This window comes from Hyla sarda, chromosome 12 (assembly GCF_029499605.1).
Source record: "Hyla sarda isolate aHylSar1 chromosome 12, aHylSar1.hap1, whole genome shotgun sequence".
Classification (NCBI taxonomy): Eukaryota; Metazoa; Chordata; class Amphibia; order Anura; family Hylidae; genus Hyla; species Hyla sarda.
This window is the reverse complement of record NC_079200.1, coordinates 23,575,391-23,647,479: the sequence shown is the minus strand read 5'-3', so window position 1 is coordinate 23,647,479 and position 72,089 is coordinate 23,575,391. Positions and strand designations below refer to the sequence as shown.

The following is a 72,089-nucleotide window of genomic DNA, read 5'->3' as shown; positions in this document are numbered from 1 at the left end:
GACAGAGAAGAAAAGGAAAGAGGACGCCGCTGATCAGAAAAGACGTAATTGTGAGTCCCAAAATGTAACTGTAATCACTTATATGGTATACAGATCCTGTGTACAGCTGATATCTACCGCCATATAGTCCTGTATATAATCACTTATATTGTATACAGATTCCTTATAGTATACTGGTCTGTATATAGTGGTTTTATTCAGTACAGTATGGCGGTATTATCCAGTTATTGTGTGGTGGTATATATTTACTCCTTGTATACCAGTATTATTGGTCATGGAAATTTACTTACGTTAAAGTGTTTCTTACATATATAAATTTTTATTTATTGTGTGTGGGATTTGGGTGGAATAGGAGCGTGGCAGAAGATTGACGAGCTGCCGAGCCTAGCAGGGGCCCTTGCCTTTTTTTTTGGTCCAGGGGCCCCGAGTGTTGTCAGTCTGCCCCTGGGGGGAGGGGAGGGAGGGGGTGTAATTAAGAGGGGTGCGTGTGTGTGGTGGGCGGGGGTGCCAAACAAAGGGTTCGCCCCAGGTGCCAAATGCTCTAGGTAAGCCCCTGCCTCCCTCCCTCCCTTTTTGTATCTCTGTTTATTGTAAGTCACAGCTTGGCGGTAAGAAGACGGTGAAAGCGGGGTCAACCGGGGGTAGACCTCCACACAGGACAGTGTGGCAGCACCTCTCGGGTTGGCAAGAAGCCAATCGCTGTCTTTGTTACAGTTAAATTGTTATTTATATAAGTAATTTTATAAATAAAGCTGTGGCCGATCCCCACCCATAAAAAGTTGAATTGTTGTTGTGTCAGTTATTATTTAATTAATTATTGTAATAAGGGGGAGGGGTAGTTATAGCCTGCTAGGAGCTAATTGGGTCTCAACAGTCTGAACTGGGACATCACACATGTATAGGATCTATATGAATGTAAAGAAGAAAACAAAGATGAATAAAATAAATTAAAATATCCTACTTAGTCGTGTGTCAGAGCCAAAGATGAACAGGGTATTTATTCTGTTTGTTGCTATAAGCTTTTGCCTGCAGCCCAGTATTAAAGGGGTACTACCGTGGAAAACTTTATTATTTTTTTAAATCAACTGGTGCCAGAAAGTGAAACAGATTTGTAAATCACTTCTATTAAAAAATCTTAATCCTTCCAGTACTTTTTAGGGGCTGTATACTAAAGAGAAATCCAAAAAAGAAATGTATTTCCTGTGATGTCCTGACCACAGTGCTTTCTGCTGACCTCTGCTGTCCATTTTAGGAACTGTCCAGAGAAGCATATGTTTGCTATGGGGATTTTCTCCAGTTCCTAAAATGGACAGCAGAGGTCAGCAGACAGCACTGTGGTCAGGACATCACAGGAAATACATTTCTTTTTTGGATTTCTCTTTAGTATACAGCCCCTAAAAAGTACTGAAAGGATTAAGATTTTTTAATAGAAGTGATTTACAAATCTGTTTAACTTTCTGGCACCAGTTGATTAAAAAAAAATAATAATAAGTTTTCAACAGTGGTACCCCTTTAACCCCCCAATTGTGTAACATTGAAGGACATCATGTGACACCTGTCCTCCCCAAGATATTCGGGTGAATTATCCCCCAATTCACCAGGACAGTGCCCATCCAGGGCGGATACAGCCCTCAGCTGGACAGCTGTTGCAGTTTCTGAGGCACTCTAAAATGCAAAGGGAAGTTTAACAAGCTTGACCTGCCCTATTAAAATAATCCACATAAAAACAGGACCTTTGTAAGAGGCGCTTCCAATTATGCTCAGATAGAGGTTTATTGTGCAACAAAAAGTTTCGAGTCCTTACCGGACTCTTCATCAGGCATGGGTACATACGTATAGAAACAGATTAAAAAAGCCTGGGGAGAAAAGTTCAGCCGAGTCACAAAGTCAGAAAATGACATAAAAACTTCTTACATAAAAGGTGCAAATAAATACACAGGTTAAACATGGGTTAAAAATTATAAGGTCATAAGATAGCATAAGCACAAGTAGAAACAATTGTGATAGAGAAGTTATTCTAAGACCTGTAGCGCTGTTTAGGAACGATGCGTTGGGCTATTTATGGAGTTGTGACTACACCACATCCCACCCAGGTGAGCGGCTCTATAGCTAACTGGTATTTTTATCAAGTGGCAATCTGCCTGTGTGTCTCTTTTTTCTTTTGTCTATGCTTCTCTGGCTGCTTGATATTCTTTGCCATGCTTCTCTCTCCTTGCCTACACTTCCCAGCAATCATTGCAGCTATGCTCTACCAGCCCCCCACCTTCCTGCTCTTAAAGGGGTACTCCGGCGCTTAGACATCTTATCCCCTATCCAAAGGATAGGGATAAGATGTCTGATCACGGGGGTCCCGCCGCTGGGGACCCCCGTGATCTGGCACACCGCACCCTGTTTATAATCAGTCCCCGGAACGTGTTGGCTCCGGGTCTGATTACTGTCGATCACGCCCCCTCCCATAGGCTTGCATTGAGGGGCGGAGCATGACATCACACGGGGGCGGAGGCGTGACGTCACATGCCACCGGCCCTGTGGTCACCAGTAATCAGACCCAGAGCGAACATGCTCCGGGCACTGATTTTAACTGGGGTGCTGCGTGCAAGATCACGGGGGTCCCCAGAGGCGGGACCCCCGCTATCAGGCATCTTATCCCCTAAGATGTCTAAGCGCCGGATTACCCCTTTAATAGCAGAGAGACATTCATTCACGCCTCCCAACTCTCAGCAATAAAGAGAGCATGACTCATCAGTGCAAGGCAGAAACCACATGGTCTGTGTCTCTCTGTAAGTGACAACCAAAGAGGGGAAACTGCTCTATATAACGAATGAATGATCTTTAGACAATTAAAGGTTGATGAGAGAAAAAGGATGGGCTATGGGTTCAGTTCCGTGGAGTAGCCCTTTAAAGGGATACTCCACTGCTCAGCATTTGGAACAAACTTTTCCGAACGCTGGGGCCGGCGCCGGGAGCTTGTGATGTCATAGCCCCACAGCCCCCTCATAACGTCACGCCCTGGCCCCTCAATGCAAGTCTATGGGAGGGGGCGTGGCGGCTGATGTCATTTGGGGGCGGAGCTATGATGTCACGAGGTGTTCCCCACATTAGGTGCAGTATAGTTCTCCACATTAGGTGCAGTATAGTTCTCCCCACATTAGGTGCAGTATAGTTCTCCCCACATTAGGTGCAGTATAGTTCCCCACATTAGGTGCAGTATAGTTCTCCACATTAGGTGCTGTACAGTTCCCCTACATTAGGCCTTTAGTTCCCCCACATTAGGTGCAGTATAGTCCCCCTACATTAGGTGCAGTGTAGTTCCCCACATTAGGTGCAGTATAGTCCCCCTACATTAGGTGCAGTATAGTTCCCCACATTAGGTGCAGTATAGTCCCCCCACATTAGGTGCAGTATAGTTCTCCCTACATTAAGCTATAGTTCCCCCACATTAGGTGCAGTATAGTCCCCCCACATTAGGTGCAGTATAGTTCCCCCACATTAGGTGCAGTATAGTCCCCCCACATTAGGTGCAGTATAGTCCCCCCATATTAGGTACAGTATAGTCCCCCCACATTAGGTGCAGTATAGTCCCCCCACATTAGGTGCAGTATAGTTCCCCACATTAGGTGCAGTATAGTTCTCCCCACATTAGGTTCAGTATAGTTCTCCCCACATTAGGTGCAGTATAGTTCTCCCCACATTAGGTGCAGTATAGTTCCCCACAGTGTATGACTGGAGGCTGTATGCCTGTTTACTGCCCTACTTCAGTGCTCCGACCACTGCTGAGCACTGAAGCTGATGTGCCGCTGGTCACTTACCATGCTGGCCAGTGCATGTCCTGTACGCTGCTCCGCTCCTCCGTGTTGCTTTCCAATGGGCGCACGCACGGGACAGGGCAATTGCCCCGTTTCCCCCCCCTGGATCCGCCACTGTATGCATTATATACACACACAATACACATTACATACTGTACATGCATGCTTCATGCACACACAACATACTGTACACATTACATACTGTACATGCATGCTTCATACACACACAACATACTGTACACATTACATACTGTACATGCATCATACACACAACATACTGTACATGCATGCTTCATACACACACAACATACTGTACACATTACATACTGTACATGCATGCTTCATACACACACACAGATACTGTACACATTACATACTGTACATGCATGCTTCATACACACAACATACTGTACACATTACATACTGTACATGCATGCTTCATACACACACAACATACTGTACACATTACATACTGTACATGCTTCATACACACACATACTGTACACATTACATACTGTACATGCATCATACACACAACACACTGTACACATTACATACTGTACATGCATTATATATATACACACACACACTGTACACATTACATACTGTACATGCATCATACACACACACTGTACACATTACATACTGTACATGCATCATACACACACACACTGTACACATTACATACTGTACATGTATCATACACACACACACTGTACACATTACATACTGTACATGCATCTCACACACACTGTACATATTACATACTATTCATGCTTCATACACACACATACTGCACACATTGCATACTGTATATGCATCATACACACACACATACTGTACACATTACATACTGTACATGCTTCATACACACAAAACACACTGTACACAAAACATACTGTACATGCATCATACACACACAGATAGAATAGATCAGTGTTTTCCAACCAGGATGCCTACAGAGGTTGCAAAACTACAACTCCCAGCATGTCCAGACAGCCTTTGGCTGTCCGGGCATGCTGGGAGTTGTAGTTTTGCAACAACTGGAGGCACCCTGGTTGGGAAACACTGGTATAGATACACACATGCACTTTACATATAGTCATCCACAGTAGTAACACACACACAGGCACAGTACATAGACATACACATATGTACACACATATATGTATCCACACACACACACACATATATATATATATATACACATATATATACAGGCAGGGAAACCTACTATAGTCAGGCCCCATGTTGTACAGCCTCTGCGGTCTCTTTTCCTCACAGCTCAGTGCTCTCTCCTCCCCCCTCCCCCTCCTCCTGGTCAGACGGCTGAGAGAAGAGACCGGGGCTGAGGGAAGATACCAAGTGCAGCGGGGGTGGGGGGAGCGTGATTGTGGTGAGGTGAGAAGAACTCCAAAGCTCTGGGGCCCGGAGCTCAAACTCCAAGAGCACGATTGTTAATCTGGCCCTGGTGATGGGGGGAATTGCCCTGTCGCTACAGGACTGGCAAGCACTGGCTGTGCTCGGGGCCCCCCAGCCAGCTCGGGCCCCAAGCAATTGCTTGGTTTGCCTGTCCTGTAGCGACGGGCCTGGATAGGGCATAAGATGTCTGATCGTGGGGGTCCCGCCGCTGGGGACCCCCGCAATGTTGCATGCGGCAACCACCTGTTTCTTGTCCAGAAGCGCTGGAGACTTGCATTGCGGGGATGGGGCGTGACGTCACATGGGGGCGGAGTCCTGATGTCACGGACTTCCGTTCCCGTGGTCATGACCCAGACCCTCCAGCGCTTCCGGACAAGAAACAAGTGGGTGCCGCATGCAAAATTGCAGGGGTCCCCAGTGGCGGGACCCCCGCGAGCAGACATCTTATCCTTTGGATAGGGGATAAGATGTTTAGGGTGAGAGTACCCCTTTAAGTCTGCAACTTCTGACACAGATGGCCAAACTAACCTGAACTAGCTCTACAGAAAGAGAATACAGTTTCTCTAATAGACTATTTTTATTTATTCCCTTCTTTATGTTGATAAAATATGTTGATGCTCTATCACATACACCTTTTCACAAAATTCTACAAGCTGATTGACTGATCTCATATGTTCTGATGTAGAAAACACCCATAGGCATTATACACATTGCAGAACCAGGTGCACAGAGATGGTACAATAGTATATGAGTCCCTACGGTTTTTTGGGATAGAGACATAGGTGCTCTGTGTGCCTCCATAACAGGACAACTTAAATTATTGATATTCTGCCAAAAAGGAGAAAAACATATCATTTTGATTCTGACAGTGGACACTACTCTTATTTCCTTTTAAGTATATATAACAATTTGGAATTTTCTCTCAAGAATCTCAACATGTTATTTGAAGAAACACCTGCATTTTTTACGGAGGCACAAACCTGCTCCCCATTCCCTTAATCTTATCCTTCATGTCTCTACATGCTACAGATTGACAGTAATTTGCTGTAACACTTTTCCAAAAGAGAATGACATAAAGGGGTATTCAATGAAAAAAAAAAAAAAATATATATATATATATATATATATATATATATTTTTTTTTTTTTTTAATATCAACTGGCTCCAGAAAGTTAAACAGATTTGTAAATTGCTTCTATTAAAAAAATCTTAATCCTTCCAGTACTTATCAGCTGCCGAAGTTGAGTTGTTCTTTTTTTGTCTGACAACAGTGCTCTCTGCTGACACCTCTGTCAGTCTCAGGAACTGTCCAGAGTGGCAGCAAATCCCCATAGCAAACCTCTTATGCTCTGGACAGTTCCTGAGACAGACAGAGGTGTCAGCAGAGAGCACTGTTGTCAGACAGAAAAGAACAACTCAACTTCAGCAGCTGATAAGTACTGGAAGGATTAAGATTTTTTAATAGAAGTAATTTACAAATCTGTTTAAGTTTCTGTAGCCAGCTGATATGAAAACAAAAAAAGTTTTTTCATGGGATACCCATTTAATAACAGCACCACTGTTGACATGTCTGACATTGCAGTTTGGTTATATTCAAATAAATATTGGTCTTCAATTCACTGTGGTGATGGTTTTTAAAGGGCTTGTTTAAAAAGTAAAAAGTCCTTCCCAGAAGCAGTTCCACACTTGTCTATAACAGCACAAGTATACGGGTGGGCACCTCGTTTGGAAAAAACGGACAATGCCAATGGCGCTACCTCACGTAGTAAATGAAAGTGATCATTGCTTGGTGATTAAATAAAGTTATAAGATTTATTATTTGCGTAACATTAATGGGGTACTCACCTTGGCATCTTATCCCCTATCTAATGGATAGGGGATAAGATGTCTGTTCGGGACCACCGCAATCTCCCTGCAGCTCCCGGAGATCATTTTGAGCATCGGGTTCAGCGCCGGAGGCTTGTGACGTCACGCCCCCTCTAATAGACTTGCATTGAGGGTGTGTGGTCGTGACATCACGAGCAGGGCGTGACCGTGACATTACGAGCCTCCGCCCCACATCGCCAGTTATCCAGCATGGAGTGACGTTCACTCCGTGCACCAGAGGTCTGGGGTGCTGCAGCCGAGATCGTGAGGGTCCCCAGCAGCGGGACCTCCGGGATAAGATGTCTAGGGGCGGAGTACCCCTTTAAGTTTCATGTTCGAACCAGACTGTTCATCAGGTGGTATAAAACAAATAAAAAGACTCACATATTTAAAAGACAGGGTGGATTCACAACCGAGTTAGCTTATAGTCACATGACATTTCGAGGTCATAATAAAAACAACCAAAAACATAATTAATGCATAAACCGACTCCTACTGTTTTGTAGTTTAGTATTTTGATTCTGTCTTTCCCTGCACGTAGTAGGTAGGGAACGTCCTCGTGGTTGTGGACCCGTTGTTTAGGATGGATACGCAAGTAGGCAGGGACAGAGGGAGTGGGAAAGATTAGGGCTTTGCTTAATCCCTGCCCAACGTAACATGTACAAACCCAAATGCAGATACAGATGCAAAATATTATCATAAAACTGTGTGAACTAAAAACAATGTTTAAATGTCTTTCCATGCATATGGTTTATAAAACAGTCTCCATTATTTCATTCAGACCCCTTGGTGTTTTTGTGGTTGAGACTGTAGACAAGTTATACATCCAAAAAAATTCTTTTTTTAAGGTTTTAACAACTTCTGGAATATGGTCAATAGGTATGACAGAAATTAAACCGTTTCCTTCTGGAAGTGCCAGGGTGCAATGCCCCGTGAAGGAGAAATCTGTTTTTATGTTCTGTCTGTGTTTATTTAGACAATTATGTAAAGCTTCCATAGTACGACCTACATACTGGAGACCACATATGCAATTCAGCAGATGAATCACATAGGTGGATTAACAAATGAGGCGAAATTTGATATTAAAGGGGTACTCCGGTGGAAAACTTTATTTTTTTTTTAATCAAGTGGTGCCAGAAAGTTAAACAGATTTGTAAATTACTTCTATTAAAAAATCTTAATCCTTCCAGTACTTATTAGCTGCTGAATACTACAGAGGAAATTATTTTCTTTTTGGAACACAGAGTTCTCTGCTGACATCATGACCACAGTGCTCTCTGCTGACATCTCTGTCCATATTAAGAACTGTTCAGATTAGGAAAAAATCCCCATAGAAAACATATTCTGCTCTGGACAGTTCCCAAAACGGACAGAGATGTCAGCAGAGAGCACTTTGGTCATGATGTCAGCAGAGAGCACTGTGTTCCAAAAATAAATGAATTTCCTCTCTAGTATTCAGCAGCTAATAAGTACTGGAAGGATTAAGATTTTTTAATAGAAGTAATTTACAAATCTGTTTAACTTTCTGGCACCAGTTGATAAAAAAAAAAAAAAAAGTAATTCCACCGGAGTACCCCTTTAAATCTCTTTCATGTGCAGTTGGAATGGAACTCAGTCACTTTTCGTCTAATTTCTTTGCAGCATAGTCACCTTTTATTATTGCACTTATCAGATCCCGGGGGTAGGTCACAGATAGTAGGCATTCCTTGGTGTTGTTTAATGATGCTAGGAGCAAGCATATTCTTGAGTGAAGGTGCACGTCTGAAAGTAACTTGTGTCCTGTTTGGTAAACTGTCCATTATTAGGACATCGCTTTTAAGGATGTGCCAGTTTTTTATTAAAGGGGTTATCCAGGAAAAACACTTTTTATATAGATTTGTAAATGACTTCTATTAAAAAATCTTAATCCTTTCAGTACTTATGAGCTTCTGAAGTTAAGGTTGTTCTTTTCTGTCTAAGTCCTCTCTGATGACACCTGTCTCGGGAAACGCCCTGTTTAGAAGCAAATCCCCATAGCAAACCTCTTCTAAACTGGGCGTTTCCCGAGACACGTGTCATCAGAGAGCACTTAGACAGAAAAGAACAACCTTAACTTCAGAAGCTCATAAGTACTGAAAGGATTAAGATTTTTTAATAGAAGTAATTTACAAATCTGTTTAACCTTCTGGAGCCAGTTGATATATAAAAAAAAAGTTTAAGGATTTGTTTAATGGTTGTTGTTTTTTTTGTCAGTCTGTCCTGTTAGTGGTTTTATTCTTCACCCCCCACTTGTCTATAGGCTGTTTACAGTTTTCTAGCTTAGCCATATACACTTAGGTAAGGCTAGGCTGTAACATCAGATCCAACTAGTGGACCAGGGTAGCTCTCTCTATGGAAGAAAGGCAGACATATGTTCCTAATCTGCTGAAGGGAGTTTGGTCAGAGATATACAGTAAACTAAACCTTGTCCAGCAACCAAACAGTTAACCTGGTATGGAGACTGGAGGCCTAATCTGTAAATTATAATACAAATAATCCCATATTGGGTCACACACAATGTCAATTGCTTAAGGAATTTATTGGATGAAAGGTAGACATGAAAAAACATGTAGGCATGTGGAGAAACAAGAAGAAAAGCTGAGAACCCATAACAGCGATAGATGAGGATAACTGTGCCCCTGCGGATTCCTGAATTTGGCTTTTTGGATGACATCTTATTTAACTGGTTCTACATGCTCTTCAGTTGTTGTATCCACTATCTTCCCATCAACGTACGTCTCGGTTTTCACTACTGTCCTCCTAGTTTTTACTATAAAAACAAAGAACAATAAAAATGTGTTAGAAATCATGTGAGTAAACTACTACTACAAGTTCTACCACTTCTACCACCACTACTACTGTTATTACCACTACTACCAATACAAGCACTTCTACAACTATTAGCCACACTACAACGACCACAACTGATACTACCTCCACACTAAAACTACATTATAACTATTACAACCTATACCAATACAACTACTACTAATACTACTACCACCACTACAACTACTACTAATACTACTATCACCACTACAACTACTACTAATACTACTACCACCACTACAACTACTACTAATACTACTATCACCACTACAACTACTACAAATACTACTACCACCACTACAACTACTACTAATACTACTACCACCACGACAACTACTACTAATACTACTACCACCACTACAACTACTACTACTAATACTACTACCACCACTACAACTACTACTACTAATACTACTACCACCACTACAACTACTACTAATACTACTATCACCACTACAACTACTACAAATACAACTACCACCACTACAACTACTACTAATACTACTACCACCACTACAACTACTACTAATACTACTACCACCACTACAACTACTACTAATACTACTACCACCACTACAACTACTACTACTAATACTACTACCACCACTACAACTACTACTACAAATACTACTACCACCACTACAACTACTACTAATACTACTATCACCACTACAACTACTACTACTAATACTACTACCACCACTACAACTACTACTACAAATACTACTACCACCACTACAACTACTACTAATACTACTATCACCACTACAACTACTACTAATACTACTATCACCACTACAACTACTACTACTAATACTACTACCACCACTACAACAACTACTACTAATACTACTATCACCACTACAACTACTACTAATACTACTATCACCACTACAACTACTACTACTAATACTACTACCACCACTAGAACTACTACTAATACTACTATCACCACTACAACTACTACAAATACTACTACCACCACTACAACTACTACTAATACTACTACCACCACGACAACTACTACTAATACTACTATCACCACGACAACTACTACAAATACTACTACCACCACTACAACTACTACTAATACTACTACCACCACTACAACAACTACTACTACTAATACTACTACCACCACTACAACTACTACTACTACTAATACTACTACCACCACTACAACTACTACTAATACTACTATCACCACTACAACTACTACTAATACTACTATCACCACTACAACTACTACTACTAATACTACTACCACCACTACAACTACTACTAATACTACTATCACCACTACAACTACCATAACTGCTATAGTAGCAGAAACAAAAAGATATCCTGCACTCACCGCAGCAATACAGATCATACGGCTCCTCTTCGGGACCTCTGACAGACGGGCAGCCAAGGCTGGCATGGGGCGCTCAGAGGCGACTGCCGGCAGTTTCGCGCAACACGTTGCGCGAAACCGCCGGCAGTCGCCTCTGAGCGCCCCACGCCAGCCTTGTTGGCCTGTCTGTCAGAGGTGCCGAAGAGGAGCCACATGACCTGTATTGCTGTGGTGAGGGCAGGACATCTTTTTGTTTCTGCTACTATAGTTACTTACGGATACTGTTTGATGTCATCCTAGCACCACCGCTGGTCGTTGCCCTGAGTACCCGCAGTGTACATCCAGGCCCCATAGTTTGGAACTGCTATATTAAGTGGTTGCGGTGCTGCCTTGATTTCTACTGAGCTGACCACCATAATTGCTACCACTTTGACCACCACAACTATTGTTTCTAACACAACCACTACTACAACTACACTACAACTGTGACAGCCTTTAAACTACAACTACTACAACTATCACAACTGCTACGACTTCTACCACCACAACTACTAATGTTTCTAATACAGCTACAACCTTTACCATTACAATTACTATCCCTTCTACTACTACAACTACTACCACCACTATTACTACTGCTACCAAAACTACAACTGTACCAACCTCCACCACTACAACTACTACCACTTCTACGCTACTACATATGCTACCACTACAAATACTACTTCCACAACTACTACAACTTCTACCACTATTGGTGTTACTACTAATGTTACGACTGCTACCACTAGAACTACTGTCAATTCTACTACTACTCCAACTAAAACTACCACCATCATTACAACTACCAGTACAACTGCTACAGCTTTCACAACTTCAACTACTTCCAACATTACAACTACCAGTACAACTGCTACAACTTTCACGACTGCAACTACTTCCAACATTACAACTACCATTGCAACTGCTACAACTTTCACGACTTCAACTACTTCCAACATTACAACTACCATTGCAACTGCTACAACTTTCACGACTTCAACTACTTCCAACATTACAACTACCACTACAACTGCTACCACGTCTACCACTACAATTACCAGTGTTTCTATCACTACTACCACCATCACAGCTGTTTCCACTTCTACCATTTCTTTTATTACCACTACCACTACTTTATCGAAAACCACTCTACCTACTACTACACCTACTACTGCTACTAGCACTATTATTAGCAACTCTACTACAACGTCTACAACTATTATTATCACTGTAACTACTAAGTAACTACTACAAGCTAGTACTACTGCCACTACAACTACTACCACTATTAGTACGGATGTGCTTAAAGTATTACTATCATTTAAAAAAAACAGACATGTCAAAAGTTTGGATTGCACTGGGTCTCAGTGCTGAGACCTGCCATGATTGTGAATTATAAGCCGGTGAAGTGCGCATCAAAATGTACTTTACTCTCTAGCTGTCAATCAAATTTGACTCATTCATGGCTTTAGTCTATGGTAGTGTTTTCCAACATGGGTGCCTCCAGTTGTTCTAAAACTACAACTCCCAACATGTCTGGACAGCCAAAGGCTTTCTATGGACTGGTCTATGGAGTGAATAAGTTGGACAGAGCTACCGGCCAGGGAGTGAAGAGCACTGCCGCTCACTTCACCGGCTTTGAGGACATCATCATATGTCTCAATCAAGATCTTTTTACCATCTGAGCTTTGACTTGCAGATCCAGCGGAGGCTGAGCTTTGACCACCATATCTTGAACCTGCAGTTCCAGAAGAAGCTGATCCGCTTGGGCTTTGACCAGCAGAAGAGCTAGTCTGACTTCTAGTTGCAGAAGAGGATGCTGTACTAGATGTTTGACCAGAAGAGCGTGAGCCAATAGAACCTCCACTCCCAGAAACTGCACTTCCTGCTCTTGAAGTTTGAGTAGTTGAAGGTGTAGACCTTGAGGTTTGGGTAGTTGTAGACCCTCTAGAAGTCTGGGCTGAGGTACCTCCAGCTCTAGTAGTAGCCTGAGAAGTACTTGTGGTTCTGCTGCTTTGACTTGTATCTTGCCCAGCCTCAACATCCCTGTAAGACAAATAACATTTATAGGAATGGAGAATTAAAGTGGTACTCCGGTGGAAAACAATTTTGTTTTAAATCAACTGGTGGCAGAAAGTTAAACAGATTTGTAAATTACTTCTATTAAAATTTTTTAATCCTTCCAGTACTTATCAACTGCTGTATGCTCTACAGGAAATTCTTTTCTTTTCTGTCTTACCACTGTGCTCTTTGCTGATCACAGGGAAATATAAAAAAATTGTATCAACAAACATCCAGTATTAAACATCCTAACCTCACATTTCAACAACGTCAAGCCCTTAAAGAATTATCTAACAATAAACTACTTACTATACGTCAATCCGATAAAGGAGGCTCCGTGGCAGTGTTAGATTCTTCACTCTATAACAAATTGGTGCTGAACATGTTAAATGACACACACACCTATCGACGTTTGACGCACGATCCAACCAATACTATCAAGAGTAAATTATCACGGTTAGTAGAAGAAGGTACAGCACTGTCCATTATCACTAAGAGGCAAGCAGATTATCTTGTACCTCCGTTTACGAAGTGTCCGGTGTTCCATGCTTTACCCAAGCTACACAAGGATAAGTTTCCTCCGCCTTTGAGGCCCATAGTTGCGGGCATAGATTCTCTCCTAGAACGACTCAGTGCATGGCTGGACGGGATGCTACAGCCATTGGTATCCAGGACAAAGGGATTCATTAAGGACACTAAGAGCCTACTACAAGCCATGAGACTCCGTGAATGGACCAATGAAGACAGTTGGATGTCTTGTGACATCACTGCTCTCTATACATGCATCCCTCATGATCGAGCAATAGAAGCCATATCCCATCATCTTAAGAAGTACAGTACCTATGGATCAGTTCTGCAACAGTACATATTGGACGTTTTACATTTTTTGCTACATCACAATTTTTTCAGTTTTGATTCTGTTTTTTATTTACAGGTTACCGGTTGCCCGATGGGCTCGAAGTTTTCCCCCTCGTTAGCCAATCTATATATGGCATATTGGGAGGAGGTCGTCCTGTTCTCCCATGCCAACCCACTCATTCACCTTGTGGGTTGGTATGGGAGATACATTGACGACCTTCTCCTGATTTGGAGGGGAACCCCTGAACAAGGGGAGGATTTTTTCAAATTTCTGAATAATAATGATCTGTCACTAGTTTTTACGGGCAGCATTTCAGCTAGTCAAACAGATTTTCTAGACATTACTCTGAGAGGTGATTGTACATCAAATGTTATTCACACTAAATTATTCCGTAAAACCTGCGCAGGCAATAGTTTACTCCACTCATCAAGTTGTCATCCCGAACATGTAAAACGTAATCTACCCATTGGGGAATTTGTACGAGCAAGACGTGCATCGTCTGAACAACACACATACAGGGAGACATGCAAGGATATTAGAAAACGCCTATCCACTAGAGGGTATCAACCATACATCATAAATAGAGCAGAAAACATTGTTAATTCAAAACCGGCTAACCACTATCTTTGTGATAGACAACATATTCAATCTAAAACTAAATCGCTTCCCACCTTTACCACACCATTTTCCAGACAATTTCAAGATATCAAACGTATTATACTCAAACACTTACCAGTATTACATCTTGATAAAACCATGTCTGATATTCTACGGCAAGGTGTTCGGGTAGTACCCCGCAAAGCACGTTCACTGCATAATCAACTTTCTCCCAGCGATTTTAGTACAGCTCCCCACACTGATACATGGCTCACATGTAAAGGCAGTTACAAATGTAGCCACCCAAGATGTACTGTCTGCCAATACATGCCCAATACTGACAAATTTCATTCATGTACCACAGGACAGGAATTTCTAGCAAAAAGTTTCATCAATTGTCAAACACATCATGTTGTTTATACTATCATTTGCATACCCTGTAACCTTCAATACATAGGATGTACGAGTAGAAAACTCAAAGTTAGGATCAAAGAACACTTACACATACCCGACAGTAACAAAATCGGCAGTAGATCTGTGTCAGGTTTCACTAAACACATTATTGATCATCATGCAGGTATTGTTCCGAACATTTCAGTGACAGGTATAGAAAGAGTACGCCCGCCCAGAAGAGGTGGAGATTGGAGTAAAGCCGTGTTCAGACGAGAGGCTTTTTGGATACTGTGTTTAGACACGCGCTTCCCGTCTGGACTTAATTACAGACATGACTTAAGTTATATATATTAATCATTTGAACAAGATATAGTTTTTGTCTAATTTACTACCTATTTCAGTTGTTCACTCCATTACGGGTTTTCTCCATCCTCCCAGCTCCACATTTTCCAACAACCTTATGTGATGTCACCGGTTACCACAGTATTTAAGATGCATCTTTTGTCCATTATACTTACCATGATTAAGACTTGTTAACAGGTCGAAACGCGTTGGTTGCGTTTCGTTTGTTCTTATCCACATTATGTTCCAGTTTGGTTTTTAATATTTTCCAATAAAGCCAGTATTTTATCCAGTCTGGGAGCCGGATGCTACTTTCTCCTCTGCTTAATTGCTCTTTGCTGATACCTCTGTCTGAGCAGGAGAGGTTTGCTATGGGGATTTGCTCCTGCTCTGAACAGTTCCTGACATGGACAGAGGTGTCAACATAGAGCACTGTGGTCAGACAGAAAAGAAATTAAAAAAAGAAAAGAACTTCCTGTGGAGCATACAGCAGCTAATAAGTACTGAAAGGATTAGGTTTTTAATTAGAAGTAATTTACAAATCTGTTAAACTTTCTGGCTCGAGTTGATTTAAAAAAAGAGTACCCCTTTAACACATTTCCTTGCTAATTTATAGCAGTGGGCACATTTTCTTATTTACCCTTCTTCCAAAAGCTTCTGGTAGGTCGCAATCTCCTGTTCAAGAAGTACTTTGACATCCAAAAGGGCTTCATACTCAGACTTCGTGCAGGTCGTATCATTCTTTATTTGCTCCAACTGCTCTTCTACTCCACTTATGGTCACCTGGATTTGGGATATCTGCCTGCAGTAGTCATTTTCTTTTTCTGTCAATGAGTCCTCCAAGGATTTTTTCTAAATTAAAATATAACCAAGTTGTTTAACATCTAATTTACACACTAATAATTTTAGATTTATTTATCTACGTTCATGCATGGGGCAAGGCCAAGCACATGGAGCATATACAGTGGCCTATAGAGCTTCTACAAAAAGAAGTAACTTGAATTTTGGGTCACAATACAAAATCTGTAATGGGTCCTCCACCTATTATGTGTTATTTATAACACTTTCGTCTTCCTAGATGGAAAAGGACACCTTTGGCAGCTTTTTACCTTAGAAACCTTGCTGACCTTACAGTATAATACAATTGATCCAAAGGTATGTATAGTGCCATGATATGGTGCCACCTTATGACTCCTATAGTCAAAGGGGTACTCCATCCATAGACATCTTATCCTCTATTCTTTGGATAGGGGACAAAATAAGATGTCTGATCACGGGTGTCCTGCCACTGGGGAACCCCATTCATCTGGGGCATGGTGCGAATTTCACTCCGTGCCAGATGACTTGCGATGCGTGGTCGGAGGCTCGTGATGTCACAGGCATGCCCCCTCAATGCAAGTCTATGGGAGGGAGCGTGACGTCACGAGCCTCCGGCGCTGCACCCGATGCTCTAAACCAATGCTGGGAGAAGCAGCAGAGGGACCCCCGCAATCAGACATCACATCCCCTATCCTTTGTATAGGGGAGAAAACATAAATACATTTTGAGTATTAAAGGGGTACTCCCCTTTAATACTCAAAATTTATTTATGTTTTCAATTTATAAGAGGTACCTACAAGTTACCTCCTCACAAGTCATAATTCATAGACCAAAGGAATTATTCTATCCAGACATACATCATGAAGAATGGTATCGTACCATAGCATACTGGGCTTGCAGCTCCATTTCCAGAGATTGAAGGCTGCGCCTCAGTTCGGTGATCTCACTCTTGTTTGTCTGTTCCTGTTGGACTCCTACAGTGATCTGTTGCTTTATTTGATTACTCTAGAGAAGAAAGAAGAAGAAAAGTTAAATTCCCAAATTATAAAGAGTTCCTGCTTGGTATGGACCCAGTATGGACATGTACCTGTTGGTTGTACAGGTCTTCAGCATCCTTGCGGTTCTTCTCTGCCAGAGCTTCATATTCGGCTCTCATATCATTCAGTATCTTTGTCAGATCTTTTCCTGGAGCAGCATCCATTTCGACATTGACTTGACCAACAGTGGTCCCCTCGCTAGACTGTGTATCCTATAGGAGAAAAAAAATGCGTCTTACAACCAATAAATGGCGTGAAGAACTAAAAGATACCATAGTAGACCCTTTTAGGCTAGTTTAATATTTTGTATGTAAACTTTGTTCTACCCTTGAATGCCTTCTTATAACTTGGCTGTATACAACTATTATACAAGTCACCAATGTGAAATTGCAAGTGTGAATATTGCCTGAGATCAAAAGTGTGCCATTAAAGGGGTACTCCAGTGGGAACTTTTTTTTTTTTTTTTAAATCAACTGGTGCCAGAAAGTTAAACAGATTTGTTAATTACTTCCATTTTAAAAATCTTAATCCTTTCAGTACTTATCAGGTGCTGTATACTAAAGAGGAAGTTATTTTCTTTTTGAATTTCTTTTCTGTCTGACCAAAGTTTCCTCTGCTGACACCTCTGTCCATTTAGGAACTGTCCAGAGTAGGAGCAAATCCCCATAGCAGACCTATCCTGTTTTGACAGTTCCTGACCTAGACAGAGGTGTCAGCAGAGAGCACTGTAGTCAGAAATTCAAAAAGAAATGATCTTCCTCTGTAGTATACAGCAGCTGATAAGTACTGGAAGGATTAAGATTTTTAAATTGAAGTAATTTACAAATCTGTTTAACTTTCTGGCACCAGTCTAGTACCGGAGTACCCCTTTAAGCACCTGGACCCAAATGCAACCTGCACCATGGTCCTCTAACCATCATAATACCATTGCACTCCTACAGTTATGCGTTTAGTATAGTAACATGGTTCATTAGGTTGAAAAAGAATCCATCGAGCTCACCCTATATTATTACTGGGTTTATTCAGAGTAAGGCAAAAAAAAAAAAAAAACATGAGGCTGATGCCAATTGCCCCATACTAGGAGGAAAAATTCCTTCCCAATGCCATTTTTGGATCAACATTGATATGTGGAAGCAATAAATTAGTAAGTAAGTAAGACTAAAAAGTCCAATATCGGTTGTATAACAATAAAAATATAAAGCGTGAATGATGTTTTCATGAATAGACCGATGAGACTGTAGTTGTACCTCTTCATGGTTCTTCTTGAGGGAGTCTATCTCTTCTGTCAGGCTTTCAATTTGTGACTCAAAGTCAGTTTTGCTCATGGTCAGCTCATCCAAGACCTTTTTGAGGCCATTGGTATCTGCCTCAACGCTCTGGCGCAGATGAAGTTCACTCTCATACCTAGTGGTAAAAAAAAAAAATACATCAGATCCATAAAATTTGAATTGTAAAATACTTGGTGTAAATCTGATCCACTGGAGAAAGAACCAGCACTCCGGAGTAACGTGAAATAGCGCGGTTTTTATTCACCCATCCAAGTTACAATGCTACGTTTCGGTCTTCACAATGAGACCTTGAGACTTCATTAAAAATAGTCCATAGGTAAGAAAACAAAAAGTTATCTCAATAGGCATTGGGATTACATAGTGCTGTAGACAGGAATAGACCAAAAGTAAATTTAATTGGAGAAAACCTAAATAATAAATTAAAATGATATAAAAACAACATAAATAAGGATATTCCATTGAAATACAATAACATGAAAAGAAACAATAAATTACTATCCAAACCTAATAATAATAATAATTGAAATAATCGATATCTTCTTATTATATGTTATATTCCTACAAAATGTTGTGTTATTATGTACAGATAAAATATATAACAACAAACTGATGTAAGGCATATAAATACTTGTATAGAAATTGTATAGTATAGAATACTAAATTGTATAGAATACTTGTACAGAAATTGGGTAACGTAAAAGTAATTTTTAATAGTTTTCAAATAGAAACTTCTTTCTTTACTTACTTCATCTTGAAGTCATCTGCTGCCAATCGGGCATTGTCAATGGCCAAAAGGACACTTGCGTTGTCCGTAGCTGCAGTTTGTATCTTCAAATTTAAAAAATAAATAAATAAAATAAATAAATAAATAATTTTTTTGAAAGTTATTGAGTTTTAGAATAACAGAAACTGTATAAATCAAATTTTCCTAAAATATTACACTCCTATATTACAGTCAAGTCTCTATGTACCCTAGACTGTTATCGGGCACTTAAAAACAGGGGGGTAGTTAAAGGTAGGTCTTGTTCCTATTTAAATAAGTGGTGAGAACCTAGTGGTTGCCACAGGTAAAGAACAAGGAAGGTTAAAATGTCTTTGAGACATGAAAATAGCATGGAGACAGCAGGACCTATTGTTGTTGGTTAGTAGTAGAGATAAGAAAAAGAATTTCCTGAGATTCGTTTGGGATCTGATTCAGTAAACCTGTCAGATGTGCAAAGTATGTTTAGTAGCAGGGACTCCTGTCAGAGGCAGTAGTCCCTGCTCCTGTACAGTACACTGGTCAAATGAACGTAGTGACTGGAAGCTTTGATGCATAACACATTGCCGCTCTGGGCCTCTCAGGATATAGGAGTAGAGATGGAACAGATCCGAAACAAATGACCAAAAAATCAGAGAAAATTTTAACTGAAAATTAAGTCAACTTCCCAATTAACAGCTCTGTTTCCAACCCATGCAAATACATGTCACAATATTTAGTTTTTTTTTCTCACCTGTTTTTGCAGGTCTTCAATTGTTTGGTAATATTGACTGTAGTCAGTGGATCCTGCGCTGGTAGAACCAGGTTGATTCTTATCATACCAGTCCTTGATGTTAGCCTCAAGGTCCGCATTTGCATCTTCTAATGCTTTGACTTTGTCCAAATAGGAGGCCAAGCGGTCATTCAGGTTTTGCATTGTTTGCTTTTCATTTCCAGAGAGTAGGCCTTCATTTCCAACAGATCCACCACCAAAACCTCCCCCAAAGCTTCCAGAGCCATAGCCTCCTCCAGAACCTCCACCAAAGCCTCCTCCAAATCCACCAGAACCATAGCCTGCTCCAGAGCCACCACCAAAACCACCTGCTGCGCCACCACCAAAACCACCTGCTGAACCACCAGCATATCCACCTCCTAAGCCACCACCAAAACCACCTGCTGAACCACCAGCATATCCACCTCCTAAGCCACCACCAAAACCACCCCCTGAGCCACCACCAAAACCACCCCCTGAGCCACCACCATATCCATCAGAAAAACATGCATTGCCCTGGCCACCACCAAAGCCTACATTAACACCACCACCACCACCACTCTGTTGTCTATAGGATGAACTGCTGACATTGACACTATAACCAGAAGCCAAACTGGAACCATATCCCCTGCTAACCCCTCCACTCCTTTTGTATTGGCTTGTCATGATTCCTGAAGCACAGTGATACCCTCCACAGCCTGCAAAGTGATGGCACTTGAAGGGACAATACTATAGTGGAGTGTTGTCATTTTATATAGCAGCATTGTGGGTGTGCCATATTGATATACTGATTGTGACAGCAAACTATTGTCCAAGCCCAATTATAATTTTTTTGCCTGTATCTGGTAAAATTACTGTTTATCATAAGGGTGGGAGACGGGAGCAATGATAGAAACCTTTAATTATAATGTCTAATGAGGTAAAGATACTATGAGGCAACTTCTTTATGCTCCCAGTAGGTTCTCTTTAATGATGCCAAATGATTTATAGGCTATGTAGTATCAGTATCATTGTAGAACAGTCGGACTGGTATTGTGCTGCAAACACTCGTAAGACTCAGCATACTACTATTTACTTAGGTATCACATTAGGTATTTCTGAAAAATATTGGCGTGCTATGGAATAACTGCCCTTCTGAAAACCGTGGGAAAACTTTTTGGGGTAGGGTCACACACACACACACACACCGGATGCTAGAGGTATTTCACGCTGCACAAAATTTGCTGCGCAGCAGTAAATATGCTACGTATTGTCCTGTTAGCAAACACACAGGGCTAACCGGCAGCAGCCCTGTGTGTTCGGTGAGGTTTGGAGATGGGGCTACGCATCACAGTCACATCAATGTGCTGGCCCCACTTCCAAACCTCACTGCGCACACAGGGCTGCCGCCAGGTGGCCCTGTGTGTTTGCTACTAGGAGACTATGCAGTGTATTTCCCGTTGTGCAGTGGATTTTGTGATTATACGGCTGTGTTTGACTCTTCTCTTAGACAACAAATTTTTAAATAAAGCCAACCACTTGCAACCAAAAAAAAAAAACAGAACACGGCAAGAACAAGGCATAGTCGGTCAAGAACAGGGCATAGTCGGCCAAGAACAGGGCATAGTTGGCCAAGAACAGGGCATAGTCGGCCAAGAACAGGGCATGGTTGGATAAGAACAGGGCATAGTCGGCCAAGAACAGGGCATTGTTGGCCAAGAACAGGGCATAGTTGGCCAAGAACAGGGCATAGTTGGTCAAGAACAGGGCATAGTCGGCTAAGAACAGGGCATAGTCAGCCAAGAACAGGGCATAGTCGGCCAAGAACAGGGCATAGTTGGCCAAGAACAGGGCATAGTTGGCCAAGAACAGGGCATAGTTGGCCAAGAACAGGGCATAGTCAGCCAAGAACAGGGCATAGTCAGCCAAGAACAGGGCATAGTCGGCCAAGCATGATCTATGGGTGTTACATTATCGAAAAGCTGATATCCTAAGAATTCCTTTAACCCCTAGTTTTTTGTATGTTTTATTTTTTTGTTGACATAAAGGCATGTTTTTTTAAAGGACACATACTTTTTAATGGCACTGTTATTTTGTATTTCAAATTTACACCATTCACCGTGCGATATAAATAGAATTAAAATTCTATTCTCTGGGTCAGTACGATTACAACAGTACCAAAGTACTGTTTGACGTTTTTTGCAGTTTTGCTGAATAAAAGCTTTTTTTTATTTAAAAATAAATAGATAAATATGTGTCGCCACATTCCAAGACCTATAACTTATACATTTTTCTCTTGACAGAGCTGGGCAGGGGCTTGTAACTCTTGTATAGTTGTTATTGGTATCATTTTCAGGTGCACAGACTTTTTGATCTGTATCTTTTCCACATTCATGGGAGCTCAGCTGTCATACTTAGAGATGGCGCCATAAAAAGGCAGCAGCCTGGCCAAAAACCGTTTAGTGACTGCCATAAAAAAACGTATAGGCAGTCACTAAAGGGCACTACAATTACAACCATAACTGGCCATGAGATGTGCCAGTACTGTTGTATGAGTAGTGGTCACAAATATTGAATCTTCAGAGTTTTGGGAGAAGGGATCTAAAGACCTTGGGTAATGGCCAACATGAAGGAGAGGGGAAGAAAGGTCTACCTCCCAAAATATACTGGTGCCTTCTTCAAAATTCTCTACAAGGGTATGTTGAAGTGTGTGAGTAATTCTGTTTGCTTATTCTGCTCCAAATCATCCAACAATGAAAATTCCATTGACTTTAAAGAGGTACTCTGGTGGAAAACATTTTTATTTAATCAACTGGTGCCAGAAAGTTAATCAGATTTGTAAATTACTTCTATTTAAAAATCTTAATCCGTCCAGTACTTATGAGATGCTGTCTGCTCCAGAGGAAGTTCTTTTCTTTTTAATTCCTTTTGTCTGACACCAGTGCTCTCTGCTGACACCTCTGTCCAAGTTAGGAACTGTCCGGAGCAGGAGCAAATTCCCATAGCAAACCTCTCCTGCTTCAGACAGTTCCTGACATGTACGGAGGTGTCAGCAGAGACAAAAGAAATTCAAAAGGAAAAGAACTTCCTCTGGAGCATACAGCAGCTGATAATTACTGGAAGGATTAAGATTTTTTAATAGTAATTTACAAATCTGTTTACCTTTCTGACACCAATGGAAAACATTTTTTTTTCCACTGGAGTACCCTTTAATGGACTTTCCGCTGCCTTGTTCACACTGGGGAATTTCTGCTGGCAGGATTCCGATGCTGAATTGTGTTCTGCCTGAAAATAGAACATGTTCATTCTTTTGGCTGAATCCACAGGTAAAAGCCCATTGAAGTCAACAGCATTTTTTTTACTTAATACTTTCCTGACCCATATTGTTACGGCGAGCGCTCCTGTCCTGCACCCTGACTGTGAGCACCTGCTGTCTCCCGCTCACGCTGGGACCGCAATTCGTATCGCGACATGTGGCCGCATGCGAATCGTGGCCTGTGGCTTACTTCCTGTAGTCCGGCTCTCTGCTTCTCCACGCGCACACCCCACCTTCTCTAGATTTAAAGGGCCAGCGCACCACTAATTGGTGTCTGGTCCATCCCATTTGTTATTTATGCCAGCTCCTCCCCCACTTCCCTGCCTGATCTTCAGTGCCCCTTCCTGTGTATCCAGACCCTCCTGCTACGTTATTTGACTACACACCTTTGCCCTGACCTCCTGCTAAGTTTGACTACGCTTCTGACTCATCTTCTGGTACCTCGTCTTGCCCAGCTACCTGTGTGGTTGAGCCGTGACCTGGGTGTCACCTACCGCAAAAAGCCCATCCTGCCTTGCGGCGGGCTCTGATGAAGACCAGTGGCATCTTAGACTCCGCTCCCCGATACGCTCCGAGTCATCGCCACACAGGTTAGGCTGCATTCACATCTCGTTTTTACATTACGGGTGCCGGGGAGGGGCAAACCGGGCTCTCCCGTTCCCCAGCCAGACCAGCGCTGAACTCCATTCACTTTAATGAGCCAACCAGAGTCAAACGGTGACTCCGGTCAGCTCATTTTTGACCCGTATGTGGTTTCCTGACCGGACCTAAAACTGTAGTATACTACAGTTTTAGGTCCAGTCACAAAACTGGATACGGGTCAAAAATGAGTGTGAATGCAGACTTAGTAGGATCCACATCCAGCAACGTAACAGATATTATTCCTCTTCAGTTCCTCTCCAATTCCTCAGTGTAAACATACCCTAAAGAATATTCACATTTTCTAGAATATTCCATAAACATCACTGAAATGTGAGGTTTAATACATTTTAGGAGACTTCGGATAACAACCACCATAGAAGCCAAGCAGTGGCCAACACAAAGAGAAGCTAATTTACCAAGAATTTCCTTGGAAGGTCTGATGGGTCGAGGTCCATCATTTAGACAAACTAGTAAAAACTGTGTTCTTCTAGCCTTGTCAACTCTCCTTTCCTCCCATGTAGATGAGGAAAGTTGCCAGGCACCTTTCCAGTAGGTCATCCATTCCATTTTTAGGGCCACTTGACTTATGGATGAGATTGTGAACTTCCAATTGAGGTGGGGCACTGCTTATAATTACTTAGTCTTGCATGTGGCTAGTTTCATAATTTCATTAAGACTAAATGACATGAAATTATATGTCAGTATAAAATAATTAAATGTTTCAGTAACATTTGGCATGATTATTCTCTGTTAGTAGAACAGAATGCTGCCAAATATTGATTTATTACAGTGAAGATGATTATTTCTTCTACTATTATTATCTGTAAAAGTTCCACCACTTGTTCAGCGCATCTTCATCTCTTAAATGCTTCTCTAACCTGAGAAACTTTGACAGCAAATAATGTTGCGACTCAGGATGAAAGGAACAATCATATTTTTATATATTATGTAATATATCTTCGGGTTGTATGTAGTTTTGCAGCTCAGTTCCATTGAAATCAATGCAATACCACACACAACCTGAGGATAGGTGTGGTGCTGTTTTTGGAATGGAATTTGCTCTGTTTCCGATTGCTGAATAACCCCTTTTAAAGGAGTTCTGTAGTGAAATATAACTTATTCCCTTATCCAAAGGAAAGGGGATGAGTTATAGATTGCAGGGGGATCTCCTGAACAGGGCCCCGGCAGTCTTCTGGAAGGGGGTGTGCCCTGGTGAAGCGGCAGCCGATACGCCCCATCCATGTTCAGGAGATCACGGGGGTCCTTGTAGTCAGACCCCACAATCTATAATTTATCCCTTATCCTTTGGATAGGGGATAAGATAAGCGATATTTCACTGTACTACTCCTTTAAATCTCTTCTGAGCACAGAGGCAATGCATGACTTTCAACCACTAAGGGGCCTTACTTCCACTAAATTTGTACTTCACTGCCTGTTGTTAGGGTAATTCCGTCTCTAGTAATAGGGACAGCAAAATAAAAGACAAAAAATTGGTTGGCGAATTTCGGCTGTTTGTGGCTTTTGACAGAGGTACTCATAGCTATCTACTGAGCATATTCCATCCATTTCTATTTTAGGAACACCGTTAAAGGGAAAGTGACAGCAGAGTCACCTGTACTAACCTAAATAAATAGATAATATGGATAACCCTGTTTCTAATGTTTTTTACAGGGTAAAAATCGGTGCAGCCGCTCAGGAGATATAATTTGGTCATTTCTTTTTAACTGCACTGAAAGCCGGCTGCTGCTGTATGTGCGCCCACCCCCACTCCTCTGGCCAATAGCCCTGCCCCTCCTGCCGATAACCCCTTCACAGACCTGCTATAGAGGAATTAATATTCATGGAGGAAAGTACCATACTAGCAGATGAATATATCCTAATTGGCTACACCAGTTTTCATCTGGTAAGAAACGGGGTAACCTGCACCATCTACCTGTATATTCAGTTTAGTGCCGATGACCCTGGGGTCAGTAACCCTTTTAATAGATTATCCCATGATTAAAACTTATCACCTATCCTTCTATCACGCTTCATTCACATGTGTTAAGACAAGGGACCTTTGTTATTGTGATCAGTTGGGGTCCCTCCAGTCAGACCCCGTATTGATCAGAAAGTGACAGAAATCCCTGCTATGCATTACTGTTTACTGTTATTAAACTTACCAGGAGGTAAGGGGCAATTGAGGACCCCTGGCCTCCTTAAAGGGGTACTCCACCCCTAGACATCTTATCCCCTATCCGAAGGATAGGGGCAGGGCCGGCATTAGGGTGGGCAAACCAGGAAATTGCCTAGAGCCCCCATCCCCTGGAGGGCACCTTGCCGGCTGCTCAGCATAGGCCTAATCAAGCCCGGGGGGATCTGTGGCTGCCACTCAGCAGCCCTCATCACATTCTGGACATCCATGTGTCCCGAAATATCTTTTCGGGACACAAGGATGTCCCTGTTACCTTTCTGCGGCGACCCCAGCGTTAACTTTAAAATCGCAGGGGCTGCTGGGAGTTAGCGCACGTAGGGACATCACTGTTGTGCGTGCCCTTATAGCAACGGAGGAGCAGAGCTGTGAGGAGGACGCGCTCCGGCTGAGATGGTAAGTCACCACCACCAGCTGGCAGCACGTCCTCTTCGGTGCAATGACCACTGGTCCTCCGGTCCAGGGACCTACTGCTATGGTATATAGGCCATAGCAGTAGATCGTGACCCCGGACCGGAGGACCGGTGGTCGGAACACTGAAGTGGGGCAGTACACAGGCATACAGCCTCCAGCCATACACTGTATATGGCTGAAGGCTGTATGTTTATGGAACTGTACAGCACCTAATGTGGGGAATTGTACTGCACCTAATGTGGGGAGCTATACTGCACCTAATGTGGGGGAACTATACTGCACTTAATATGGGGGGGAACTGTACTGCACCTAATGTGGGGGAACTGTACTGCACCTAATGTGGGGGAACTGTACTGCACCTAATGTGGGGGAACTATACTGCATTTAATATGGGGGGGGGACTGTACTGCACCTAATGTGGGGGAACTGTACTGCACCTAATGTGGGGGAACTGTACTGCACCTAATGTGGGGGAACTGTACTGCACCTAATGTGGGGGGAACTGTACTGCACCTAATGTGGGGGGAACTGTACTGCACCTAATGTGGGGGGAACTGTACTGCACCTAATGTGGGGGAACTGTACTGCACACCTAATGTGGGGGGAACTGTCCTGCACCTAATGTGGGGGGAACTGTACTGCACACCTAATGTGGGGGGAACTGTACTGCACACCTAATGTGGGGGAACTATACTGCACACCTAATGTGGGGGAACTGTACTGCACACCTAATGTGGGGGAAACTGTACTGCACAACTAATGTGGGGGGAACTGTACTGCACACCTAATGTGGGGGAACTGTACTCCACACCTAATGTGGGGGGAACTGTACTGCACCTAATGTGGGGAACTATACTGCACCTAATGTGGGGTACACTATACTGCACCTAAAGTTGGGGAACTATACTGCAACTAATGTGGGGGAACTATACTGCTCCTAATGTGGGGGAACTATACTGCACCTAATGTGGGGAGCTATACTGCACCTAATGTGGGGGAACTATACTGCACCTAATGTGGGGGAACTATACTGCACTTAATATGGGGGGAACTGTACTGCACCTAATGTGGGGAAACTGTACTGCACCTAATGTTGGGGGACTGTACTGCACCTGATGTGGGGGAACTGTACTGCACCTAATGTGGGGGGAACTGTACTGCACCTAATGTGGGGGGAACTGTACTGCACCTAATGTGGGGGAATTGTACTGCACACCTAATGCGGGGGGAACTGTACTGCACCTAATGTGGGGGAACTGTACTGCACACCTAATGTGGGGGAACTATACTGCACACCTAATGTGGGGGAACTGTACTGCACACCTAATGTGGGGGGAACTGTACTGCACACCTAATATGGGGGGAACTGTACTGCACAACTAATGTGGGGGGAACTTTACTGCACACCTAATGTGGGGGGGAACTGTGCTGCACACCTAATGTGGGGGAACTAAACTGCCAACCTAATGTGGGGGAACTATACTGCCAACCTAATGTGGGGGAACTATACTGCCAACCTAATGTGGGGGAACTATACAAAAATATTAAATTGTACTATTATGATCCCTATAACTCTTTTATATACTATTTTATACTCTTTTATATACTCTTCTGTATATGGGGATGTATAAAGGTAATTTTTTGTGCTTTGATTTGTAGTTTTTATCGGTACCATTTTTGTTTTGATGGGACTTTTCAATAGCTTTTTAGATATTTTTTATGGCATTTGAAGTGACCAAGAATGTGCAAATCTGGTTAGTGCACGATTTCAACTTTTGGGGCCCCACTTTTGATTTTACCTAGGGCCTTGCTAAGCCTAAAACCGGCCCTGGATAGGGGATAAGATGTCTGATCACGGGGGCTGGCCACTGGGGACCCCGCAATCTTGGCTGAGGCACCCCAGATATCCGGTGCACAGTGCGAACTTAGCTCCATTCCCGATGACTGGTGATGCGGGACAGAGGCTCATGACATCACGGTCATGCCTCGCTCGTGACGTCACGGCCATGCCTGTCCAATGAAAGTCTATAGAAGGGGGAGTGACAGCTGTTATGCCCCCTCCCATACACTTGCATTAAGGGGGCGTGGGCATGTCTGTAACGTCACGAGCGGAGAGTGGCTGTGATGTCATGAGCCCCGTCACTGCACCCAATGCTCTAAAAGAACGTTGGGTGCAGCAGGGAGATTGCTAGGGTCCCCAGCGGCTGAACCCCCGCTATATAAGTATAAGATGTCTAGGGACAGAGTACCCCTTTAGGTAATGGCAGCTGGAGGTAGTTATACTGTTTATGCAACTCTCTTTAATGTCTGTGGGAGTTAAAGATACTGTACTTTAAAACAGGTATCAGTTTCCAGACTACCTCTGAACACCACAAACAGGCCAGAGGGGACCGGGGGGCCCTTGATCCCAAGATAGATGTCAGAGTACAGCTATTGGACATTTATGGCATATCCTTTTAAAATGACAGAAATGCCCAGATGGGAATACCCCTTTAAGGAAAGGACAATTAAACACAATTTTTGCACTTTTTGATCTATGGTAATAGATGAAGGATGGTAATAGATGCTTTTTGGTCTCAGTGTCCACACCTGGCAGAGAAACAGAGAACAGAGTCCATAATGCTGCATACAAGTTGTCAGCACTTAATATTTTGGGAGGAATTCATTCATGTAGGTGTTGCCCTTGATTAGATTCAAATCTAGGGCCCCAGTGCAGGTCAGCAGTCACAGGTCCATTCACAACAAACTTGAATTTGCTTTGAATTATCGCACTATTTTATATGCAGAAATTAGCGACTACTTGATGTTAACTTTTGCATACGGTATTTGCATAGGGTATATGTTATATGCTGAAACCGTTTCTAAGTTTTGCATTCTGATACCACACAGGGGGTGGTTTAGATTTAAGCTTTAAAGAGGTACTCCACATTACCTGGATATGTTCCCTGTACACCATCCTGCCTAATATGCATGGCTCCTGTAGCCCCTGTTGTTTTCTCTGGCTGCTTGATATTATTTGCCATCCTTCCATCTCCTTGCCTCCATCTCTCAGCAATCATTGCAGCTCTGCTTTGTCAGCTATCTTATTCTCTGAGAGCAGCCCCCATCCTCCTGCTCTGAGCAGCATAGAGAGGTTCAGTGTCTGATTGGCTAAGGCTGCCCACACCTCATCAGCGCAGAGCAGAAACCACATGGTCTGTGTGCTTTCAGAAAGGGATTTGGACAAAGACAGAGTGGATGGCTGAATGATGTCATTCCCTCACTTCATGCATGTAAGGGACAACAAAAAGGGGAAACTTCTCTATATAGCTAATGAATGATATTTAGACAATTAAATATGTTGATGAGAGGGAAAGGATGGGCAATGGGTTTAGTTCCCTGGAGTACCCCTTTAAATCAAGGAACATTGTATTACATGGTTTATGTTGAGTCGCAGTGAAATAGACGAGATGTCCAACTAATGATAAATTACACTCTGAGAAAACTGGTCTATCAATAGCTTTACCAACATACGTGTAGTACAATAAATTGAGCAAAAGATTCATCCCCCCCCCCCTTATATGTTTAGGTGCTTTAGTTATTCATGAAGTGAATATCACTGCTACACTTATTTATCACCATCTCGTATTCATGGGGTTCTCTTGCTCCAGGATCAGATAAAGTATTAATGAAGGATGGTAATAGATGTTTTGTATGAGCATGCATAATCCATAGCATAGCATACGATGCTGTTATGTCCTGGGACTAATCCTATTTTATCCTGGATCCCTATAATGAATGAGTGGTCGCCAGCAGGTATTATGGGGGCGGAGAGCTACATACTGTATGTATAAGCACCATATGGCACCGTTTGTGGCATTATTTTGTAATCAATTAAAAATAGACTTTCAGTGGGCTAAATAATTATATATATATATATATATATATATATATATATATATATATATATATATCTATATATGTATAATATATATATATATATATATTTATAGCAATAAGTGAGTGCCTGATTATTTAGTTAACATCTGCCCCACAAAAAGAACTGAATGTCTATGGTCAGCATAAGGAAACGCAACAAACTATAGCAATGATGATGTACTGAAGGAGTTTTCTGGGACTCTTAATATAAACTTCACAGATATCAGATTGGTGAGAGTCTGACTTCCAACTTCCCTAACCAGCATCTGAGTACTTATGGGGTCATGTATCATGGTCTGCGACTTTTGATGTTTTACACCAAGATCCTAGACCAAGATTTTCACCAGCGCACCTGGCCGGCATGTATTTGGGGGCTGTACCTCTCGATACCTTACCCTGCCACTTTTAGATCGTCTCTGGCCCAGCTGTCCTCTTACCTGATTTCCCATTCCACCCATCATACTCTCGCTTCCCTGCACTCTGCTAGGGTGGGAGGCTATCTAATTGACCGCCAGGGTCCTCTTCTTCCAGTAACTGACCATCTGGACTTTCCACCTGGGGCTTCCACTGAGGGGGCCTTTCTTGGCGCCTCCCGGTCTCATCCTCTCCGCTTTCAACCACGTTCTAGCGGGGCACCGGCTTAAATCCCTGGAGACCCTACTGGTGGAGAGGCCATCATCTCGACGGGCCCCCTTCGCCTATCTTCAATTGCGTCACTTTCATTCCTCCCTCCCGACTTGCTTTGTGCTTCACCGAAAACTGACGACATTTGAGTGTCTTTGTCTTGCCTCATCGTACCCTAGAAATTCCATCTCTATTCTCTATGACATGTTACTGTCCCCTAGATCTCTAGCCCTCATGGCACATTGCCGTGCTTGGGAATCTGAGCTAGGTAAAACGTTCTCGTCGGAGGACTGGGCCAGGTGCTTTTACTTGACTCATAAAACTGCGATTGCTACTAAAGCGCAGGAAACCTGCTACAAAATTTTGTCCTGTTAGTACAGGTGCCAACGACCCTCCATCGCTGGTACCCTTCAGTCTCTGAGACTTGTTGGCGGTGTGGGGATGCAGTGGGTACGATGACGCACATTTGGTGGGCCTGCCCCGCACTTGTCACATTCTGGTGCACAGTCCAACAGGTTATTTCGGAAGTGTCCGGTGTTCATGTCCCTCCTACTCCCGAAATTGCCTTGCTTTTCATGTTCCATATGGTGCAAGCGAGTTACAATAGATCCTTGTCGTGACACCTCCTTCAGGCCGCGAAAACGGTCATCCCTCGGAAGTGGAAGTCTACGGACCCTCCCACCCTGGAGGAATGGTTCGTGGAGGTCGCTTACACTTGCTATATGGAGAAATGAATGGCTGTCCTCTCGCTCGTGTAGGATCCACCTGGCTCCCATGGTCGCAATATTGTTCCTCCCATAGGTATAGGTCCCTGAGATAGCTCTCCTGTGATTGGGCGGCTACGTTGTCCCTTCGCAGTCTTCCCCTTTCCTCAATGGCGGCATATCTTTTGTCAGCTCCCTACTCTTTGTGTTGTTTCTCTTTTCCCTTCGTCCCATGTTCCTACCTTCCTCTGGTCTTTGCCCTTTGTGTTTTCTCTCTCGCCTTCTTTGCTTTGTCTCTCCTTGGTTGTCTTCGATACATGGCAATGTGCTTGTGTTTTTTCTCAGTTCTAGGTGTTGTGGACGGGCCTCCTTCTTAGCTTGTTCCTACTCTGGCTCCCTTACCTGCAGCACTGGACATCCTGTGCCATCTGCTATGCTTGCCCTGTCGCCCTTCATACTACTCTCATTGCCATCCTTATTCCTGCTCTACTTAAGCATTGTTTTCGTTATGTGATGCCTCATTTTGAGGATTATGTCTTTGTCCCTTGTCACGATTCCGGCTGACAGGTAGTGGATCCTCTGTGTCAGCGAGGGATTGGCGTGGACCGTGCTAGTGGACCGGTTCTAAGAGGCTACTGGTTTTCACCAGAGCCCGCCGCAAAGCGGGATGGTCTTGCTGCGGCAGTAGCAACCAGGTCGTATCCACTAGCAACGGCTCTACCTCGCTGACTGCTGAGAAGGCGTGGGACAGAAGGACTAGGCAGAGGCAAGGTCAGACGTAGCAGAAGGTCGGGGGCAGGCGGCAAGGTTCGTAGTCAGGAAGGGTAGCAGAAGATCAGGTACACAGGCTTTGGACAACACTAAACGCTTTCACTGGCACAAGGCAACAAGATCCGGCAAGGGAGTGCAAGGGAGGAGACTAGATATATCCAGGGAACAGGTGGGAACCAATTAAGCTAATTGGGCCAGGCACCAATCATTGGTGCACTGGCCCTTTAAGTCTCAGAGAGCTGGCGCGCGCGCGCCCTAGAGAGCGGAGCCGCGCGCGCCAGCACAAGACAGCAGGGGACCGGGACGGGTAAGTGACCTGGGATGCGATTCGCGAGCGGGCGCGTCCCGCTGTGCGAATCGCATCCCCAACGGCCATGACAGTGCGGCGCTCCCGGTCAGCGGGACCGACCGGAGCGCTGCAGGGAGAAAGACGCCGTGAGCGCTCCGGGGAGGAGCGGGGACCCGGAGCGCTAGGCGTAACAGTACCCCCCCCCTTAGGTCTCCCCTTCTCTTTGTCTGGTAACTGCCTCCCCTGGGATGAGGACACCGGGAAAGGATGGAGGGATTCCTCAACAGCAGGCGGAACAGCAGGAGTAGGGATGGGGAGGGAGGGCAGAGGGCGAGACTTGGCACGGGGCAGTGTGACACCAGGACGAGGGCCAAGAGGGGACACAGAGGTTTGCCTGACGGGACTGGGAGGGGGGGAGAGGCACTTCCTGTGGCAGGCAGAGTCCCAGTTCCTGATCTCCCCGGTGGTCCAATCAATGGTGGGGGAATGAAGCCGGAGCCAAGGCAGACCGAGGAGAACCTCAGAGGTACAGTTGGGGAGAATGAAAAATTCAATCCTCTCAAGGTGGGGTCCAATAGACATGAGGAGGGGCTCAGTGCGGTAACGCACGGTGCAGTCCAATCTGGCTCCGTTGACCGCGGAAATGTAGAGCGGCTTGACGAGACGGGTCACCGGGATGCTGAATTTATTAACAAATGACTCCAAAATAAAATTTCCTGAGGCACCGGAGTCCAAGCAGGCCACGGCTGAGAGGGAGGAGCTGGCTGAAGAAGAAATCCGCACGGGTACCGTGAGACGTGGAGGAGCAGACTTGGAACCAAGAGACGCCACACCCACGTGAGCTGGGTGCGTGCGTGCGTTTCCCAGGCGTGGAGGGCGGATAGGGCAATCCACCAAGAAATGCTCGGTACTGGCACAGTAAAGACAGAGATTTTCTTCCCTGCGGCGATTCCTCTCTTCCTGGGTCAGGCGAGACTTATCCACTTGCATGGCCTCCTCGGCGGGAGGCCCAGGCGTAGATTGCAACGGATACTGTGGGAGAGGTGCCCAGAGATCTAAGTCTTTTTCCTGGCGGAGCTCTTGGTGTCGCTCAGAAAAACGCATGTCAATGCGGGTAGCTAGAAGGATGAGTTCTTGCAGATTGGCAGGAATCTCTCGTGCGGCCAGCACATCCTTGATGCGACTGGATAGGCCTTTTTTAAAGGTCGCGCAGAGAGCCTCGTTATTCCAGGATAGTTCTGAAGCAAGAGTACGGAATTGTACGGCATACTCGCCAACGGAAGAATTACCCTGGACCAGGTTCAACAGGGCAGTCTCGGCAGAAGAAGCTCGGGCTGGTTCCTCGAAGACACTCCGGAGTTCAGTGAAGAAGGCCTGGACTGTGGCTGTGGCAGGATCATTGCGGTCCCAGAGCGGTGTGGCCCAAGACAAGGCCTTTCCTGAGAGAAGGCTTACTACGAACGCCACCTTAGACCGTTCTGAAGGAAACAAGTCCGACATCATCTCCATATGCAGGGAACACTGAGACAAAAATCCACGGCAGAGTCTGGAGTCCCCATCAAATTTGTCCGGCAGGGACAAGCGGAGGCTAGGAGCGGCCACTCGCTGCGGAGGAGGTGCAGGAGCTGGCGGAGGAGATGGTTGCTGCTGTAGCAGAGGCAGAAGTTGCTGTAACGTGGCGGTCAACTGCGACAGCTGCTGTCCTTGTTGGGCAATCTGCTGCGATTGCTGAGCGACCACCGTGGTTAGGTCAGCGAGACTTGGCAGCGACACCTCAGCGGGATCCATGGCCGGATCTACTGTCACGATTCCGGCTGACAGGTAGTGGATCCTCTGTGTCAGCGAGGGATTGGCGTGGACCGTGCTAGTGGACCGGTTCTAAGAGGCTACTGGTTTTCACCAGAGCCCGCCGCAAAGCGGGATGGTCTTGCTGCGGCAGTAGCAACCAGGTCGTATCCACTAGCAACGGCTCTACCTCGCTGACTGCTGAGAAGGCGTGGGACAGAAGGACTAGGCAGAGGCAAGGTCAGACGTAGCAGAAGGTCGGGGGCAGGCGGCAAGGTTCGTAGTCAGGAAGGGTAGCAGAAGATCAGGTACACAGGCTTTGGACAACACTAAACGCTTTCACTGGCACAAGGCAACAAGATCCGGCAAGGGAGTGCAAGGGAGGAGACTAGATATATCCAGGGAACAGGTGGGAACCAATTAAGCTAATTGGGCCAGGCACCAATCATTGGTGCACTGGCCCTTTAAGTCTCAGAGAGCTGGCGCGCGCGCGCCCTAGAGAGCGGAGCCGCGCGCGCCAGCACAAGACAGCAGGGGACCGGGACGGGTAAGTGACCTGGGATGCGATTCGCGAGCGGGCGCGTCCCGCTGTGCGAATCGCATCCCCAACGGCCATGACAGTGCGGCGCTCCCGGTCAGCGGGACCGACCGGAGCGCTGCAGGGAGAAAGACGCCGTGAGCGCTCCGGGGAGGAGCGGGGACCCGGAGCGCTAGGCGTAACATCCCTTTTGGCCTTCCCTGGCCACTGGACCTTTACTTGTTTGCCCTATTTTATTGCATACCTTGTATGTACACAGTTTCTTTGTTTCTCAAAAAAACTATTTGAAAAAAAATATATATTTTTTTTTCAGTGAAAAACGCACTGCTCTCTGTCCACCAGAACGCTGACGTGACTAGGAGGTGAAACACTGCTGGAAAAAGCTTGTCTGTGTAACACACAAAGTGCTGACAGTCCCATCTCTCTGCAGTAAAAGGATGAAGTGACTAACCGGAATATGGCTGCAGATTATATAGGGCTGTGACATCACAGGGGTGACTGGCTGCTGATAGGCTGCATACTGCATGTGATTCAGGGTCATCCCGCCTACCCTGGTTCTCGCCTTCCCAGAGTTCCTTGCCCCATGTCCTCACATGTGGAACCCTCCATTTTAGATGCCCTGGAGTCTGGACCGCACTAATTGGAGTTAAATGAAGCGATTCGTGCGATACAATGGCGACGATATTTGCATTAGTTGCAAATCAAATTTTTTTTGAAATTTGGAATGAATTCGGATTCGTCATATTCGATTTGCTCATCTTTACTGAGCACTGAAGGAGTTAACTAGCAATGCTTCACCCCTTCTGTCCTATACAATATACAACCATCTATATAGATGGCTGTATACTGAATACAGTCAGGGCCTGGCACTTACTGGTCCAGTTTCCTGTCATTGTTTCTTTTAAAGCCCCGTCTCTAGTGACGTCATGGTCACTAGGGGGGGACTGCAGAATTTTACAGTACAGACAGGAGCCCGGTTCACACACAACTTTTAAAACATGCTTTTTTTAGATATGTATATATATATATATATATATATATATATATATATATATATATATATATTTATTTTTTTTTTTTTTATGCTTGTTAACAAAAATTGTGAGTTTACACAGCCACCATAACTTTGAAGGTTTTGTCCTCTTCTGAAAGCGCCAAAATGTACTATCTATTTTTATTTTCCTTCTAATTTCAGATCCGTGTATTCTGTGGACTACTTCGGATTTGGTGCGCTACGTCAATGAACAACTTAAAAAAAATGTTTCCATTTTTTAATAAAAGGAAAATCAAGGGTTCTGTGGGGGTTTTTATTTGTTAAAAAAAATAGTTATTTTTTTTTCCATTAAATTTAACCTGTTAAGGACCAAGGGCGTAAACTTACGCCCCTAGTCCCGCTCCCGTGATATAAAGCGGGGTCACACGGTAACCCCGCATCATAACCACGGCGGGCCCGGCGTCATAGTGAAGCCGGGACCCGCCGCTAATAGCTGAGCCGTGCGGCTAAAAGTGAAAGTAAAATGTGCCGGTTAGCTCAGGGAGCTGTTCGGGATCACCGTGGTGTAATCGCGGCATCCCAAACAGCTGTAGCACAGCTTCCTTTCTTCCTGCAGTCCGATCGCCGAATGAGTGCTTCAAGCCTGAGATCCAGGCTTGAGCAATCAATCGCCGAAAACACTGATTGACACATTCCTATGGAAATGCATCAATCAGTGGTAAAGATCAGTACATACAATGTTATAGTCACCCGGCATTTCCAAGAATAAAAAAAAAACTGTGTATAAAAAATATAAATAAAAATAAACATATGTGGTATCGCCGCATGCGGAAATGTCCGAATTATAAAAATGTACCGCTTTTTAAACCGCATGTTCAATGGTGTACGCGCAAAAAAATTCCAAAGTCCAACATAGCGTATTTTTGGTCACTTTTTATATCATGAAAAGATTAATAAAAAGCGATCAAAAAGTCCAATCAATGCAAAAATGGTACCGACAAAAACTTCAGATCACGGCGCCAAAAATGAGCCCTCATAGCCCCCTGAACATGGAAAAAAAGTTATAGGGCTCTGAAAATGACAATTTTAAACGTATAAATTTTCCTGCATGTATTTATGATTTTTTTTCAGTAGTAATACAAAATCAAACCTATACAAGTAGGGTATCATTTTAACCGTATGGACCTAGAGAATAAAGAAAAGGTGTCATTTTTAACGAAAAATTTACTACGTAGAAACGGAAGCCCCCAGAATTTACAAAAGGGCATTTTTTTTTCAATTTTGTCGCACAATGATTTTTTTTCCTGTTTCGCCGTAGATTTTTGGGTACAGTGACTGATGTCACTACAAAGTAGAATTGGTGGCGCAAAAAATACACCATAATACAGATTTTTAGGTGCAAAATTGAAAGAGTTATGATTTTTTAAAGGTAAGAAGGAAAAAACGAAAGTGCAAAAAACGAAAAACGCCTGGTCCTTAAGGGGTTAATATACAGGCTTATTATCGGAAGCCATCTGATGGACGGTATACATTAATAAGCTGAGGCTTAGTGTTAGCCCCCAAAACAGGTACCACTAACTCCCCATTATTACCTGACACCGAACTCCTCAAGTACTGGGAAGAGCCAGTACCAACCGGTCTGGAGAGTCTAAAATGGCGCTCCTAGGCATAGGCCATAACAGGCTGGGATTATTAAGGCTGGGGAGGCCAAAAACAATGCTTTTTGCACACACTGATAATGTCAGACTGTTGCTGCTTTGTTGGTATCTGTCTGATTTAGAAAATACGGGGAACCCCAATAATGTATTTCCTGTGGGTGGTCCAATGATAGTGGTGGTGTCCATTTTTTTAGTTCTGCTTGTGTATATAAGAACCTTGCACACCTCATTCTGTACTTCTGTCCAGTGTTGAGCACAAATATTTGTAATGCAAATTTTTATCGCGAATATTGGCACTTTGCGATTTCACAAATATTTAGAAAATAGTGCTATACATTGGTAATGATGAATATTCGTTTTCTTTGTGTTTTTTTCACATGCAAATTTTTATGCAAATTTCCTATGCGAATGTTCGCATGGAAAAATAAGTGAACAAACATAGCGAATATGCGAATTTCAGGAATATAGGACGACTATTTGTCAATATATTCGCAAAATATTGCAAATTCGAATATGGCCCCTGCCGCTCAACACTACTTCTGTCTATCACATCCTCGAACCATTGTGTACTGACAAATAAAGAACATTGGGTTTAATTGGGTTTAATTCTGCACTGACTCCTTTTCTTGATGGTAAATCTAACGCGTTTTGAGCACCTATGACCTTAGTCATGGCTGAAGGCTGAAGGTCAGCAAGAAATAGGTAAGATTAGAAAAAGATGAACAGCCAATGGCATTCTGGGAAACAATTGTGTCAACCCCATCAGCTGTTATAAATAATGAAAATACAAGTGCACATAAAAGTGTTTACAAATGTTGCCTAGTATTATAATCATACAATCACCTAAAAGGAATACTGTAGTGGAATATAACTTTTCATCTATCCGAAGGATAGGGGATAAGCTATAGATTGCGAGGGTCCGACCCCTGGGACCCTCGCGATCTCCTGTATGGGGCCGCGGCAGTCCACAGGAAGTGCTGAACCGACCCCAGCAGGTAGCCGTGGCGGACATGCTCCTTCTATGTATCTCTATGGGGAAAGTAAGCCCCCTTTCTGCGGATTGCTGCAGCCCTGTACAGGAGATCTCAGGAGGTCCCAATGGTTGTCACGCCCCCTACCATAGACTTGCATTGAGGGGTGTGGTGGTGACGTCACGAGGGGGGCGTGACCGTGTTGTCACGAGTCTCCGCCCTGCATCGCCAGTCATCAGACATGGAGCGAAGTTTGCTCCTTGCACCGGATGTCTGGAGTGCCGCAGCCAAGATTGCCAGGATCCCCTGTGGCTGGACCTCCGCGATCAGACTTCTTATCGCCTATCCAAAGGATAGGCGATAAGATGTCTAGGGGCGGAGTACCCCTTTAATCCAATGGCATGCCCACTTTTCAAAATCTGGAATGGCTCGTGTAAACCTTTGTTCTTCTTGGTGTAAACCCCTTTCAAAATGTAGTGTGATTAATTTGCACCCAAATGTTGGTTCAGTAACACGAACATTTTTTATCATGTTGCCCACTTTATAAATTTTGTATTTTTATGACTTACACGCAGAGCATTTTGGATATGTTAGTTATCCACGTCTTATCCCCAGGGATTGAACACCCATACGACCTAGTCCTGCATTATTATTTGAGTTCACATGGTGCATTGATGTATCCTAAGTGCATCATTGGGGTGATTGTATGATTATGATACTAGGTAATGTTCCTTCACTCATGTGCACTTACGGTATATTTAAGGGTAGGGTCACACGTGCCGAATTTTACGGCGTATTTGCTGATGCATATTTTCCTACCCATTTAAGTCAATGGGTTGAAAAATCATGTGTGACCCTACCCTAATGATGTATAACAGCTGATGGGGTACACATGATTGTTTCCCAGCAAGCCATTAGTTGTTTATTCTTTGCTAGCTGAGAATGTGGTTGCCCAGTACGGGATGGGGTGTCCCTGCACATTTCTCCTGCCCTGTCAGGCAGAATCCCTCCATGTCCCCCCTTAAAGTGTAAACCCTATTGTATATATGTTTGTATTACTAGTGTACAGTTGCTTTAAATATTATACCATGTGATTGTTATCCAGGAAGCACTAGTGACCAGGTGACCCCCAAAGGGACCTATGGGATCCTTGCTAAGCTCCCCTATATAACCAGGGGAGGGGCTGTAGTCTTTCTCTTGGAGCTCTTAGCTCATTGCTATTCCTGCTGAGGTCCAGGTCAGTCGTCTCAGAGTGTGTCCAGAGCATTCAAGGCCTCAAGCCTAAAGTCTGCAGCCACAAAGGCAGCTCAAGTAATCTCAAAGTCATCTTCATGTCAATTGTCAAGTCTTCCATATGGTCACCGTGGCCTGCACTCAAGTGTCTCTACAAACTGCAAGTCCCGGCAAGCCTGCGAGGTCCCCGTGTCACTCGTCACCTCCTTGGGATATTGTCTGTACTGCATAGACTGTATCACCTGTCTACCCTCAGTAAAGCTACCGCTGTCCGGAACTTGGCGTCAGTGTCTTCATTGCCCCCATGCCTAGCCCAGGACAAGCGGTATTACCTTCCGGTGGTTAAGGCTAAACCACCCCCTGGTGTCACGACAAGAAGGGGTTAATAACATCTTCCCCTAGGGGTATAACAGCTACCCTGCATTGCACCCCGCTGATACCACAAGTACCGACATTCTTCTAGGAACAATTCTACATGTATGGCTGCTTAACCAGAAAGAACATCTCTACAGAAGACTGAAGCTACTGGGGAAGTAATGTGAGACCTGCACTTTGTACTGCCTCCCAACCTGCTTTCCCGGTCTCCTGAAGAGAATATCTGTCTGTTAAAGCAGCGATATTGAAGCTCTTCAGGGGGACTTTAAAAAAAATACCATTACAAGTCAATTAAGATGCTGGAAAGATTTTATTGAATCAAAAAAGGAGAACGGCCTAATATCACATTCCTCTCGAAGAATTTTGCAGCAGAGTTGCTGAAATATCCCACAAACCGACACCACTCTCTTCTATCTTCAAATTGTTTCCTCTTTTTAGTTCACCTTTTCTTCAACCTCCTCCACCCTGGAGGATACAACCTTCCCATTCACGACTTCTTCCACAATGGTCTTCACCTTTCTGGTTTTTGTTGGGTCTAAAAGAGAATTCAGATAATATACATGAGTCAGGGGTGGGCTAAGAGTTGTATGTACCCCCTGACAACAATGTTCACGGACCCCTAATTAACTACTGTATAGAAGTGAAAGGAGAGAAGATAGCACTGGAGTCCATCCACCATGCAAGTGACCATATGGATTGCCAGTGCAGAATTAAATACAAATGTACACGTGAAAGCCTGTAGTGATGTTCATGTGTTTGATCACTACACCGCACCTCCATGTGATCTACATGTGCACATTTGCATTTGGTTCTGGACTGGCAATCCCAATGGTACGTTTAACCTCTACTGTAGTTATAGCATGCCGGATGTGGCTACTGAGTATCATTTATGTCACATATCTATTGTCATTTTTGAAAATCCTGCACTTCAACCTCTCACAACTCATGTTGCTGTACATGAGCCCTTGGGCACTGCCATAATACCCAAATACCCGAGAAGGAGATGTAATGTCACAGCCAAGCCCCAAGTGGTGTCACGCTACGCCACTCCATTCATGTCTATGGGATGGCCATCACGCCCTCTGCCATAGACATGAATGGAGGGGCGTGGCGTCAGTAGGGGGCGTGGCTGTCCCCGTTCCGGAGGCAGCACCTGACACAGAATGCCTGGGCCTGCACCGAGATCGCGGGAATCCCCAGCAGTGGGATCCCTGCAATCATACATCTTATTTAGAAAATTAAAGGGGTATTTCGGCTTTATACATTTTATCCCCTATCCAAAGAATAGGGGATAAAATGTATAAAGCCGAAATACCCCTTTAATTTTCTCAATTTTTTAAAGGTTTCCCTCTGGGGTAGATTAGTCATTTGAGCATTTTATTTTGAGAATTACCTTTCTTGGAGTCCACAGAAGATGTTTGTGATTTGGAAACCTGGCTCGATGAAACCTGGGACACTTGGGTTGTAGATGATGAAGATCTGCTTGATGAAGACTGGGAGAATTGACTGTGCGATAAGAAGAGAGATGATTAAAATATTTTTGTCTGTGTTTTTGAAGGAATATGAAATGTTTTTTTTTTTTCTGGTAAATAATTCTAGTTGCTAGATCGCTTGTACCTACCCTAGTTCTCCTTCCAGCAGACGGCGGTAGGTTTCAATTTCAAGTTCCAGTCTTGTCTTGATATCGAGGAGTTCTCGGTATTCCTGGCTCTGTCTCTCTGTGTCTGAGCGGATCTGGATCAACTGTTCCTCATTTCCGCTAATGGTAAACTGGAGCTGTTGAAGCTGGGCTCCAAATCTCCCTTCGGTTTCAGCCAGAGTGTCTTCAAGGGATTTTTTCTAAAATTAATTAAAGAGAAGCGAAAAACATCAGCTGTATAACCCATAAATTCATTGGTAAATTTTATTTTTTATATGAAATGAAGAAATGATTGGATTGCACTCACCAAGGTCGTGGTTTCTTATCCTTTATTCATAAAGCATAAAAGGCAGAGATGCGGTGTCAAGCAGCTAAACTGGCGAGGACGTCGGGAGCCTCCGCCTGGAGGCTCCCGGCATCCTCGCCAGTTTACCTGCTTGACACCGCATCTCTGCCTTTTATTCTTTATGAATAAAGGATAAGAAACCACGACCTTGGTGAGTGCCATCCAATCATTTCATATTTGAAGTTGCACTCTTGCTCTGCCGATTGAGCACCACCTACAGTCGAAGCTATTCACCTGCTTAGCTTTTGAGCTGTCCCGGACTATCAGCAGTGCTGGTCTATATGTCACTATATTGCTTTAAATTTTATTTTTTATTTACTTCATTGAACAGCCTAGATATTAACACATTAGACACTTGGTCAAGACCAGTATATGGAGGGTTATAATTCAATTGCCCTTTGGGGCAATCCAAAAATACCCTTTCTTCCCATATACTAGATATATGGATGGATAGATAGATAGATAGATATGAGATAGATGGATAGATGGATAGATATGAGATAGATAAATAGATAGATAGATATGAGATAGATGCAAAGATAGATATTGACACATTCACAAAGATATGTAGACACAGTGAAACCTCTTTAAGATGACCATCCATTATTGCATTGAAAAATCATCATCAAGATTGGTTTGCTATTCCAATTACTACATATATATATATATATATATATAGAGAGAGAGAGAGAGAGAGAGAGAGAGAGAGAGAGAGAGAGAGAGAGAGAGAGAGAGAGAGAGAGAGAGAGAGAGAGAGAGTCTTCTGGAGAAGTTTCACTTACTTTTCTAGATGTTATTAATTGATTAAATATTTTGTATCTCTATACTGAATGTATCGACTTACCATTGCCAATTGTGACTGGAGTTCGATTTCCAAACTTTGGAGGCTACGTCTGAGGTCAGAAATTTCTGTCTTGCTTGTCTGCACCTGTTCCACACCGACTGAAATCTCCTTCTTCAGTTCACCGCTCTGGAATGGTCCAGATTATTTTATATTAGTTTCTTGTAAAACGCCAGTTTTATGTCACCAATATCACTGCAGGGAGCAACCTTACCTTCTGGTTGAACCATGCCTCGGCATCCTTCCGATTCTTTTCAGCCAATACTTCATAGTTTTCTCTCATGTCATTCAGAAGCTTAGTGAGATCCACACCTGGAGCAGCATCCATTTCTACATTGACTTGGCCGGCAGCACTGCTCTTTGCAACTTGAAGTTCCTGAGAAGTTCATTGAGATACAGGAAATAGTGTTAATGCATTAAACACATGTAATGTATCCCTGTCCTGGCAAATCTGGATACTAGTATTATATTCGTATTGTAATATTTATGCCAAATGAAGGTACTGCCTACCTCCTCATGGTTCTTCTTCAGGTAGGCCAGTTCTTCAGTCAGGCTCTCAAGCTGAATCTCCAGGTCTCCTCTGGCCAGGGTCAACTCATCCAAGACTCTACGGAGTCCATTGATGTCAGCCTCCACACTCTGGCGAAGAGCCAGCTCATTCTCATACCTTGAAAAAAACAAATAAGAAGTTAAATCTTTGTTATATAAGAAAATGAAGCACATAACGAACAATGATGAAAAGTAAGTATCTCGGTAGATATATTCAGTAAACACAATTACACTTCCCATCAATTTAACAGTATATTGTTGGAGGTAGAAGTTCTGCCATCTTGTCCTTACACCAATGGGAGGCTTTTTCAATAGAATGTGGGAACAAATGGCACGTTGGAGCCAAAGGAAGGTTACACTTCCTATATATGTAGTGGTTAAAGAGGTATTCTGCCCCCAGACATCTTATCTCATATCCAAAGGACGTTTAGAGCGTTGGGTGCAGCGCCGGAGCCCTGGAGGCTTGTGATGTCAAGGCCGTGCCCCTCTCGTGACATCACGGTCACGCCCCCTCAATGCAAGTCTATGGGAGGGGGCGTGGCGGCACGAGCCTCCGCCCTGCTTCGCCAGTCCTCAGGCATGGAGCGAAGTTCACTCCCTGCACTAGATGTCTGGTGTTCTGCAGCCGAGATCGCTGGGGTCCCGCCATCCTTTGGATAGGGGATAAGATGTCTAGGGGCGGAGTACCCCTTTAATCCAGTGCATTGTCCCGGCTGACATCTTTCCCTTCCTGGCAATCTGTTACTATATACCTTGTGATGTATAGTAATAGATGCTACTGGCCCTTCTTTTTACTTGGAGTTTACAACCCATGAGAGGGGATCTAACATTGTCACCCATTGTCCATGCCTTTTGATAAGCAATGACTTGGAGCTATTTAAGTTAATAAATGATTCATTATGGTGTCTTAAAGACTCTTTAACAATACAGGTTATCTGTATATGTCATAGATTAGACTTAATTTGATACTTACTTCAGTCTGAAGTCATCAGCAGCCAGTCTTGCATTGTCAATTTGGAGGACAATACGGGAGTTATCAATGGTGGCAGCCAAAATCTAGAAAAAACAAACAAAAAACAATAGAATATACATTAAGTTTGCTATAGGATTGCAGGTGAACAGTGTAAGGTACATGTATATAGTCAATGAAATCCCATAGACTTTTATTTGGTCATATCATATGGCTTTAGGGTGGGGTTTTTTTTTTCAATGGCAGAATGATAGTATAGACCTGCTATTAAACATATTGTATTAGGCAGACTATAATGCAGAATAAAGTAGGTAAAACCACATAATATCCATAACCAGTAATGTTCTAGAACATGTAAGATGTTTCTGGACATATCTCCAAAAACTATACAAACAAACGTACCTTGCTTCTCAAGTCGTTGATGATGTCATAGTACTTGCTATAGTCTTTGGCACCTCCACTGACTCCAACACCAACTTGCTTTTCGTACCATTCACGGATCTTCAGTTCCAGCTCAGTATTGGCAGCCTCTAGTGCTCTCACTTTATCCAAGTAGGAAGCCAGACGGTCATTGAGATTTTGCATGGTCTGCTTTTCGCTTATATTGAAAGAACCAGAGGCTGCTCCATCACCAAAGCCACCAGAAGAGAAGCCTCCACCTGAAGCAAAGCCACCTCCAGAACCATAGCCGAAGCCAGAACTGGAACCGAAGCCAGCACCAGAACCGAAGCCACTACCAGAACCGAAGCCACCACCAGATCCAACAGCAGAGCTCAAGGAGAATGCTGCACCGGATCCACCACCAAAGTTTCCTCCATAGCTGCCGCCAAAGCCACCAGATGAGCTTGAAACTTGATAGGATGAGGCAGAGCTTGCACGTTGATAGGCCATGGTGGTTTTATTGCTGCTGGAGTTAACCAGAGCAATTGGTATGGAATAAGAAGTGTGGGTAGAGGCTGTGGTCTTCACTCTCTATTTATACAGCTTGTCAGGGGTGTTTCACGGGGGGACAACCTTTCAGAGAAAAAAAAAATAGCATGGTCAACACCTGTTTTACACCTCCCCTGGTGGATTCAGACCATTCTTTTAGAATGTATGGAGCCCTAAGGCTGTTTGTTATATGTTGGCTAGAAACTGGGAGAGGCAAATTCCTCTTTACTTCAGAAGGTAATACAATCGCTCTCTCATCTTGCCCCCGGCTTCATTATACCACATGTACAAGCTGTCAGCTTCAAGCTATTTCGGCTCTTTAGTTTGGAGGGCACCCCAATAAATCTTTAAGATGTCTTTCTTAAAAATGCAAGCACATCTTCTTTTCACACAAATTTAACTAAAAGCCTGTTTATTGCACGTAGTTTAGTGTAGAAAAGGAAAGTTACTTAGGCAATGTGCATTATACTCTTCGCGAAGCAGCACTTTTGAGAGTGTAGTAGAGTTAGGCTGCATGCACACCATGTTTTTGCAATATAGTTCCCGTATCAGGTTTTTGATGAAAAACGGATTCCACAAAACCTGACCAAACTGTATCATAATGTGTGTACAAATTTTAACCCATATACGGTTGAAAATTGATGTCCGGTTGCATCCGTTTATTAAGAAAAAAACGTATACGTATACTCCATTTTGAATAAAGTTTCACTTGTTTGATTGAAATTCTGAGAAAAAAAATCGGTGCAAAGTCAAAAACCGTATTGTGAAAACCGGATGGGGCCATACGCACATACAGTTCTGTACGGTTCCCATTGACTCCCATGTTAAAAAAAAAAACGTATACGGTTTAATACAGTTTTTCACCCAGACCAAAAAACGTGGTGGACTACGGTTTTGGGTACGAGTAAATAAAAATGGACAAAACCATATAAGTCGTAAAACGGACTAAGGCTGCATTCACATTGCGTTTTTACATTACAGCTGCCGGATCCAGATGGTGGAGGGGCAAACTGGGCTCTCTCGTACCACAGCCGGACCAGCGCTGAACTTCATTTACTTTAATGAGCGGGCCGGAGTCAAACGGTGACTCCAGTCGGCTCATTTAGACCCGTATGCGGTTTCCTGACCGGACCTAAAACTGTAGTATACTATGGTTTTAGGTCCGGTCACAAAACCGGATACAGGTCAAAAATGAGCCGACCGAAGTCACCGTTTGACTCCGGTCCGCTCATTAAAGTAAATGGAGTTCAGTGCTGGTCCGGCTGGGGTACGGGAGAGCCCGGTTTGCCCCTCCCCCAGCCGGATCCGGCAATCGTAATGTAAAAACGCGATGTGAATGCAGCGGATGATGCGTTTGACATACGGTTTGCAATGTTAAGTCAATGCATACGGTTTTCTAAACGGTTCCATACAGTTTTTAATTTAAAACCGTATACGGGAACTGAATAGCAAAAATGTGGTGTGCATGTACCCTTAAAGAGGTTGTCCCAACTAGAAAAGTCATCATCTATCCACAGGGTCCCAGCAGTTAGACCCTTTGGGATCCCAAAATGGTAACTGGAGTCTTCTATGAGAATGGAGTTGCTGGTTGCATGCGTGCATTGCCCTTCAATTCTGTACTGCCGGAAGTACAGCCAAGTACAACAGGTCCCCGTTCTTGAGATCGTGGGGGGTCCCAGCAGTCAGGCTCCCTACAATCGGATAGTTATCCCCTCTAGTGGATAGGGAATTGCATTTAAAATTGGGACAACCCCTTTAAAGCGCAATTGTCATGGAAATGATACCCCCCAGACTAATAACATGACAGTATAGATGTATAGATGATGAGACGTGTAATGCCGCTGTACTTTTGGCTGCTGTTTATCACTCTTTATCAGCAGGAAAATAGTTTTATCGTGCGGTCAGCAATAATCGGATAGGCGTGGCTGGGGATCGCAATGCCCCACCTCCGCCACGCCTATCCCCTGTAAGTGAGCGCTGGACCACTGTGTGATTGACACACAGGTCCCCCCCCCCCCCCCCCCGAAGTCCATGATGTGCGGGCCGGCGTGACTCCACTGAGCCTATACATATAATGTGCACCTTTATGTTATATGAAATACAGTGCCCGTACTCCTCTTCTGTCTTCTCATGGTGCCGGAGACGCGCTGCTTCTGCTTTCACTATAGGCACAGAGCTCGCTCCCTGCCTCTAGCACTGCGCAGGCGGCAGACAACGGGAGTGAGCTCTCTGCCTCTAGCACTGCGCAGGCAGCAGACAACGGGAGCGAGCTCTCTGCCTCTAGCACTGCGCAGGCGCACTGCGCAGGCGGCAGACAACGGGAGCGAGCTCTCTGCCTCTAGCACTGCGCAGGCGCACTGAGCTGGCGGCAGACAACGGGAGCGAGCTCTCTGCCTGTAGTGAAAGCAGAAGCAGCGCGTCTCCGGCACCATCAGAAGACAGAAGAGGAGTACGGGCACTGTATTTCATATAACATAAAGGTGCACAATATATGTATAGGCTCACTGAGCCTATACATATATTGTGCACCTTTATGTTATATGAAATACAGTGCCCGTACTCCTCTTCTGTCTTCTCATGGTGCCGGAGACGCGCTGCTTCTGCTTTCACTACAGGCAGAGAGCTCGCTCCCGTTGTCTGCCGCCAGCTCCACTGGAGTCACGCCGGCCCGCACATCATGGACATCGGGGGGGTGGGGACCTGTGTGTCAATCACACAGTGGTCCAGCGCTCACTTACAGGGGATAGGCGTGGCGGAGGTGGGGCATTGCGATCCCCAGCCACGCCTATCCGATTATTGCTGACCGCACGATAAAACTATTTTCTGCTGATAAAGAGTGATAAACAGCAGCCAAAAGTACAGCTGCATTACACGTCTCATCATCTATACTGTCATGTTATTAGTCTGGGGGGTATCATTTCCATGACACTTGCGCTTTAACATGATGGATGGGTATAATTTATTATGGGCCATATTTGGTGGGAGTATGCACTCAGTTCTTGTCTCTAGTGGGACTCACGATCTGAATCCCTCATTTCAACCCTCCAACATTTAGGGAACAATATCATAAGAAGCCAAATAAACAAAATATTTTTGAAGAGTAGAGAGAACCCAGAGTCACAGGGAAACCCAAATAAACATGAAAGCTCCATGATGGATTTGATATCCTGGCCTCAGTACAGTTCTGCCTGTTGTGCCAACCCTTATAAAGTGGATTACAATATGGCAGCCCTATGAATACAGATATATTTGATCTAATATTCATAAAATATTTTGTTTCATGCCAGGGTAGGAATTTGTGTGAAAATCCACAGAGGTCGATAGTGTTAGCACGTAGGGGCAGAGATAGGGAGGTGAACAGCATGGACATGACCACCAGGATAGCCCCGCGTAGCAGCTGCCATGGGACCTGACACGTAATAGAGGCGCAGTAAAATTAGTGGTGACATTGAATGATGGACAATTAAATGCTGACCTAATTTAAGTTTTACTTTTCGGCCACATGTTTACCCCTGCTGTGTGCAATATTGCATCAGGGTTATCCTTTGCATCCTGCCTATGATGTGATGTTATTTTATTAGACTTTAAAGGGATTCTCAAGTGGAAAATAACATTTCAAATCAACTGGTGCAAGAAAGTTAAACAGATTTAGAAATTACTTCTATTAAAAATTCTTAAAGGGGGTACTCCGCTGCTCAGCGTTTGGAACAAACTGTTCCAAACGCTGGAGCTGGTGCTGGGAGTTTGTGATGTTATAGCCCCGCCCCCTCAATGCAAGTCTATGGGAGGGGTCGTGACAGCTGTGTATTATCCCTGTACTGTGACATCACTGTGTATTATCCCTGTACTGTGACATCACTGTGTATTATCCCTGTCTGTGACATCACTGTGTATTATCCCTGTCTGTGACATCACTGTGTATTATCCCTGTACTGTGACATCACTGTGTGTATTATCCCTGTACTGTGACACCACTGTGTGTATTATCCCTGTACTGTGACATCACTGTGTATTATCCCTGTACTGTGACATCACTGTGTATATTATCCCTGTACTGTGACATCACTGTGTGTATTATCCCTGTACTGTGACATCACTGTGTGTATTATCCCTGTACTGTGACATCACTGTGTATTATCCCTGTACTGTGACATCACTGTGTGTATTATCCCTGAACTGTGACATCACTGTGTATATTATCCCTGTACTGTGACATCACTGTGTATATTATCCCTGTAATGTGACATCACTGTATATTATCCCTGTACTGTGACATCACTGTGTATTATCCCTGTACTGTGACATCACTGTGTGTATTATCCCTGTACTGTGACATCACTGATTGTATTATCCCTGTACTGTGATATCACTGTGTGTATTATCCCTGTACTGTGACATCACTGTGTATTATCCCTGTACTGTGACATCACTGTGTATTATCCCTGTACTGTGACATCACTGTGTGTATTATACCTGTACTGTGACATCACTGTGTTTTATCCCTGTACTGTGACATCACTGTGTGTATTATACCTGTACTGTGACATCACTGTGTGTATTATCCCTGTACTGTGACATCACTGTGTATTATCCCTGTACTGTGATATCACTGTGTGTAATATCCCTGTACTGTGATATCACTGTGTATTATCCCTGTACTGTGACATCACTGTGTATATTATCCCTGTACTGTGACATCACTGTGTATATTATCCCTGTACTGTGACATCACTGTGTATTATCCCTGTACTGTGACATCACTGTGTGTATTACCCCTGTATTGTGACATCACTGTGTATTATCCCTGTACTGTGACATCACTGCGTGTATTAGCCGTGTACTGTGACATCACTGTGTATATTATCCCCGTACTGTGACATCACTGTGTGTACTATGCCTGTACTGTGACATCACTGCGTGTATTATCCCTGTACTGTGACATCACTGTGCATTATCCCTGTACTGTGACATCACTGTGTATTATCCCTGTACTGTGACATCACTGTGTATTATCCCTGTACTGTGACATCACTGTGTATTATCCCTGTACTGTGTCATCACTGTGTATTATCCCTGTACTGTGACATCACTGTGTATTATCCTTGTACTGTGACATCACCATGTGTATTATCCCTGTACTGTGACATCACTGTGTGTATTATCCCTGTACTGTGACATCACCGTGTATATTCTCCCTGTACTGTGACATCACTGTGTGTATTATCTCTGTACTGTGACTTCACTGTGTATATTATCCCTGTACTTTGACATCACTGTGTAATAACCCTGTATTGTGACATCACTGTGTGTATTATCCCTGTACTGTGACATCACTGTGTGTTCTTCCTGTACTGTGACATCACTGTGTGTATTATCCTGTACTGTGACATCACTGTGTGTATTATCCCTGTACTGTGACATCACTGTGTATTATCCCTGTACTGTGACATCACTGTGTATTATCCCTGTACTGTGACATCACTGTGTATTATCCCTGTACTGTGACATCACTGTGTGTATTATCCTGTACTGTGACATCACTGTGTGTATTATCTCCGTACTGTGACATCACTGTGTATTATCCCTGTACTGTGACATCACTGTGTATATTATCCCTGTACTGTGACATCACCGTGTATATCATCCCTGTACTGTGACATCACTGTGTGTATTATCTCTGTACTGTGACATCACTGTGTATTATCCCTGTACTTTGACATCACTGTGTAATAACCCTGTATTGTGACATCACTGTGTATTATCCCTGTACTGTGACATCACTGTGTATTATCCCTGTACTGTGACATCACCATGTGTATTATCCCTGTACTGTGACATTACCGTGTATATTATTCCTGTACTGTGACATCACTGTGTGTATTATCTCTGTACTGTGACATCACTGTGTATATTATCCCTGTACTTTGACATCACTGTGTATTATCCCTGTACTGTGACATCACTGTGTGTTATCCCTGTACTGTGACATCACTATGTGTATTATCCTGTACTGTGACATCACTGTGTATTATCCCTGTACTGTAACATCACTGTGTGTATTATCCCTGTACTGTGACATCACTGTGTGTATCATCCCTGTACTGTGACATCACTGTGTATATTATCCCTGTACTGTGACATCACTGTGTATTATCCCTGTACTGTGACATCACTGTGTGTATTATGCCTGTACTGTGATATTACTGTGTATTATCCCTGTACTGCAACATCACTGTGTATATTATCCCTATACTGTGACATCACTGTGTATATTATCCCTGTACTGTGACATCACTGTGTGTATTATCCCTGTACTGTGACATCACCGTGTATATTATCCCTGTACTGTGACATCACTGTGTGTATTATCTCTGTACTGTGACATCACTGTGTATTATCCCTGTACTTTGACATCACTGTGTAATAACCCTGTATTGTGACATCACTGTGTATTATCCCTGTACTGTGACATCACTGTGTATTATCCCTGTACTGTGACGTCACTGTGTGTATTATCCCTGTACTGTGATATCACTGTGTATTATCCCTGTACTGTGACATCACTGTGTGTTATCCCTGTACTGTGACATCACTGTGTGTATTATCCCTGTACTGTGACATCACTGTGTGTATTATCCCTGTACTGTGACATCACTGTGTATTATCCCTGTACTGTAACATCACTGTGTATATTATCCCTGTACTGTGACATCACTGTGTATATTATCCATGTAATGTGACATCACTGTGTATTATCCCTGTACTGTGACATCACTGTGTATTATCCCTGTACTGTGACATCACTGTGTATATTATCCCTGTACTGTGACATCACTGTGTTTTATCCCTGTACTGTGACATCACTGTGTATTATCCCTGTACTGTGACATCAATGTGTATTATCCCTGTACTGTGACATCACTGTGTATATTATCCCTGTACTGTGACATCACCGTGTATATTATCCCTGTACTGTGACATCACCGTGTGTATTATCTCTGTACTGTGACATCACTGTGTATTATCCCTGTACTTTGACATCACTGTATAATAACCCTGTATTGTGACATCACTGTGTATTATCCCTGTACTGTGACATCACTGTGTATTATCCCTGTACTGTGACATCACTGTGTGTATTATCCCTGTACTGTGACATCACTGTGTGTTATCCCTGTACTGTGACATCACTGTGTATTATCCCTGTACTGTAACATCACTGTGTATATTATCCCTGTACTGTGACATCACTGTGTATATTATCCATGTACTGTGACATCACTGTGTATTATCCCTGTACTGTGACATCACTGTGTATTATCCCTGTACTGTGACATCACTGTGTATATTATCCCTGTACTGTGACATCACTGTGTTTTATCCCTGTACTGTGACATCACTGTGTATTATCCCTGTACTGTGACATCAATGTGTATTATCCCTGTACTGTGACATCACTGTGTATATTATCCCTGTACCGTGACATCACCGTGTATATTATCCCTGTACTGTGACATCACTGTGTATATTATCCCTGTACTGTGACATCACTGTGTATATTATCCATGTACTGTGACATCACTGTGTATTATCCCTGTACTGTGACATCACTGTGTGTATTATCCCTGTACTGGGACATCACTGTGTGTATTATCCCTGTACTGTGACATCACTTTGTGTATTATCCCTGTACTGTGACATCACTGTGTGTATTATCCATGTACTGTGACATCACTGTGTGTATTATCCCTGTACTGTGACATCACTGTGTATATTATCCCTGTACTGTGACATCACTGTGTATCATCCCTGTACTGTGACATCACTGTGTATATTATCCCTGTACTGTGATATTACTGTGTGTTATCCCTGTACTGTGACATCACTGTGTATTATCCCTGTACTGTAACATCACTGTGTATATTATCCCTGTACTGTGACATCACTATGTGTATTATCCCTGTACTGTGACATCACTGTGTGTATTATCTCTGTACTGTGACATCACTGTGTATTATCCCTGTACTGTGACATCACTGTGTATATTATCTCTGTACTGTGATATTACTGTGTGTTATCCCTGTACTGTGACATCACTGTGTATTATCCCTGTACTGTGACATCACTGTGTATATTATCCCTGTACTGTGACATCACTGTGTATATTATCCCTGTACTGTGACATCACTGTGTATTATCCCTGTACTGTGACATCACTGTGTATATTATCCCTGTACTGTGACATCACTGTGTATATTATCCCTGTACTGTGACATCACTGTGTATTATCCCTGTACTTTGACATCACTGTGTATATTATCCCTGTACTGTGATATTACTGTGTGTTATCCCTGTACTGTGACATCACTGTGTATTATCTCTGTACTGTGACATCAATGTGTATTATCCCTGTACTGTGACATCACTGTGTATATTATCCCTGTACTGTGACATCACCGTGTATATTATCCCTGTACTGTGACATCACCGTGTGTATTATCTCTGTACTGTGACATCACTGTGTATTATCCCTGTACTTTGACATCACTGTATAATAACCCTGTATTGTGACATCACTGTGTATTATCCCTGTACTGTGACATCACTGTGTATTATCCCTGTACTGTGACATCACTGTGTGTATTATCCCTGTACTGTGACATCACTGTGTGTTATCCCTGTACTGTGACATCACTGTGTATTATCCCTGTACTGTAACATCACTGTGTATATTATCCCTGTACTGTGACATCACTGTGTATATTATCCATGTACTGTGACATCACTGTGTATTATCCCTGTACTGTGACATCACTGTGTATTATCCCTGTACTGTGACATCACTGTGTATATTATCCCTGTACTGTGACATCACTGTGTTTTATCCCTGTACTGTGACATCACTGTGTATTATCCCTGTACTGTGACATCAATGTGTATTATCCCTGTACTGTGACATCACTGTGTATATTATCCCTGTACCGTGACATCACCGTGTATATTATCCCTGTACTGTGACATCACTGTGTATATTATCCCTGTACTGTGACATCACTGTGTATATTATCCATGTACTGTGACATCACTGTGTATTATCCCTGTACTGTGACATCACTGTGTGTATTATCCCTGTACTGGGACATCACTGTGTGTATTATCCCTGTACTGTGACATCACTTTGTGTATTATCCCTGTACTGTGACATCACTGTGTGTATTATCCATGTACTGTGACATCACTGTGTGTATTATCCCTGTACTGTGACATCACTGTGTATATTATCCCTGTACTGTGACATCACTGTGTATCATCCCTGTACTGTGACATCACTGTGTATATTATCCCTGTACTGTGATATTACTGTGTGTTATCCCTGTACTGTGACATCACTGTGTATTATCCCTGTACTGTAACATCACTGTGTATATTATCCCTGTACTGTGACATCACTATGTGTATTATCCCTGTACTGTGACATCACTGTGTGTATTATCTCTGTACTGTGACATCACTGTGTATTATCCCTGTACTGTGACATCACTGTGTATATTATCTCTGTACTGTGATATTACTGTGTGTTATCCCTGTACTGTGACATCACTGTGTATTATCCCTGTACTGTGACATCACTGTGTATATTATCCCTGTACTGTGACATCACTGTGTATATTATCCCTGTACTGTGACATCACTGTGTATTATCCCTGTACTGTGACATCACTGTGTATATTATCCCTGTACTGTGACATCACTGTGTATATTATCCCTGTACTGTGACATCACTGTGTATTATCCCTGTACTTTGACATCACTGTGTATATTATCCCTGTACTGTGATATTACTGTGTGTTATCCCTGTACTGTGACATCACTGTGTATTATCTCTGTACTGTGACATCACTGTGTATATTATCCCTGTACTGTGACATCACTGTGTATATTATCCCTGTACTGTGACATCACTGTGTGTATTATCCCTGTACTGTGACATCACTGTGTATTATCCCTGTACTGTGACATCACTGTGTATATTATCCCTGTACTGTGACATCACTGTGTATTATCCCTGTACTGTGACATCACTGTGTATATTATCCCTGTACTGTGACATCACTGTGTGTATTATCCCTGTACTGTGACACCACTGTGTGTATTATCCCTGTACTGTGACATCACTGTGTATTATCCCTGTACTGTGACATCACTGTGTGTATTATCCCTGTACTGTGACATCACTGTGTATTATCCCTGTACTGTGACATCACTGTATGTATTATCCCTGTACTGTGACATCACTGTGTGTATTATCCCTGTACTGTGACATCACTGTGTATTATCCCTGTACTGTGACATCACTCTGTATATTATCCCTGTACTGTGACATCACTGTGTGTATTATCCCTTTACTGTGACATCACTGTATGTATTATCCCTGTACTGTGACATCACTGTGTGTATTATCCCTGTACTGTGACATCACTGTGTATTATCCCTGTACCGTGACATCACTGTGTGTATTATCCCTGTACTGTGACATCACTGTGTGTATTATCCCTGTACTGTGACATCACTGGGTGTATTATCCCTGTACTGTGACATCACTGTGTATATTATCCCTGTACTGTGACATCACTGTGTGTATTATACCTGTACTGTGACATCATTGTGTATTATCCTTGTACTGTGACATCACTGTGTGTATTATCCTTGTACTGTGACATCACTGTGTGTATTATCCCTGTACTGTGACATCACTGTGTGTATTATCCCTGTACTGTGACATCACTGTGTGTATTATCCCTGTACTGTGACATCACTGTGTATATTATCCCTGTACTGTGACATCACTGTGTATATTATCCCTGTACTGTGACATCACTTTGTGTATTATCCCTGTACTGTGACATCACAGTGTGTACTATGCCTGTACTCTAATGTCTCTAATGTTGTAATATAACTGTGTGATGATGTCACCATAGTGGAGTGTGGCCCCATGATTTTTACCTGGAGTTGGGCGAGACCCAAAGTTCCTTTTGTCACAATAAGGAGACACAGTTGTATAAATGAAACATGGTAGGTAGGTCCCTGTACAAGAGCTCGGGAGCTACAAGTTATATCTCCAGATGCCTCATTTATGAGTTTGGACGAGAATTTTGCCTCAGGCGTTCTGCTATAACTGTAGGGGGCAGCAAAAAGTCTCTAGCCCATCCCCACCTTGGGACTGTCACACAGTCTACGATGAATTTATGAGGAAGCGTAACAGCATTTGTTGTAGATTGTTGTTATAAGATAGTTTTTTGGGGCGAGTCACGGATTTTGTGCTCACGCAGCTATTCTACGTATGGCCACAGCCCTTCCATATGAGGAGCCTATGTTCACCATCTACGACTGCATTTCATACTATATACATTTTTTATTTTATTTTTAGCCATCCATATTCTACTGGGCTTTACATGAAACAGGATTAGAAAAAATGTAACGTGGCTGTTTTTTTTTTTTTTTACAGAAACAGTGCCCCACCTGTCCATGGGTTGTGCCTGGCATTGCAGTTCAGCCCATTGATGTAAATAGGGCTGAGCTGCTATAGGGGGGGTATTTATCAAAGGATTTATGTGTTTGTTTGTTTTTCACGTAACTTTGGCGCAATACTTTGGCGCATCTTCTCCACTGTCATTTTTACAACTTTCTCAAAAATCACACGGTCCTGTGTGTTATTTTAACTTTAGTCAGTAATTCATCATTTGCGCCAATCGATCTTTGGCGCAATTTTGCACCTTTAGGGGTTTCTTTTTGGCCCAAATCACCGCCAAGAAATTTTGCACATGGAAAACACACTTAGCAATGTCAGAAAATGTAAAGGCGTCAAAATACATTAAAAACATTTTTTTGTGAAAGCAGCGACGCCTCCAGGGCTGCGCAATACTATCCTGCGACATAGTTGTCTCTGGGGAACCTTCACCCTCCGTTGAGCCAGCATCGGACATGGCCACACAGGTTCAGGAAAGATAAGCACTAAGGCAGTGGTCTCCAACCTGCGGACCTCCAGATGTTGCAAAACTACAACTCCCAGCATGCCCGGACAGCCAACGGCTGTCCGGGCATGCTGGGAATTGTAGTTTTGCAACATCTGGAGGTCCGCAGGTTGAAAACCACTGCACTAAAATAACAAAAAAATAAATAAAAAATAAATAAAAACACTTAAGTTAAAAATAAAATTCATTTCACATGATATATATATATATATATATATATATATATATATATATATATATATATAAACCCCACGAAAGAAAATAACTCACGTCGCTTGCTGATATACTGCAGGAGGGACTCCGAAATGGCTGCTCTAAAGGTTAAAATACGCGTCCTCTGTGGTGGTAAGTTCTGTGTAAAAGGCGCTGTGAACAGCTGATTTCAACATTTGCGCCAAAATTACTAACAACTTGCACCAAATGATAAATGTCCACGAAAACCAAAGTGAAAAAAAAAGGGTAAAAAGAAACTGTCAACAGGCAAAATTGATAAATACCCCCCATAGACCTTATAACTTGTGAACGGGTGTATTGCAGTTTTGCTTGGAAGAAAACAAGTTTTTCTAAACTTCCAAATTTGGACACAGACATGGTAAATTTTCACCTTTAGGGTGCGTTCCCACAGGGCGTATACGCAGCGTATTTGACGCTGTGCAAAATTTATGGCAGCAGCGGGAAATACGCAGCGTATTCCTCGCTCACCATACACACAGGGCTTTCCGGCGGCAGCCCTATGTGCGCAGTGAGTTTTGGAGGCGGAGCCGCGCGTCACTGTCACACCGGCACATGGCTCCGCCTCCAAAACTCACTACACACATAGGGCTGCCGCCGGAAAGCCCTGTGTGTATAGTGAGCAAGGGATATGCGGCGTATTTCCCGCTGCTGCCGTAAAATTTGCGCAGCGTCAAATACGCTGCGTATACGCCCTGTGGGAACGCACCCTAAAAGAAAGTATTAGTTATCATGACATGAAGCAAGGACAGGTGCAACCTGTGGGACACCTAGGGAGACACTCCTGAGTATGAGGAGAATGGGGGGTATGTATGAAGCTTTTTACCCTGTTTTTTTGTCTGTGATTTGTCGCAATTTTTCCTTTATGCCATTTTTTGCGACAAACAACTGCGCCAAATGGTTTAGAACAAAATCACTGTCAGGATCCGGATAGGTATGCAGCGAGGACACTGGTGGTGGATCCTCTGTTTCAGTGGGGTGATGACGTGGGCCGTACTAGGGGAACGGAGTCTAAGGGGTTACTGGTATTCACCAGAGCCCGCCGCAAAGCGAGATGGACTTGCAGCGGCAGGTAACCCCTAGGTCGTTCTACCCGATAGAGACTCAAGCCCAACTGACAGCTGAGACAGGCACGGTACAGAAGGACAAGGCAAGAGCAAGGTCGGGCGTAGCAGAAGGTCAGGGGCAACAGCAGAGGGTCTGGAACACAGGCTAGGGAACACACAAAACGCTTTCACTGGGCACAATTCAACAAGATCCGGCGATGACAGGAAGGGGAAGTGGGTTTTTATAAGGAGGGCACAGGTGCAGGTACTGATTGGGTCAGGCGCCAATCATTGGCGCACTGGCCCTTTAAATCTCAGAGAGCCGGCGCGCGCCTGCCCTAGGGAGCGGGGCTGCGCTCGCCGGGACTGAGCAGACGGAGGACGGGGCAGGTGAGGAGATTGTGATGCGAGCCGCGGGTGGGTGCGTCCCGCTACGCTGGTCGCATCCCCGCCAAAGACACTAGTGCAGCGCTCCCGGTCAGCGGGTCTGACCGGGGCGCTGCACGGAGGTGAACGCCGCAAGCGCTCCGGGGAGGAGCAGGAACCCGGAGCGCTCAGCGTACCAATCACTGATTTCACTTTGTTAGTCGTGATTTCAGTTACAATCATTCTTTGGTCTGGAATTCATTAATTGCGACTTTTCGATTTGGCGCAAGTTTAGGCGCAAACACCTTCATTTAGGCGCAAATCTACACCATGAATAAAGTGACAGAGAAAATAGCTACAACAATAGAACGTCCCAAAGTCAGATTTACTGCCTGGAATTCTAGGGTCTGCGCCTTTTGTAGGTCTTCATTTGTGCCAAAATGACAAAATTGCGTATGACAATTGATCATTTTGGCGCAAATATGCTCCATTTGACGCAAAAAAAAAACATACATAAAATCACACATTGCTACACCATTATAGATACATGTCCCCCAATGTCATGACAATGTCCCCGGTCTCCGTGTTCCAGCTGCAGTCTATGTGATGTTGTCGTGGGGCTGAGAAACTCTTCTCCACCTGCAGAAATCCGTGTATGGGATACGGTGCAGTGATCAAGGCACTGTACAGAGTTTAAAGGATTTCACCCAAAATGCCATCTACGCTGTGAAGGCAAAGTGCTCAATGAAGTTCAGTTCAGTTCCAAGAAGGAGTATTGTTTAGCCAGAGGGGAAGAATGCTGAACAAGGTCCCCTCTGCTTATTCTAATCTGTGTAACTCAAAACTAGTGATGAGCGGCATTGCCCATATTCAAAATCGCTATATTTTGCAAATGTATAGACGAATATTTGTCCTATATTCCCGAATTTTGCATATTCGTTATATTCGCGTATTCGAGGGAGAAAGCAGTGAGGGGGTGGGCAACTTTACTATTGTTGTTGATAACCTCTGACAAGTGTATTTGCATCATTTTAGTTGTCCCACAAGTAAAAAGAAGGAATATGCGCATATGCGGGAAAAAAGTGAATATTCGTAATTTCAAATACATAGCCAATATATTCGCAATATTTGCGAATTCGCGAATTTGCGATATTCACGATAATAATTTGAAATGCGAATATTCGCACCCAACACTACTCAACACGTCACAGAAGTTTTCCTGCGTACACCCTACACATAGGGTATCCATCCCGAGAGTACGGCCATGTTCACACATCAGAATTTCTGTGGCGAATTCTACATTGGAATTCGGCAAAGCGATTCCGCTGCAGCAGAGTCCCATTGAATTCAATGGGATTCTGCTGCGTTGTGCACACGGCGGCATTTCAGTGCCAGATGTTTCCGGCACGGCAATTCCGTTTTCCATGGCCGCAGAAAGAACAGAACCTGTTCATTCTTTCTGCGGACACCGCACGGAATGCATTGCCGTCTATGAGATGGCCCATTCCTAGCGTTGACTTTCCACTCAAAATATCTTCTGTAAAAGCAACTATTAAAGGGGCAGCGATTAATTGTTCACTTATCTGCCCTAAAAATGGTAACATTTCACATTATGCCAAACAGACTGTATTGTCTTTGAATTTTCAGAGAGGGTTTAGTGAGGTTTTTAAGTTGTTTCCACGTTATCCAAGTATCCAAAGTTTTCCTTCCTGCAGACCACACTATAGGGAACACTCACTTGATAAAAGATTGGTTGGGTTCACAGGGAGGGTCGACACTAGAGATGAGCGAACTTACAGTAAATTCGATTCGTCACGAACTTCTCGGCTCGGCAGTTGATGACTTATCCTGCATAAATTAGTTCAGCTTTCCGGTGCTCCGGTGGGCTGGAAAAGGTGGATACAGTCCTAGGAAAGAGTCTCCTAGGACTGTATCCACCTTTTCCAGCCCACAGGAGCACCGGAAAGCTGAACTAATTTATGCAGGAAAAGTCATCAACTGCCGAGCCGAGAAGTTCGTGACGAATCGAATTTACTGTAAGTTCGCTCATCTCTAGTCGACACCTTTCTTGCAAAGAAATACCGCCCATTCTAATTTGTATAATAATTATATATGCGTGACATCACAGGATACACATATGCGGGAAAAATGTTGTCCTATTCTGGCCCCTATAACTTTTTTATTTCTCCTTATACAGGTCTGTGTGAGGCTCATGTTTTGTGCCCTGATCTGTAGTTTTTAACAGGACCATTTTTGTTTTGATGTGACCTTTCGATCGCTTTTTTTCCCATTTAATTCAGGAGTTGCAATTAGTTACTAACTACAACTCCCAGCATGCCCTGATACAGCCTGTGGCTCAGCAGCTGCCCCAAACGGAAACTACAACTCCCAGCATGTTGGACTATATAGTAGTATATAGTATAGGTCAGTGTTTCCCAACCAGGGGTGCCTCCAGCTGTTGCAAAACTACAACTCCCATCATGTTGGATATAGTAGTATATAGTATAGGTCAGTGTTTCCCAACCAGGGGTGCCTCCAGCTGTTGCAAAACTACAACTCCCAGCATGTTGGACCATATAGTAGTATATAGTATAGATCAGTGTTTCCCAACCAGGGGTGCCTCCAGCTGTTGCAAAACTACAACTCCCAGCATGTTGGACTATATAGTAGTATATAGTATAGGTCAATGTTTCCCAACCAGGGGTGCCTCCAGCTGTTGCAAAACTACAACTCCCAGCATGTTGGACTATATAGTAGTATATAGTATAGGTCAATGTTTCCCAACCAGGGGTGCCTCCAGCTGTTGCAAAACTACAACTCCCAGCATGTTGGACTATATAGTAGTATATAGTATAGATCAGTGTTTCCCAACCAGGGGTGCCTCCAGCTGTTGCAAAACTACAACTCCCAGCATGTTGGACTATATAGTAGTATATAGTATAGGTCAATGTTTCCCAACCAGGGGTGCCTCCAGCTGTTGCAAAACTACAACTCCCAGCATGTTGGACTATATAGTAGTATATAGTATAGGTCAGTGTTTCCCAACCAGGGGTGCCTCCAGCTGTTGCAAAACTACAACTCGCAGCATGTTGGACTATATAGTAGTATATAGTATAGGTCAGTGTTTCCCAACAAGGGGTGCCCCCAGCTGTTGCAAAACTACAACTCCCAGCATGTTGGACTATATAGTAGTATATAATATAGATCAGTGTTTCCCAACCAGGGGTGCCTCCAGCTGTTGCAAAACTACAACTCCCAGCATGCCCGGACAGCCGTTGGCTGTCCGGGCATGCTGGGAGTTGTAGTTTTGCAACAGCTGGAGGCGCTCTGGTTGGGAAACACTGGTATAGTACATGGTGCAACATTCCGGGAGTTGGAGGATTGGTTGGATAAATACCGGCCATTGCATAGCGGGTATTTTTTTTAAATATAAAAATACCGGCAGGGTGGCCAAAATACCGGCTGTGCCGGTAAAATACCCTGCCAGGTAGAAACTCTATTCACAGCGGAACATCAGGTGAGCCATTCCACTCTGCTCCATGACATTTCGGAAGAACTACTACTCCCCGCTATTCTGCACTGTATTATAACTAAGAGGTAAGTCTGTAGAAAATCCGGGGAGATTTACCAAGACCTGGGTTGATGAATAGTGTTGAGCGCGAATATTCGAAATGCACATTTTTTACCGCGAATATCGTCACTTCGCGATTTCACGAATATTTATAATATAGTAATATATATTCGTAATGACGAATGTTCTTTTTTTTTTTTTTTTTTTAATATACAAATATATGTGAATATGCAAATATTCCCAAATATGCGAATAGGCAAATATTCGTGAATATCTGCCCTTCCAGTCACTGATCACTTCCAGACGCTGATCCCTCTCTTCTTTTAGGTGAAAGATATAATCGCGCATGCGCACTATGCGAATTTCATTACGAATTTTCGCATTGGAACAAAAAAAAAAAAAAGAGCACGAACATAGCAAATATGCGAATTTCGCGAATATAGGACGATATCGGGAAATTCGAATATGGCCTATGCCGCTCATCACTATTGATAAAGAGTGGTGCCATTGCCCATAGCGACCAATCAGATTGCTTCTTTTATTTTTCAAAGGCCTTTATAAAAATGAAAGTAGCGATCTGATTGGTTGCTATGGGCAACTCAGCAACTTTCCCTCTGCACAGGTTTTGATAAATCTCCTTCGTTGTCCCTATTTTCAGACCCATCTCTACTTCACCTGCTAGTCCATCAATACGTCTAATCCAAGTCTACAATGGATTTGGGTACAAAGGGGGAGATTCATCGAGACCTGGGCTGAGGAAAAGTCGTCCAGTTGTCCATAGCAACCAATCAGATCGCTTCTTTTATTTTTCAAAGGCATTTTCAAAAACGAAAAAAGCATTCTGAATGGTTGCTATGGGCAACTGGACAACTTTTTCTCTGCACAACTTTTGACGAATCTCCCCCCCCCCAAAGTCTGTACGGTAGCACAAGTAGGCCATTGGACCTCATGGTATAGAGGCTGATGGCCTCCATCACCCACCATACGGGGCCCATTGGATGATGTATGCTTCTCTATGAAATCGCTGACATACAGAGTCACATTCAAGGTTCCAATTACGTCTTTGGGAGACCTGTTATGGGTGCATAATATGACCCTATGTATACACCCTATGGAAAGAAAGGATACATTATTCATTCCGCCATGGAGTCATTCCGCCATGTTTGTGTCTTGAAGTTCTTTATCTTTCCAAATTGTTGACCTGGTGGATTGACTAGCCATTATAATGGTGCAGATTTTCTCGTTGACCTTTACCTTATCTGTTTGCCTTATATTCACACTTGTTTGCCTTGTTTCTTTGTATCTCTCTCTAATGTGTCTACTTCCATTCACTTTGTTTCTTTGTCCATTCTTCTATACAATCTGTGTGTTAAGTCTGTCTTCTGATCTACCCTGTCTCCCTGTTTGTAAATGACTGCTAGGTCCTATGTATAGCCAGTAGAGATGAGCGAACTTACAGTAAATTCGATTTGTCACGAACTTCTCGGCTCGGCAGTTGATGACTTATCCTGCGTAAATTAGTTCAGCCTTCAGGTGCTCCGGTGGGCTGGGAAAGGTGGATACAGTCCTAGGAAAGAGTCTCCTAGGAATGTATCCACCTTTTCCAGCCCACCGGAGCACCTGAAATCTGAACTAATTTATGCAGGATAAGTCATCAACTGCCGAGCCGAGAAGTTCGTGACGAATCAAATTTACTGTAAGTTCGCTCATCTCTAATAGCCAGTTTAGTCCTCCTATGCCATCTGTGCTTTTTCAGGTTATCATTGTGGTGCCAATGAGGAAGATGGATGGAGTACTCCCTAAGTCTAAGGTAGTGTCACAGATGGCTGGGTGGTTCTGATAACCTGCTGGGTTCCCCTGTGAGCCCGTGCAACTTTTGTAAAAGGAGGGGTCCTGCAAAAATGAGTTTTTGGGAGGGTATTCTCATGAAGGTGTATGGAGCAGAAGTACTCCAGCTTCACATGAAATCCTCTCTGCAGAATTAAAATAGTATAGTCTCTATATAACACAGGGCTGCAAGTAGCACAAGACCAGGGCCGCTTCATGAATAGCTTGGAAGAAAGAAGAGACAGAGGGGATATGATAGAGACTTTTAAATACATAAAGGGAATCAACATGGTAAAGGAGGAGAGGAGATTTAAAAGAAGAAAAACTACAACAAGAGGACATAGTTTTAAATTAGAGGGGAAAAGGTTTCTGCAGTAATATGAGGAAGTATTACTTTACTGAGAGTAGTGGATGCATGGAATTTTTTTTTTTTTTTTATCTAAAGCCGAGGAACGTGCTCTCGATTCACCCAAAGTGCAAGAAAAAGTGCAAACGTGTTACACTAAAAAAACGTGCACAAAGGATGCGGTCTATCGCAAGCCCTTCTCCGATAGGAGAGAGGCCCCCCAACAAACCTTACGCTTCGCCTCCGGACCAAAAGGTACCTGCAAGGATCCAGGTTCGATGTCCCTTTTCGCCGAAGCTGCTAGGGGACCACAAATGCTCCCGGCATCCCCCTTGGCGTTAGCCAAGGTATCTGCCCGCAGAGCCGATAACGGTAGGTACCCTGCCAAAGCAGGAGTACCCGGGGTGTTTGCAGGGAGGTGCGGAACCTAATGGCCACACACACCTCCCCTAGACCGCCAGGAGGGACACCCAGAAGGACTACCTCATCCTAACAATACTGTGGACACACAACACGCAAAAAGTGACACAGTGAGACAAAAAAGAAATAAATAAGTGAATGTGTGCAGATATACTGCCCGGACATCCGGCCAGATCTATAAAAATTTCTCTGATCCTAGCCAGAAGGCCGGGAATCAAGAGGTGAGTGCCACAAGGTGAAGAGATTATGGTGCCCGTGCTTCAACTCAGTGAGCCCATCCTCCCAGTGAGTTTCTGCACCTCGGGGTCACCACTCCCCGAGGCACAAAAGTACCTCGGCTCTAGACCCTCTCAGCCTCATGGCGAGACCTGGACGGAAAAGGTCACATCGGGGCAGCCGTCGAGCTGATTCCTCAGAACCAGCCCCGGAAAGCCCTGGTACACCTGCATCCTCCATGCAGCACCCATCCCCACCAGCATGAAAACTGATAAGAACAGAAACTACACTTGATCTTAGCCAAAAGGCATGGAATAGCCTTCCTGCAGAAGTGGTCGCTGCAAATACAGTGAAGAAGTTTAAACATGCATGGGATAGGCATAAGGCTATCCTTCATATAAGATAGGGCCAGGGACTAGTGATAGGATTCAGATTATTGGGCAGACTAGATGGGCCAAATGGTTCTTATTAGTGTTGCTCGCGAATATTTGCAATGCGAATTTTATTCGCGAATATCGCATATTCGTGAATTCGCAAATATTCACGAATATAGCACTATATATTCGCAATTACGAATTTAAATAAAATTTTTTTTTTTTATTATTATTTTTTTTCACAGTACACATCACAGTGATCATCCCTCTCTGCTTCCAGCTTGTGTGGTGTAAAGAAGGCTCTAATACTACTGTGTGAGACTGGAGTGCGAATTCTCGCATATGCGAAAATTAGCATATGCTAATTTTCGCATATTCGAATTTTTCGCATATGCTAATTTTTGTATATACAAATTTTCCCATGTGCGAATTTTCGCATATGCGAAAATGTACCGCGAATATTACGAATATGCCAATTTAGCGAATATATGACGAATATTCGTCCATATATTCGCGAAATATCGCAAATTCGAATATGGCCTATGCCGCTCAACACTAGTTCTTATCTGCAGACACATTCTATGTTTCTGCCTATAGGCAAAATAGGCAGCTGCCTAGAACTCCCTCTTGATGGGGGAGCCGCTCTGCCCGCTGCAAGAAAGTTAGTACCGAGCATCCATAGCACCCACCGCTCATCTGAAGCACCCGCCCAGCCAGCACCACCGTCACAACCCCCCCCTCCCCCTCCCTTCCCGGTACCATAATAATTAGAGATGAGCAAATTCTTGAAAAATTTTATTCGGCGAATCGCTATTAAAACTGCTATTTCCAGACTACAGAGAGCCTCAATAGGGGTGAAGAACACTTTGCCTTGTCCTACACGCATAGGGAGTGTGCTATGTTAGTAAAATAATACTGTTATTCAGTATGACATGCAGATTACAGGCATCACTATTAGAATCACTGCCACAGAGCGTCTGGATGTGGCAGCAGGGAGACCATATGGCGTCAAAATTGAAGAGAATAAAGAGAATTTGATGTCATTTTTATTTAATTAAATTAGAATTTATTTACATTTTTTGAGTACCCATTCTGGTGAGCATCGAGCTGGTGGTTCTCCGCCAGGGGAGATACCACCTGTTCCAGCCCCTGCCTCTCAGAATCCCCCTGACTGTGAAAGCGCAAATGTTTCATTTAATCAGTTATGGTTCATTGTTATCGCTCTATCGATTTTTTTTAAATTGATATTGAAATTTAAGATTTAATAATAAAATGTGTGGTTACAAAAGACCAAATCCAACAAGGAGTCACATGTCAAATGGCAGCACAATGACAGAGCCTAGAGGTGGCAGCAGCATGAGGAAACCATAATCTGGCAGAATGACACAGCGTGGAATTGGCGACAGCAAGAAGAGACCATATAGTGGCTGAATGACACAGCCTGGAGTTGGCGGCAGCATGAGGAGACACTAGGGCCTCGCAATCCCTAAGATAAAAAGATGAATTTTCTAATTTAAATTGAAGATTTATGGTAGCTAGTGCTACCATAAAAATGTTTAGATATTGTCCCAGCAGCATAAGGAGACCATATAGTGGTTGAATGACACAGCCTAGAGCTGGCGGCAGCATGAGGAGACCATATAGTGGCTGAATGACACAGCCTGGAGCTGGCGGCAGCATGAGGAGACCATATAGTGGCTGAATGACACGGCCTGGAGTTGGCAGCAGCATGAGGAGGAGACCATAGGGCTTTACAATCCCTAAAATTAAGATGAATTTTTAAATTTAAATTGAAGATTTATGGTAGCTAGTGCTGTCATAAAAATGTTTAGGTAATGTCCCAGCAGCATGAGGAGACAAAATAGTGGCTGAATGACACAGCCTATAGTTGGCGGTAGCATGAGGAAACCATATAGTGGCTGAATGACACAGCGTGGAGGTGGCGGCAGCAAGAGCAGACCATATAGTGGCTGAATGACACAGTCTGGAGTTGGCGGCAGCATGAGGTGACAATAGGGCTTCACAATCCCGAATAGATTAAAATAGGAATTTTCAATTTTAAATTGAAGTTTTATGGTAGCTAGTGCTATCTTAAAAAAATGTAAGTAATGTGTAAGCAGCATGAGGAGACCATATAGTGGCTGAATGACACAGCCTGGAGTTTGCGGCAGCATGAGGAGAATATATGGTGGCAGAATGAGACAGCCTGGAGGTGGCAGCAGCAGCATCAGGAGTCCTGAAAGTGACCCGATGAGAGAGTGGTGCGGTGGGTGGCAATACCAGTACCCGCTGACGAAGGTGGGTGAAAAAAGGTCTGATGTGGAGGAATGTTTGTAACTGGGGAGCAGCACTTTAAATCTATTTTGCACTATCCATATTTGTAAAGTGTTGATGTGGCACCATGGTCAATCTACTCTGATGCATCAGGCATTGGTGGCTGGAAATCCTGGCTCATCCAAGCCTGATTCATCTTCACAAAGGTCAGTCCCTCCACATTTTTCGTGGACAGATGAGTTCTCCTTGGGGTGACTATGGCCCCCGCTGCACTAAACACCCACTCTGATGGCACACTACTGGCTGGGCAGGACAGCTTTTTCATGGCAAACCCTGCTAGTCGTGGCAACAAATCATGTTTGGCTACCCAGAAGCCAGCGGATCTTCAAGGTATGTTGGCATGGGCAAGTCAAGGTATGCCACCACCTGCTGGTTCAGGTCCTGCTCAAGGTCTACCTGTTGCTTCACTAAGCGGGTGAAGAAAGGCACTCATCAGCAACTATAGACTCAGGCTGCTGCTGATGGAGCTGGTACTGCTCCTGGCAACCCACCCCTCCCCAGCAGCCATGGCAGTGGAAGGTGAGCGCAGAGGGACCGCCGAGTCAGACCTGCGAGAGGATGGACGATGGCACCGTTAGGCATCGGCCAACTGACTACATGGATATCTCTGTAGATTGTCCTCCCTCTCAGTGGGTGTAAAAAGGTCCCCATTTTGTGCCGGAAGCAAGGGTCCAATAAGGTGGAGAGACAGAAGTCATCCCGCTGCTGAATGGTGACAATTCGGTGGTCACTAGGCAAGCAAGTGAGCATGCATCGTTCCATTTGTGCAAGTGACTCAGAGGGGCTCCCTGCCTCCATCTCCACTGCATACTGCCACGGTGTGACTGGGTCCGTATGTACGTATGTGGTATGCACTTATGAGGGCAGAAAAGTGCACTACAGTACGCTTAAAAAAGTATTTGTGCACAACACCAGCAGTACACACCAGTGCTGCAGCACACAGTCGCTGTGTACTACATCCAAAATTGCACTCTCTCTCTCAATCTCACTCCCTTCCCTATCAGTACTTCTAGGCAGGATTTTTGTTTGCGCTGAATCGCTGCTGTTCTTCTGTGCAACACGCTGCTCTCTGTCATACAATGCTGTAGAATCACTGCAGTAAGAATGCTTTTCTGTGAAACACACACTGCTCTTTGTCGTTCTCTCTGTGCAACAGAACGCTGACTTGACTAGGAGGTGAATCGCTGCTGGAAAAAGCTTTTCTGTGCAACACACAGCGCTGTCTGTCCCTATTTATCTCTCTGCAGTGAAAGGCTGAAGTGACTGGCCTCAATATGGCTGCCAATTATATAGGGCTGTGACATCACAGGGGTGACTGGCTGCTAATAGGCTGCATCCTGCATGTGATTCAGGGTCATCCCACCAACCCCTGTTCCCACATTCCCAGGATTCCTTGCCCCATGTCCTCACATGTGGATCCACTATTTTAGATGCCCTGGAGCCTGGACCGCACTAAATGGAGTTTAATGATGCGATTTTTCCTGAAATTCGTAACAAATTCGGATTCGTCAGATTCAATTCGCTCATCCCTAGTTGTGGTGGTGGTTGACCACTGATCCCAAGAATGGGAATAAAATTCCCATGGGCATGCATGCTCCATTCATGCTCAATGGGCTTCCCAGCATTAGAGAGCTCAGCAATGTTCAGAAGGCCCAGAAAATGTGAATAGAGCGCCGGACACATGCCTGTAGCTCTCAACTGATTTGAGGGGAAATGTAACCTTTGTTCTCATAAACAATGGGATTCCCATTGGTCAGACAACCACAAATCATTTTGTTAACCTCTGTCCTGTTATAGTAATGTTAATATCCCTTTAAACAAGTACTTCAGTGCAGGAAAACTAATCCTATATCCAAAGAATATCGCCTGCACGGCACCCGGCAGTCCCCAGAAACAGGGTGTTCACGAAACAGCAGCCTACACACCTCTTCCATGTATCTCTATGGGAGAGCCGTAGATACAACGTTCAGGTATCTCCAGCTCTCCCATATAGATACATGGAGGGTGGACGTGTTTGCCACCGTTCCCTTCCGGAGGACTGCTTGAGTGGCGTGCAGGAGATCACAGGGGTCCCCCTTGGATAGGGATATGTGCTCCAGCACTGGAGTACATCCTTAAAGTTCCTGACAACAAAAGGATGGGGCATGTGGAAATCAATGTGGACATCTGACATCAATGGAAAGTGTGAAGCTCCCATAAACATTAGCAGATACAAAAGAGAACAGGGTGTGCGCCCCTGGATGGAACCTGATGGATGAGATAGTGAAGAGCCCAATCAAAACACACTCACCTATGCGAGTTGTGCGAATGGAGGCACAACACTCAATGCGCTTGATCAGGAATCCTGTAATCGCGGCTTCTGCGGCTCCCGTCTGACGAAGAAGCCGGAACGGCTTTGAAACGCGTTGCGTGGATCCTTTGTGTGCAATAAATTTACCCATATATACTTCTTGTGGGAGCGCGATTCATCTCCCTTTCTTGGATCTCCTTTTATCTATAAACATTAGCAGGTATCTGATCCCATCAAATTCTGGAGGGTATCATCAGCTTTAACGAATATCTGTCATATCCAACAAACAAATGTCATCTGTTACTTATGTACATATTTTTAATGTGTCTAGCACCTATATTTCTCTCACAAATACCTTCTTTTTCTTACTCATTTGGCTATCATTATGTGTTTTGGAGGGGACATGTCCTCACTCTGTATGGCTCATCTTCTTCTCTGAGTCTACTGTGCTGTGCTGGGTCTCTTCATCCAATCACTGCAGGCTGCTCTGTAACCCCCTCCTCTCTGTTTTTATGCTGCAGGCTGATCGGACAGGAGTGAGCGAAGAGAAATGCTAGCTCCACCCTCACGTACTGGACTATGTCCCAGCCTGCGCTTCAGCTGGGACAAAGATGATGCTGCAGTCGAACAGGATGGTATGGGGACCCCTAGTGGTCTTTTTTATTAGCCATGATTTCTATAAAAAAAAGTAATACAATTTTCTTATCAAGTATATTAGAAAAGGTAATGTTTTGCCAAGATGTACAACAAATAAAAAGTGTTTGAATGTGACAGTGCCCATTTAAATTCTCAATGGTAGTATTGTGTCAGCAATATATAACAATAGTAGGAGGACACACTATAAATATATCAGTGGTAATATAAGGTGCTTGATGACGGTATTATTTTATATATGTCTACAAATAAGTATTTGAAAGCATATATATATATATATATATATATATATATATATATATATTTATATATATATATACATACAGTGGTCCCTCAACATACGATGGTAATCCGTTCCAAATGGACCATCATTTGTTGAAACCATCGTATGTTGAGGGATCCGTGCAATGTAAAGTATAGGACAGTGGTCTACAACCTGCGGACCTCCAGATGTTGCAAAACAACAACACCCAGCATGCCC

General features: G+C 43.7%; 2 protein-coding genes across 5 annotated transcripts; both read right to left on the bottom strand.

Annotated features, from left to right (window-relative positions):
- Positions 1-9,648: 9,648 nt before the first annotated feature.
- Positions 9,649-21,376, bottom strand: LOC130297001 (keratin, type I cytoskeletal 47 kDa-like). Its single transcript, XM_056549136.1, has 8 exons — positions 20,207-21,376; positions 19,459-19,541; positions 18,672-18,828; positions 17,475-17,636; positions 17,267-17,392; positions 16,209-16,420; positions 12,995-13,362; positions 9,649-9,882 (listed from the first exon to the last, which is right to left on the bottom strand). The coding sequence occupies exons 1-8, from the start codon at positions 20,888-20,890 to the stop codon at positions 9,788-9,790; spliced, it is 1,887 nt and encodes a 628-aa protein (XP_056405111.1). The 5' UTR covers positions 20,891-21,376; the 3' UTR covers positions 9,649-9,787.
- A 19,554-nt stretch (positions 21,377-40,930) lies between these two features.
- LOC130296877 (keratin, type I cytoskeletal 47 kDa-like) lies at positions 40,931-71,563 on the bottom strand. Of its 4 annotated transcripts, XM_056548879.1 has the most exons (10): positions 71,310-71,563; positions 70,955-71,224; positions 45,374-45,985; positions 44,975-45,057; positions 43,963-44,119; positions 43,667-43,828; positions 43,456-43,581; positions 42,248-42,465; positions 42,020-42,132; positions 40,931-41,161 (listed from the first exon to the last, which is right to left on the bottom strand). In XM_056548879.1, exons 3-10 carry the CDS (start codon positions 45,860-45,862, stop codon positions 41,061-41,063), a joined length of 1,449 nt encoding a protein of 482 aa, XP_056404854.1. In that variant the 5' UTR covers positions 45,863-45,985; positions 70,955-71,224; positions 71,310-71,563; the 3' UTR covers positions 40,931-41,060. The 4 variants fall into 4 exon arrangements, with proteins under 4 accessions (XP_056404854.1, XP_056404855.1, XP_056404856.1 ...); XM_056548880.1 differs by lacking the exons at positions 70,955-71,224; positions 71,310-71,563 and adding an exon at positions 64,402-64,475; XM_056548881.1 differs by lacking the exons at positions 70,955-71,224; positions 71,310-71,563 and adding an exon at positions 63,823-63,852.
- Positions 71,564-72,089: the final 526 nt, after the last annotated feature.

Excerpts from the sequence above, each read along its gene's own strand:
- LOC130297001 (XM_056549136.1), bottom strand. The coding sequence starts at position 20,890 with ATGACAAGCCAATACAAAAGGAGTGGAGGGGTTAGCAGGGGATATGGT. Across the intron at positions 18,829-19,458 it reads GCAGATGACTTCAAGATGAA|GTATGAGAGTGAACTTCATC; the intron begins GTAAGTAAAGAA and ends TTTTACCACTAG. Across the intron at positions 16,421-17,266 it reads TGCAAGCCCAGTATGCTATG|AAAAAATCCTTGGAGGACTC; the intron begins GTACGATACCAT and ends ATTTTAATTTAG.
- LOC130296877 (XM_056548879.1), bottom strand. The coding sequence starts at position 45,862 with ATGGCCTATCAACGTGCAAGCTCTGCCTCATCCTATCAAGTTTCAAGC. Across the intron at positions 43,829-43,962 it reads TGAAGAAGAACCATGAGGAG|GAACTTCAAGTTGCAAAGAG; the intron begins GTAGGCAGTACC and ends TGAACTTCTCAG. Across the intron at positions 42,466-43,455 it reads TCCAGTCACAATTGGCAATG|AAAAAATCCCTTGAAGACAC; the intron begins GTAAGTCGATAC and ends AATTAATTTTAG.